Source organism: Notolepis coatsorum, assembly GCF_963971535.1.
Source record: "Notolepis coatsorum genome assembly, chromosome: 14".
In the NCBI taxonomy this organism is placed as follows: Eukaryota; Metazoa; Chordata; class Actinopteri; order Aulopiformes; family Paralepididae; genus Notolepis; species Notolepis coatsorum.
Genome location: NC_140178.1, coordinates 110,950,225 through 111,022,313, shown reverse-complemented (window position 1 = coordinate 111,022,313; position 72,089 = coordinate 110,950,225). Strand labels below are relative to the sequence as shown.

Below are 72,089 nucleotides of genomic sequence, written 5' to 3'. Positions count from 1 at the left end.
CAAAGGTCAAGGTCATTGTGACCTCACGTCCGTCCCATTCTGCAATATCCCAGGAATGCCTAGAGGGAATCTTTTTCAAATTTGGCACAAACGTCCACTCGGTACAGAATACTACTTTCATTGGTCTAGGTAAAAAATGCCCCCATTCTTAAACCACACCCCACACCTACGCTTTGCCCCTTTCACACTGCCCCACTGGTTCCAAAAGAGAGGTTAAAATAATACTTGACAGGCCCGGCTAGCTCAGTCGGTAGAGCATGAGACTCTTAATCTCAGGGTCGTGGGTTCGAGCCCCACGTTGGGCTCAGTGTTTTAATCTGAGACTGAGAAGAGAAATTAGTGGCCAAAAGCACAAAATCATAATAAGCCAGGAGTTAATAACAAGCGCACCCAACTGAATGCGCAAATGTGCCATGCGGTGCTTCTAGTAGAGTGTGGTGAAAAAAATCACAGTGGTTTTCAGAACCTCAGTTACATAGGCCTACCAACTTTCAAACAAGTCTCATGGTCTATTTCCCACCCCTTTTCAACATCAATGACAGATTGAATGGTGGTTGGTAAGGTAAAATGACAAACACAAAATGTGTTAAAGACGGACCATCTCCAGGCAAGAAGTCAAAATTAGACTGGTATGGTAACATTCAAACTACCCCACTGGTTCCAAAAAAGGGATTCAAAATGATCAAATAAGGCCTGGCTAGCTCAGTCGGTAGAGCATGAGACTCTTAATCTCAGGGTCGTGGGTTCGAGCCCCACGTTGGGCGCATTGCTTTAATCCTAAACTGAGAAGAAAAATGAGTGTCTGAAAGCGCAAAATTATAATAATACGTACCATTTCTTGTGAATGCAAAATCTCTGGAACACCTGGAGGGAATTGCTTTTATATTTGGCACAAACGTCCACTTTGACTCAAGAATGACCTGAAAATATTTAGGTGGTCAAAGGTCAAGGTCATTGTGACCTCACGTCCGTCCCATTCTGCAATATCCCAGGAATGCCTAGAGGGAATCTTTTTCAAATTTGGCACAAACGTCCACTCGGTACAGAATACTACTTTCATTGGTCTAGGTAAAAAATGCCCCCATTCTTAAACCACACCCCACCCCTACGCTTTGCCCCTTTCACACTGCCCCACTGGTTCCAAAAGAGAGGTTAAAATAATACTTGACAGGCCCGGCTAGCTCAGTCGTTAGAGCATGAGACTCTTAATCTCAGGGTCGTGGGTACGAGCCCCACGTTGGGCTCAGCGTTTTAATCTGAGACTGAGAAAAGAAATTAGTGGCCAAAAGCGCAAAATCATAATAAGCCAGGAGTTAATAACAAGCGCACCCAACTGAATGCGCAAATGTGCCATGCGGTGCTTCTAGTAGAGTGTGGTGAAAAAAATCACAGTGGTTTTCAGAACCTCAGTTACATAGGCCTACCAACTTTCAAACAAGTCTCATAGTCTATTTCCCACCCCTTTTCAACATCAATGACAGATTGAATGGTGGTTGGTAAGGTAAAATGACAAACACAAAATGTGTTAAAGACGGACCATCTCCAGGCAAGAAGTCAAAATTAGACTGGTATGGTAACATTCAAACTACCCCACTGGTTCCAGAAAAGGGATTCAAAATGATCAAATAAGGCCTGGCTAGCTCAGTCGGTAGAGCATGAGACTCTTAATCTCAGGGTCGTGGGTTCGAGCCCCACGTTGGGCTCAGTGTTTTAATCTGAGACTGAGAAGAGAAATTAGTGGCCAAAAGCACAAAATCATAATAAGCCAGGAGTTAATAACAAGCGCACCCAACTGAATGCGCAAATGTGCCATGCGGTGCTTCTAGTAGAGTGTGGTGAAAAAAATCACAGTGGTTTTCAGAACCTCAGTTACATAGGCCTACCAACTTTCAAACAAGTCTCATGGTCTATTTCCCACCCCTTTTCAACATCAATGACAGATTGAATGGTGGTTGGTAAGGTAAAATGACAAACACAAAATGTGTTAAAGACGGACCATCTCCAGGCAAGAAGTCAAAATTAGACTGGTATGGTAACATTCAAACTACCCCACTGGTTCCAAAAAAGGGATTCAAAATGATCAAATAAGGCCTGGCTAGCTCAGTCGGTAGAGCATGAGACTCTTAATCTCAGGGTCGTGGGTTCGAGCCCCACGTTGGGCGCATTGCTTTAATCCTAAACTGAGAAGAAAAATGAGTGTCTGAAAGCGCAAAATTATAATAATACGTACCATTTCTTGTGAATGCAAAATCTCTGGAACACCTGGAGGGAATTGCTTTTATATTTGGCACAAACGTCCACTTTGACTCAAGAATGACCTGAAAATATTTAGGTGGTCAAAGGTCAAGGTCATTGTGACCTCACGTCCGTCCCATTCTGCAATATCCCAGGAATGCCTAGAGGGAATCTTTTTCAAATTTGGCACAAACGTCCACTCGGTACAGAATACTACTTTCATTGGTCTAGGTAAAAAATGCCCCCATTCTTAAACCACACCCCACCCCTACGCTTTGCCCCTTTCACACTGCCCCACTGGTTCCAAAAGAGAGGTTAAAATAATACTTGACAGGCCCGGCTAGCTCAATCGGTAGAGCATGAGACTCTTAATCTCAGGGTCGTGGGTTCGAGCCCCACGTTGGCCTCAGCTTTTTAATCTGAGACTGAGAAGAGAAATTAGTGGCCAAAAGCACAAAATCATAATAATCCAGGAGTTAATAACAAGCGCACCCAACTGAATGCGCAAATGTGCCATGCGGTGCTTCTAGTAGAGTGTGGTGAAAAAAAATCACAGTGGTTTTCAGAACCTCAGTTACATAGGCCTACCAACTTTCAAACAAGTCTCATGGTCTATTTTCCACCCCTTTTCAACATCAATGACAGATTGAATGGTGGTTGGTAAGGTAAAATGACAAACACAAAATGTGTTAAAGACGGACCATCTCCAGGCAAGAAGTCAAAATTAGACTGGTATGGTAACATTTAAACTACCCCACTGGTTCCAAAAAAGGGATTCAAAATGATCAAATAAGGCCTGGCTAGCTCAGTCGGTAGAGCATGAGACTCTTAATCTCAGGGTCGTGGGTTCCAGCCCCACGTTGGGCGCATTGCTTTAATCCTAAACTGAGAAGAAAAATGAGTGTCTGAAAGCGCGAAATTATAATAATACGTACCATTTCTTGTGAATGCAATATCTCTGGAACACCTGGAGGGAATTGCTTTTATATTTGGCACAAACGTCCACTTTGACTCAAGAATGAACTGAAAATATTTAGGTGGTCAAAGGTCAAGGTCATTGTGACCTCACGTCCGTCCCATTCTGCAATATCCCAGGAATGCCTAGAGGGAATCTTTTTCAAATTTGGCACAAACGTCCACTCGGTACAGAATACTACTTTCATTGGTCTAGGTAAAAAATGCCCCCATTCTTAAACCACACCCCACACCTACGCTTTGCCCCTTTCACACTGCCCCACTGGTTCCAAAAGAGAGGTTAAAATAATACTTGACAGGCCCGGCTAGCTCAGTCGGTAGAGCATGAGACTCTTAATCTCAGGGTCGTGGGTTCGAGCCCCACGTTGGGCTCAGTGTTTTAATCTGAGACTGAGAAGAGAAATTAGTGGCCAAAAGCACAAAATCATAATAAGCCAGGAGTTAATAACAAGCGCACCCAACTGAATGCGCAAATGTGCCATGCGGTGCTTCTAGTAGAGTGTGGTGAAAAAAATCACAGTGGTTTTCAGAACCTCAGTTACATAGGCCTACCAACTTTCAAACAAGTCTCATGGTCTATTTCCCACCCCTTTTCAACATCAATGACAGATTGAATGGTGGTTGGTAAGGTAAAATGACAAACACAAAATGTGTTAAAGACGGACCATCTCCAGGCAAGAAGTCAAAATTAGACTGGTATGGTAACATTCAAACTACCCCACTGGTTCCAAAAAAGGGATTCAAAATGATCAAATAAGGCCTGGCTAGCTCAGTCGGTAGAGCATGAGACTCTTAATCTCAGGGTCGTGGGTTCGAGCCCCACGTTGGGCGCATTGCTTTAATCCTAAACTGAGAAGAAAAATGAGTGTCTGAAAGCGCAAAATTATAATAATACGTACCATTTCTTGTGAATGCAAAATCTCTGGAACACCTGGAGGGAATTGCTTTTATATTTGGCACAAACGTCCACTTTGACTCAAGAATGACCTGAAAATATTTAGGTGGTCAAAGGTCAAGGTCATTGTGACCTCACGTCCGTCCCATTCTGCAATATCCCAGGAATGCCTAGAGGGAATCTTTTTCAAATTTGGCACAAACGTCCACTCGGTACAGAATACTACTTTCATTGGTCTAGGTAAAAAATGCCCCCATTCTTAAACCACACCCCACCCCTACGCTTTGCCCCTTTCACACTGCCCCACTGGTTCCAAAAGAGAGGTTAAAATAATACTTGACAGGCCCGGCTAGCTCAGTCGTTAGAGCATGAGACTCTTAATCTCAGGGTCGTGGGTACGAGCCCCACGTTGGGCTCAGCGTTTTAATCTGAGACTGAGAAAAGAAATTAGTGGCCAAAAGCGCAAAATCATAATAAGCCAGGAGTTAATAACAAGCGCACCCAACTGAATGCGCAAATGTGCCATGCGGTGCTTCTAGTAGAGTGTGGTGAAAAAAATCACAGTGGTTTTCAGAACCTCAGTTACATAGGCCTACCAACTTTCAAACAAGTCTCATAGTCTATTTCCCACCCCTTTTCAACATCAATGACAGATTGAATGGTGGTTGGTAAGGTAAAATGACAAACACAAAATGTGTTAAAGACGGACCATCTCCAGGCAAGAAGTCAAAATTAGACTGGTATGGTAACATTCAAACTACCCCACTGGTTCCAGAAAAGGGATTCAAAATGATCAAATAAGGCCTGGCTAGCTCAGTCGGTAGAGCATGAGACTCTTAATCTCAGGGTCGTGGGTTCGAGCCCCACGTTGGGCTCAGTGTTTTAATCTGAGACTGAGAAGAGAAATTAGTGGCCAAAAGCACAAAATCATAATAAGCCAGGAGTTAATAACAAGCGCACCCAACTGAATGCGCAAATGTGCCATGCGGTGCTTCTAGTAGAGTGTGGTGAAAAAAATCACAGTGGTTTTCAGAACCTCAGTTACATAGGCCTACCAACTTTCAAACAAGTCTCATGGTCTATTTCCCACCCCTTTTCAACATCAATGACAGATTGAATGGTGGTTGGTAAGGTAAAATGACAAACACAAAATGTGTTAAAGACGGACCATCTCCAGGCAAGAAGTCAAAATTAGACTGGTATGGTAACATTCAAACTACCCCACTGGTTCCAAAAAAGGGATTCAAAATGATCAAATAAGGCCTGGCTAGCTCAGTCGGTAGAGCATGAGACTCTTAATCTCAGGGTCGTGGGTTCGAGCCCCACGTTGGGCGCATTGCTTTAATCCTAAACTGAGAAGAAAAATGAGTGTCTGAAAGCGCAAAATTATAATAATACGTACCATTTCTTGTGAATGCAAAATCTCTGGAACACCTGGAGGGAATTGCTTTTATATTTGGCACAAACGTCCACTTTGACTCAAGAATGACCTGAAAATATTTAGGTGGTCAAAGGTCAAGGTCATTGTGACCTCACGTCCGTCCCATTCTGCAATATCCCAGGAATGCCTAGAGGGAATCTTTTTCAAATTTGGCACAAACGTCCACTCGGTACAGAATACTACTTTCATTGGTCTAGGTAAAAAATGCCCCCATTCTTAAACCACACCCCACCCCTACGCTTTGCCCCTTTCACACTGCCCCACTGGTTCCAAAAGAGAGGTTAAAATAATACTTGACAGGCCCGGCTAGCTCAGTCGTTAGAGCATGAGACTCTTAATCTCAGGGTCGTGGGTACGAGCCCCACGTTGGGCTCAGCGTTTTAATCTGAGACTGAGAAAAGAAATTAGTGGCCAAAAGCGCAAAATCATAATAAGCCAGGAGTTAATAACAAGTGCACCCAACTGAATGCGCAAATGTGCCATGCGGTGCTTCTAGTAGAGTGTGGTGAAAAAAATCACAGTGGTTTTCAGAACCTCAGTTACATAGGCCTACCAACTTTCAAACAAGTCTCATAGTCTATTTCCCACCCCTTTTCAACATCAATGACAGATTGAATGGTGGTTGGTAAGGTAAAATGACAAACACAAAATGTGTTAAAGACGGACCATCTCCAGGCAAGAAGTCAAAATTAGACTGGTATGGTAACATTCAAACTACCCCACTGGTTCCAGAAAAGGGATTCAAAATGATCAAATAAGGCCTGGCTAGCTCAGTCGGTAGAGCATGAGACTCTTAATCTCAGGGTCGTGGGTTCGAGCCCCACGTTGGGCGCATTGCTTTAATCCTAAACTGAGAAGAAAAATGAGTGTCTGAAAGCGCAAAATTATAATAATACCTACCATTTCTTGTGAATGCAATATCTCTGGAACACCTGGAGGGAATTGCTTTTATATTTGGCACAAACGTCCACTTTGACTCAAGAATGAACTGAAAATATTTAGGTGGTCAAAGGTCAAGGTCATTGTGACCTCACGTCCGTCCTATTCTGCAATATCTCAGGAATGCCTAGAGGGAATCTTTTTCAAATTTGGCACAAACGTCCACTCGGTACAGAATACTACTTTCATTGGTCTAGGTAAAAAATTCCCCCATTCTTAAACCACACCCCACCCCTACGCTTTGCCCCTTTCACACTGCCCCACTGGTTCCAAAAGAGAGGTTAAAATAATACTTGACAGGCCAGGCTAGCTCAGTCGGCAGAGCATGAGACTCTTAATCTCAGGGTCGTGGGTTCGAGCCCCACGTTGGGCTCAGTGTTTTAATCTGAGACTGAGAAGAGAAATTAGTGGCCAAAAGCGCAAAATCATAATAAGCCAGGAGTTAATAACAAGCGCACCCAACTGAATGCGCAAATGTGCCATGCGGTGCTTCTAGTAGAGTGTGGTGAAAAAAATCACAGTGGTTTTCAGAACCTCAGTTACATAGGCCTACCAACTTTCAAACAAGTCTCATGGTCTATTTCCCACCCCTTTTCAACATCAATGACAGATTGAATGGTGGTTGGTAAGGTAAAATGACAAACACAAAATGTGTTAAAGACGGACCATCTCCAGGCAAGAAGTCAAAATTAGACTGGTATGGTAACATTCAAACTACCCCACTGGTTCCAAAAAAGGGATTCAAAATGATCAAATAAGGCCTGGCTACAGATACAGCTGGGAAAAGTCCAGGAGCAGCTGTTTGCCTGCTGTTATCACGTCGCTTGGCATGGTTAATGTTAACAATGACCAGCGGGGGCGCTCTCATACAGCTGGTGACAACTGCCCGACGCGCCGGCTTTTTGTTCATTCATTGGAGGAGCTCCGCACAGCTGGTGACTTCATTCATAGGATGCTACAACGTCCTACAGTATGTCTACAGACTGCATGAATGAATGTTGCTGAATTAAAGAATGAATAAGTTAAACGTGTGCATAATACAATAGTAATAATATATAATAAGAATCCAACCAATAGAGCGACATTGTGCAATAAACAAGTAAACAACGTGTCAAATCTAACTTCATTAGATGGCCGACGTACAGTACGGCTCTCTTTTCCATTCATTTCATCAAAAGAAAGCGTTAGTGTAATGCTTCTTGGTAACAATAGGTTTGTGTACGCAATGTTGCTGAAATAAATATATATATATATTAATTCATTTTGCGCGAATCCACACTTCATTTCCCAGACCCACTTTGTTTTAACCAGTTAAAACCTGTCGATTGCTAGTGGAGGTTCATATAAGGGATATATAATGGATATTTTCTGTCTAGTACCGTGGTCTAGTGGTTAATGACCATTCCTTTTAAGCCGACGTTTGGATCCCAGCGGGTATTTTTTTATTTATAAAATGAAATTGCCCGCAACGATGTGCATAATACAATAGTAATAATATATAATAAGAATCCAACCAATAGAGCGACATTGTGCAATAAACAAGTAAACAAAGTAGGGCATATTTTACAGTAGGGCACTTTGAAACAACCAATCACGTTGCGCGATAGCACGAGCGATGCACAGTCAGGAAGTAATGTTACAGCTGAGTTCACTCATTCCGAACGGTGAAATGTAAAATGCTACCCAAGATTGTTGCGTTTCGTTATAAAAACTATGCGGTGATAAACAAAAAACGAATCGCAGTATGCAAAACGTGCGGTTCGAGGATCACAGATGTACTATGGTGACAGATAAGGGGGGGGACCCTGATGTAAACAAGACGAAAGTCTTTCTCTGGTCTGCAATGTACAGTGTTGTTTGTACAGTTGTACAGTGTCCCCCCTCCTACCCAACCCCCCCCCCACTCATACCCCCCCCCCCACTCCTAACCAACCCCCCCCCCCCCCCCCCCCCCCCCCCCCCCCCCCCACCTCCAATGTACAGTCCCCCCCCACCTACCCAATCCAATGTAGTTTCCATGCCTAATGTATATACTCTTTTCTTTCTGGACTCTTTTTGTATCACAAACAGTACTGTAATTGCAAATCTGGTATGTCATAAATGTATAGATGGAGCTGTACTGTACTGTACCCATTCTGCAATCTGTTAATAAAGTTTTCATTCATTCATTCATTCATCCCCTTAACAATTGTGTGTATGAGCTGTACTGTATTGTACCCATTCTGCAATCTGTTAATACAGTTTTCAATTAATGTCAGACTGCCAAATTACTTCCACCCTCATCTCCAAAACAGTTGGCGTGAACAAATAATACTAGAGACAGAATGAGTTTAGCTTCTTTTTTTGGTTTTTCTTTTAATCAGTGAATTATATTCCCATCCATATCCCCAACTTTGTGATTTTTACATACTGATCAGACGGAGGCAGAATAGCCTGCACATACATCAATGCATCTCTTGTAAGATATGAATTGCGGCATACATTTTCCCAAACATGGTGCTGTTGGCGTCAAGCACAGGAGGTGAGGGGTGGATTGTCACCACCTGTTTAGCTAGGGCAGAGCGCATGTAGAGGGCATAGAAGAACCAGACGAGGCTGAAGATGCACAGGCCGATGGAGATGTTGATGAACACTTTGCCCATGTCAACCTTCTTCTTCTTCTCCTTGCGGTGCCGCTATATATCAACAACAATCATTCACAAATAATAGACCGGAACAGGAATGGAAAGGAAAACGTCAGTGACGTCACATACTGGATTTACTACATCGCCCTCTGTAGAACACAAATGAGCAAGGTACTGTACACTACACCACTAAGATACCCATGTACATGTCGAAATACTTCCCAAAGGTCAGTGAATACCACGACCACAACACCAGAGGGAGTTCCACAAATCATGTTCAACCCAGATTCGGCTCAAACAAGGGACTAAACACGTTTCGCAATTATTAAAATGATAATACTTTTATTAATATTAATTAGGCTACTGCTGGCCATTCATCAAGCGAGACATTGCTGATTGTTTATGTATTTTATAAGACAAGACTACAGCAGCCATGTATCTTGGATGTAATGATTGATTGATTGATTGATTGATTGATTGATTGATTGATTGATTGATTGAAAAAAATTAACAGATTGCAGAATGGGTACAATACAGTACAGCTCAATAAACACAATTGTTAAAGGGATGCAGACCAGAGAAAGACTTTTGTCTTGTTTACATCAGGGTCCCCCATTTTCAATTCATCATAACATGACATACAGATACAGTACTGCTACATCTATACATTTATGACATACCAGATTTACAAATACAGTATTGTTTGTGATACAAAAAGAGTCTAAAAAAGAGAGTATATGATAACGTTAGCACACTGTCGATGGCTCATTGATTTAACTGTAGCTACTGTACAGTAGCAAGCCAAGTTACTATGGGGGACCCTGATGTAAACAAGACGAAAGTCTTTCTCTGGTCTGCATCCCCTTAACAATTGTGTATATTGAGCTGTACTGTATTGTACCCATTCTGCAATCTGTTAAATAAAGTTTTCATTCATTCGTTCATTCACTTACCGATCTTTGTGCACCTTCTTAGTTCAAGTGTCGAACGAAGTTGGACGTTGCATGATTGCATCTCCAACTGTGATCCTCGAACCGCACGTTTTGCATACTGCGATTCGTTTTGTTTATCACCGCATAGTTTTTATAACGAAACGCAACAATCTTGGGTAGCATTTTACATTTCGCCGTTCGGAATGAGTGAACTCAGCTCTAACATTACTTCCTGACTATGCATCGCTCGTGCTATCGCGCAACGTGATTGGTTGTTTCAAAGTGCCCTACTGTAAAATATGCCATACTTTGTTTACTTGTTTATTGCACAATGTCGCTCTATTGGTTGGATTCTTATTATATATTATTACTATTGTATTATGCACATCGTTGCGGGCAATTTCATTTTATAAATAAAAAAATACCCGCTGGGATCCAAACCCCGGGCGTCGGCTTGAAAGGAATGGGCATTAAGCACTAGACCACGGTACTAGACAGAAAAAATCCATTATATATCCCTTATATGAACCTCCACTAGCAATCGACAGGTTTTAACTGGTTAAAACAAAGTGGGTCTGGGAAATGAAGTGTGGATTCGCGCAAAATGAATTAATATATATACATTTACATACAGATCGTTATACAGTATACTGTGTAGGACGTTGTAGCGTCCGTCTAATGACTTTGCGCCTCCTGGCGGCATAAAATAGAACAGCAGCCTGGGTTCCTAATTCATTTCCGACGTGATATAACCGTGCTCACGTCGCGGCAAAGCGCCCAGGAAAACTAAACGCTTCATCTGTAGCTCAGTCGGTAGAGCATGAGACTCTTAATCTCAGGGTCGTGGGTTCGAGCCCCACGTTGGGCGCATTGCTTTAATCCTAAACTGAGAAGAGAAGTGAGTGTCTGAAAGCGCAAAATTATAATAATACGTACCAATTTTTGTGAATGCAATATCTCTGGAACACCTGGAGGGAATTGCTTCAAATTTGGCACAAACGTCCACTTTGACTCAAGAATGAACTGAAAATATTTAGGTGGTCAAAGGTCAAGGTCATTGTGACCTCACGTCCGTCCTATTCTGCAATATCTCAGGAATGCCTAGAGGGAATCTTTTTCAAATTTGTCACAAACGTCCACTCGGTACAGAATACTACTTTCATTGGTCTAGGTAAAAAATGCCCCCATTCTTAAACCACACCCCACCCCTACGCTTTGCCCCTTTCACACTGCCCCACTGGTTCCAAAAGAGAGGTTAAAATAATACTTGACAGGCCCGGCTAGCTCAGTCGTTAGAGCATGAGACTCTTAATCTCAGGGTCGTGGGTTCGAGCCCCACGTTGGGCTCAGCGTTTTAATCTGAGACTGAGAAAAGAAATTAGTGGCCAAAAGCGCAAAATCATAATAAGCCAGGAGTTAATAACAAGCGCACCCAACTGAATGCGCAAATGTGCCATGCGGTGCTTCTAGTAGAGTGTGGTGAAAAAAATCACAGTGGTTTTCAGAACCTCAGTTACATAGGCCTACCAACTTTCAAACAAGTCTCATGGTCTATTTTCCACCCCTTTTCAACATCAATGACAGATTGAAAGGTGGTTGGTAAGGTAAAATGACAAACACAAAATGTGTTAAAGACGGACCATCTCCAGGCAAGAAGTCAAAATTAGACTGGTATGGTAACATTTAAACTACCCCACTGGTTCCAGAAAAGGGATTCAAAATGATCAAATAAGGCCTGGCTAGCTCAGTCGGTAGAGCATGAGACTCTTAATCTCAGGGTCGTGGGTTCGAGCCCCACGTTGGGCGCATTGCTTTAATCCTAAACTGAGAAGAAAAATGAGTGTCTGAAAGCACGAAATTATAATAATACGTACCATTTCTTGTGAATGCAATATCTCTGGAACACCTGGAGGGAATTGCTTTTATATTTGGCACAAACGTCCACTTTGACTCAAGAATGAACTGAAAATATTTAGGTGGTCAAAGGTCAAGGTCATTGTGACCTCACATCCGTCCCATTCTGCAATATCCCAGGAATGCCTAGAGGGAATCTTTTTCAAATTTGGCACAAACGTCCACTCGGTACAGAATACTACTTTCATTGGTCTAGGTAAAAAATGCCCCCATTCTTAAACCACACCCCACACCTACGCTTTGCCCCTTTCACACTGCCCCACTGGTTCCAAAAGAGAGGTTAAAATAATACTTGACAGGCCCGGCTAGCTCAGTCGGTAGAGCATGAGACTCTTAATCTCAGGGTCGTGGGTTCGAGCCCCACGTTGGGCTCAGTGTTTTAATCTGAGACTGAGAAGAGACATTAGTGGCCAAAAGCACAAAATCATAATAAGCCAGGAGTTAATAACAAGCGCACCCAACTGAATGCGCAAATGTGCCATGCGGTGCTTCTAGTAGAGTGTGGTGAAAAAAATCACAGTGGTTTTCAGAACCTCAGTTACATAGGCCTACCAACTTTCAAACAAGTCTCATGGTCTATTTCCCACCCCTTTTCAACATCAATGACAGATTGAATGGTGGTTGGTAAGGTAAAATGACAAACACAAAATGTGTTAAAGACGGACCATCTCCAGGCAAGAAGTCAAAATTAGACTGGTATGGTAACATTCAAACTACCCCACTGGTTCCAGAAAAGGGATTCAAAATGATCAAATAAGGCCTGGCTAGCTCAGTCGGTAGAGCATGAGACTCTTAATCTCAGGGTCGTGGGTTCGAGCCCCACGTTGGGCGCATTGCTTTAATCCTAAACTGAGAAGAAAAATGAGTGTCTGAAAGCACGAAATTATAATAATACGTACCATTTCTTGTGAATGCAATATCTCTGGAACACCTGGAGGGAATTGCTTTTATATTTGGCACAAACGTCCACTTTGACTCAAGAATGAACTGAAAATATTTAGGTGGTCAAAGGTCAAGGTCATTGTGACCTCACATCCGTCCCATTCTGCAATATCCCAGGAATGCCTAGAGGGAATCTTTTTCAAATTTGGCACAAACGTCCACTCGGTACAGAATACTACTTTCATTGGTCTAGGTAAAAAATGCCCCCATTCTTAAACCACACCCCACACCTACGCTTTGCCCCTTTCACACTGCCCCACTGGTTCCAAAAGAGAGGTTAAAATAATACTTGACAGGCCCGGCTAGCTCAGTCGGTAGAGCATGAGACTCTTAATCTCAGGGTCGTGGGTTCGAGCCCCACGTTGGGCTCAGTGTTTTAATCTGAGACTGAGAAGAGACATTAGTGGCCAAAAGCGCAAAATCATAATAAGCCAGGAGTTAATAACAAGCGCACCCAACTGAATGCGCAAATGTGCCATGCGGTGCTTCTAGTAGAGTGTGGTGAAAAAAATCACAGTGGTTTTCAGAACCTCAGTTACATAGGCCTACCAACTTTCAAACAAGTCTCATGGTCTATTTCCCACCCCTTTTCAACATCAATGACAGATTGAATGGTGGTTGGTAAGGTAAAATGACAAACACAAAATGTGTTAAAGACGGACCATCTCCAGGCAAGAAGTCAAAATTAGACTGGTATGGTAACATTCAAACTACCCCACTGGTTCCAAAAAAGGGATTCAAAATGATCAAATAAGGCCTGGCTAGCTCAGTCGGTAGAGCATGAGACTCTTAATCTCAGGGTCGTGGGTTTGAGCCCCACGTTGGGCGCATTGCTTTAATCCTAAACTGAGAAGAGAAGTGAGTGTCTGAAAGCGCAAAATTATAATAATACGTACCAATTTTTGTGAATGCAATATCTCTGGAACACCTGGAGGGAATTGCTTCAAATTTGGCACAAAAATCCACTTTGACTCAAGAATGAGCTGAAAATATTTAGGTGGTCAAAGGTCAAGGTCATTGTGACCTCACGTCCGTCCTATTCTGCAATATCTCAGGAATGCCTAGAGGGAATCTTTTTCAAATTTGTCACAAACGTCCACTCGGTACAGAATACTACTTTCATTGGTCTAGGTAAAAAATGCCCCCATTCTTAAACCACACCCCACCCCTACGCTTTGCCCCTTTCACACTGCCCCACTGGTTCCAAAAGAGAGGTTAAAATAATACTTGACAGGCCCGGCTAGCTCAGTCGGTAGAGCATGAGACTCTTAATCTCAGGGTCGTGGGTTCGAGCCCCACGTTGGGCTCAGCTTTTTAATCTGAGACTGAGAAGAGAAATTAGTGGCCAAAAGCGCAAAATCATAATAATCCAGGAGTTAATAACAAGCGCACCCAACTGAATGCGCAAATGTGCCATGCTGTGCTTCTAGTAGAGTGTGGTGAAAAAAATCACAGTGGTTTTCAGAACCTCAGTTACATAGGCCTACCAACTTTCAAACAAGTCTCATGGTCTATTTCCCACCCCTTTTCAACATCAATGACAGACTGAATGGTGGTTGGTAAGGTAAAATGACAAACACAAAATGTGTTAAAGACGGACCATCTCCAGGCAAGAAGTCAAAATTAGACTGGTATGGTAACATTCAAACTACCCCACTGGTTCCAAAAAAGGGATTCAAAATTATCAAATAAGGCCTGGCTAGCTCAGTCGGTAGAGCATGAGACTCTTAATCTCAGGGTCGTGGGTTCGAGCCCCACGTTGGGTGCATTGCTTTAATCCTAAACTGAGAAGAGAAGTGAGTGTCTGAAAGCGCAAAATTATAATAATACGTACCAATTTTTGTGAATGCAATATCTCTGGAACACCTGGAGGGAATTGCTTCAAATTTGGCACAAACGTCCACTTTGACTCAAGAATGAACTGAAAATATTTAGGTGGTCAAAGGTCAAGGTCATTGTGACCTCACGTCCGTCCTATTCTGCAATATCTCAGGAATGCCTAGAGGGAATCTTTTTAAAATTTGTCACAAACGTCCACTCGGTACAGAATACTACTTTCATTGGTCTAGGTAAAAAATGCCCCCATTCTTAAACCACACCCCACCCCTACGCTTTGCCCCTTTCACACTGCCCCACTGGTTCCAAAAGAGAGGTTAAAATAATACTTGACAGGCCCGGCTAGCTCAGTCGGTAGAGCATGAGACTCTTAATCTCAGGGTCGTGGGTTCGAGCCCCACGTTCGGCTCAGCTATTTAATCTGAGACTGAGAAGAGAAATTAGTGGCCAAAAGCGCAAAATCATAATAATCCAGGAGTTAATAACAAGCGCACCCAACTGAATGCGCAAATGTGCCATGCGGTGCTTCTAGTAGAGTGTGGTGAAAAAAAATCACAGTGGTTTTCAGAACCTCAGTTACAGTACATAGGCCTACCAACTTTCAAACAAGTCTCATGGTCTATTTTCCACCCCTTTTCAACATCAATGACAGATTGAATGGTGGTTGGTAAGGTAAAATGACAAACACAAAATGTGTTAAAGACGGACCATCTCCAGGCAAGAAGTCAAAATTAGACTGGTATGGTAACATTCAAACTACCCCACTGGTTCCAAAAAAGGGATTCAAAATGATCAAATAAGGCCTGGCTAGCTCAGTCGGTAGAGCATGAGACTCTTAATCTCAGGGTCGTGGGTTCGAGCCCCACGTTGGGCGCATTGCTTTAATCCTAAACTGAGAAGAAAAATGAGTGTCTGAAAGCGCAAAATTATAATAATACGTACCATTTCTTGTGAATGCAATATCTCTGGAACATCTGGAGGGAATTGCTTTTATATTTGGCACAAACGTCCACTTTGACTCAAGAATGAACTGAAAATATTTAGGTGGTCAAAGGTCAAGGTCATTGTGACCTCACGTCCGTCCTATTCTGCAATATCTCAGGAATGCCTAGAGGGAATCCTTTTCAAATTTGGCACAAACGTCCACTCGGTACAGAATACTACTTTCATTGGTCTAGGTAAAAAATGACCCCATTCTTAAACCACACCCCACCCCTACGCTTTGCCCCTTTCACACTGCCCCACTGGTTCCAAAAGAGAGGTTAAAATAATACTTGACAGGCCTGGCTAGCTCAGTCGGTAGAGCATGAGACTCTTAATCTCAGGGTCGTGGGTTCGAGCCCCACGTTGGGCTCAGCTTTTTAATCTGAGACTGAGAAGAGAAATTAGTGGCCAAAAGCGCAAAATCATAATAATCCAGGAGTTAATAACAAGCGCACCCAACTGAATGCGCAAATGTGCCATGCGGTGCTTCTAGTAGAGTGTGGTGAAAAAAAATCACAGTGGTTTTCAGAACCTCAGTTACATAGGCCTACCAACTTTCAAACAAGTCTCATGGTCTATTTTCCACCCCTTTTCAACATCAATGACAGATTGAATGGTGGTTGGTAAGGTAAAATGACAAACACAAAATGTGTTAAAGACGGACCATCTCCAGGCAAGAAGTCAAAATTAGACTGGTATGGTAACATTTAAACTACCCCACTGGTTCCAAAAAAGGGATTCAAAATGATCAAATAAGGCCTGGCTAGCTCAGTCGGTAGAGCATGAGACTCTTAATCTCAGGGTCGTGGGTTCGAGCCCCACGTTGGGCGCATTGCTTTAATCCTAAACTGAGAAGAAAAATTAGTGTCTGAAAGCGCGAAATTATAATAATACGTACCATTTCTTGTGAATGCAATATCTCTGGAACACCTGGAGGGAATTGCTTTTATATTTGGCACAAACGTCCACTTTGACTCAAGAATGAACTGAAAATATTTAGGTGGTCAAAGGTCAAGGTCATTGTGACCTCACGTCCGTCCCATTCTGCAATATCCCAGGAATGCCTAGAGGGAATCTTTTTCAAATTTGGCACAAACGTCCACTCTGTACAGAATACTACTTTCATTGGTCTAGGTAAAAAATGCCCCCATTCTTAAACCACACCCCACACCTACGCTTTGCCCCTTTCACACTGCCCCACTGGTTCCAAAAGAGAGGTTAAAATAATACTTGACAGGCCCGGCTAGCTCAGTCGGTAGAGCATGAGACTCTTAATCTCAGGGTCTTGGGTTCGAGCCCCATGTTGGGCTCAGTGTTTTAATCTGAGACTGAGAAGAGAAATTAGTGGCCAAAAGCGCAAAATCATAATAAGCCAGGAGTTAATAACAAGCGCACCCAACTGAATGCGCAAATGTGCCATGCTGTGCTTCTAGTAGAGTGTGGTGAAAAAAATCACAGTGGTTTTCAGAACCTCAGTTACATAGGCCTACCAACTTTCAAACAAGTCTCATGGTCTATTTCCCACCCCTTTTCAACATCAATGACAGATTGAATGGTGGTTGGTAAGGTAAAATGACAAACACAAAATGTGTTAAAGACGGACCATCTCCAGGCAAGAAGTCAAAATTAGACTGGTATGGTAACATTCAAACTACCCCACTGGTTCCAAAAAAGGGATTCAAAATGAACAAATAAGGCCTGGCTAGCTCAGTCGGTAGAGCATGAGACTCTTAATCTCAGGGTCGTGGGTTCAAGCCCCACGTTGGGTGCATTGCTTTAATCCTAAACTGAGAAGAGAAGTGAGTGTCTGAAAGCGCAAAATTATAATAATACGTACCAATTTTTGTGAATGCAATATCTCTGGAACACCTGGAGGGAATTGCTTCAAATTTGGCACAAACGTCCACTTTGACTCAAGAATGAACTGAAAATATTTAGGTGGTCAAAGGTCAAGGTCATTGTGACCTCACGTCCGTCCTATTCTGCAATATCTCAGGAATGCCTAGAGGGAATCTTTTTCAAATTTGTCACAAACGTCCACTCGGTACAGAATACTACTTTCATTGGTCTAGGTAAAAAATGCCCCCATTCTTAAACCACACCCCACCCCTACGCTTTGCCCCTTTCACACTGCCCCACTGGTTCCAAAAGAGAGGTTAAAATAATACTTGACAGGCCCGGCTAGCTCAGTCGTTAGAGCATGAGACTCTTAATCTCAGGGTTGTGGGTTCGAGCCCCACGTTGGGCGCAGCCTTTTAATCTCAGACTGAGAAGATAAATTAGTGGCCAAAAGCGCAAAATCATAATAAACCAGGAGTTAAAAACAAGCGCACCCAACTGAATGCGCAAATGTGCCATGCGGTGCATCTAGTAGAGTGTGGTGAAAAAAATCACAGTGGTTTTCAGAACCTCAGTTACATAGGCCTACCAACTTTCAAACAAGTCTCATGGTCTATTTTCCACCCCTTTTCAACATCAATGACAGATTGAATGGTGGTTGGTAAGGTAAAATGACAAACACAAAATGTGTTAAAGACGGACCATCTCCAGGCAAGAAATAAAAATTAGACTGGTATGGTAACATTCAAACTACCCCACTGGTTCCAAAAAGGCATTCAAAATGATCAAATAAGGCCCGGCTAGCTCAGTCGGTAGAGCATGAGACTCTTAATCTCAGGGTCGTGGGTTCGAGCCCCACGTTGGGCGCATTCCTTTAATCCTAAACTGAGAAGAGAAGTGAGTGTCTGAAAGCGCAAAATTATAATAATACGTACCATTTCTTGTGAATGCAATATCTCTGGAACTCATGGAGGGAATTGCTTCAAATTTGGCACAAACGTCCACTTTGACTCAAGAATGAACTGAAAATATTTAGGTGGTCAAAGGTCAAGGTCATTGTGACCTCACGTCCGTCCCATTCTGCAATATCCCAGGAATGCCTAGAGGGAATCTTTTTCAAATTTGGCACAAACGTCCACTCGGTACAGAATACTACTTCCATTGGTCTAGGTAAAAAAAGCCCCCATTCTTAAACCACACCCCACCCCTACGCTTTGCCCCTTTCACACTGCCCCACTGGTTCCAAAAGAGAGGTTAAAATAATACTTGACAGGCCCGGCTAGCTCAGTCGGTAGAGCATGAGACTCTTAATCTCAGGGTCGTGGGTTCGAGCCCCACGTTCGGCTCATCTTTTTAATCTGAGACTGAGAAGAGAAATTAGTGGCCAAAAGCGCAAAATCATAATAATCCAGGAGTTAATAACAAGCGCACCCAACTGAATGCGCAAATGTGCCATGCGGTGCTTCTAGTAGAGTGTGGTGAAAAAAAATCACAGTGGTTTTCAGAACCTCAGTTACATAGGCCTACCAACTTTCAAACAAGTCTCATGGTCTATTTTCCACCCCTTTTCAACATCAATGACAGATTGAATGGTGGTTGGTAAGGTAAAATGACAAACACAAAATGTGTTAAAGACGGACCATCTCCAGGCAAGAAGTCAAAATTAGACTGGTATGGTAACATTCAAACTACCCCACTGGTTCCAAAAAAGGGATTCAAAATGATCAAATAAGGCCTGGCTAGCTCAGTCGGTAGAGCATGAGACTCTTAATCTCAGGGTCGTGGGTTCGAGCCCCACATTGGGCGCATTGCTTTAATCCTAAACTGAGAAGAAAAATGAGTGTCTGAAAGCGCAAAATTATAATAATACGTACCATTTCTTGTGAATGCAATATCTCTGGAACATCTGGAGGGAATTGCTTTTATATTTGGCACAAACGTCCACTTTGACTCAAGAATGAACTGAAAATATTTAGGTGGTCAAAGGTCAAGGTCATTGTGACCTCACGTCCGTCCTATTCTGCAATATCTCAGGAATGCCTAGAGGGAATCCTTTTCAAATTTGGCACAAACGTCCACTCGGTACAGAATACTACTTTCATTGGTCTAGGTAAAAAATGCCCCCATTCTTAAACCACACCCCACCCCTACGCTTTGCCCCTTTCACACTGCCCCACTGGTTCCAAAAGAGAGGTTAAAATATTACTTGACAGGCCTGGCTAACTCAGTCGGTAGAGCATGAGACTCTTAATCTCAGGGTCGTGGGTTCGAGCCCCACGTTGGGCTCAGCTTTTTAATCTGAGACTGAGAAGAGAAATTAGTGGCCAAAAGCGCAAAATCATAATAATCCAGGAGTTAATAACAAGCGCACCCAACTGAATGCGCAAATGTGTCATGCGGTGCTTCTAGTAGAGTGTGGTGAAAAAAAATCACAGTGGTTTTCAGAACCTCAATTACATAGGCCTACCAACTTTCAAACAAGTCTCATGGTCTATTTCCCACCCCTTTTCAACATCAATGACAGATTGAATGGTGGTTGGTAAGGTAAAATGACAAACACAAAATGTGTTAAAGACGGACCATCTCCAGGCAAGAAATCAAAATTAGACTGGTATGGTAACATTCAAACTACCCCACTGGTTCCAAAAAAGGGATTCAAAATGAGTAATTAAGGCCTGGCTAGCTCAGTCGGTAGAGCATGAGACTCTTAATCTCAGGGTCGTGGGTTCGAGCCCCACGTTGGGCGCCTTGCTTTAATCCTAAACTGAGAAGAAAAATTAGTGTCTGAAAGCGCAAAATTATAATAATACGTACCATTTCTTGTGAATGCAATATCTCTGGAACACCTGGAGGGAATTGCTTTTATATTTGGCACAAACGTCCACTTTGACTCAAGAATGAACTGAAAATATTTAGGTGGTCAAAGGTCAAGGTCATTGTGACCTCACGTCCGTCCTATTCTGCAATATCTCAGGAATGCCTAGAGGGAATCTTTTTCAAATTTGGCACAAACGTCCACTCGGTACAGAATACTACTTTCATTGGTCTAGGTAAAAAATTCCCCCATTCTTAAACCACACCCCACCCCTACGCTTTGCCCCTTTCACACTGCCCCACTGGTTCCAAAAGAGAGGTTAAAATAATACTTGACAGGCCCGCCTAGCTCAGTCGGTAGAGCATGAGACTCTTAATCTCAGGGTCGTGGGTTCGAGCCCCACGTTGGGCTCAGCTTTTTAATCTGAGACTGAGAAGAGAAATTAGTGGCCAAAAGCGCAAAATCATAATAATCCAGGAGTTAATAACAAGCGCACCCAACTGAATGCGCAAATGTGCCATGCGGTGCTTCTAGTAGAGTGTGGTGAAAAAAAATCACAGTGGTTTTCAGAACCTCAGTTACATAGGCCTACCAACTTTCAAACAAGTCTCATGGTCTATTTTCCACCCCTTTTCAACATCAATGACAGATTGAATGGTGGTTGGTAAGGTAAAATGACAAACACAAAATGTGTTAAAGACGGACCATCTCCAGGCAAGAAATCAAAATTAGACTGGTATGGTAACATTCAAACTACCCCACTGGTTCCAAAAAAGGGATTCAAAATGATCAAATAAGGCCTGGCTAGCTCAGTCGGTAGAGCATGAGACTCTTAATCTCAGGGTAGTGGGTTCGAGCCCCACGTTGGGCGCATTCCTTTAATCCTAAACTGAGAAGAGAAGTGAGTGTCTGAAAGCGCAAAATTATAATAATACGTACCATTTCTTGTGAATGCAATATCTCTGGAACACCTGGAGGGAATTGCTTTTATATTTGGCACAAACGTCCACTTTGACTCAAGAATGAACTGAAAATATTTAGGTGGTCAAAGGTCAAGGTCATTGTGACCTCACGTCCGTCCCATTCTGCAATATCCCAGGAATGCCTAGAGGGAATCTTTTTCAAATTTGGCACAAACGTCCACTCGGTACAGAATACTACTTTCATTGGTCTAGGTAAAAAATGCCCCCATTCTTAAACCACACCTCACCCCTACGCTTTGCCCCTTTCACACTGCCCCACTGGTTCCAAAAGAGAGGTTAAAATAATACTTGACAGGCCCGGCTAGCTCAGTCGGTAGAGCATGAGACTCTTAATCTCAGGGTCGTGGGTTCGAGCCCCACGTTGGGCTCAGTGTTTTAATCTGAGACTGAGAAGAGAAATTAGTGGCCAAAAGCGCAAAATCATAATAAGCCAGGAGTTAATAACAAGCGCACCCAACTGAATGCGCAAATGTGCCATGCGGTGCTTCTAGTAGAGTGTGGTGAAAAAAAATCACAGTGGTTTTCAGAACCTCAGTTACATAGGCCTACCAACTTTCAAACAAGTCTCATGGTCTATTTCCCACCCCTTTTCAACATCAATGACAGATTGAATGGTGGTTGGTAAGGTAAAATGACAAACACAAAATGTGTTAAAGACGGACCATCTCCAGGCAAGAAGTCAAAATTAGACTGGTATGGTAACATTCAAACTACCCCACTGGTTCCAAAAAAGGGATTCAAAATTATCAAATAAGGCCTGGCTAGCTCAGTCGGTAGAGCATGAGACTCTTAATCTCAGGGTCGTGGGTTCGAGCCCCACGTTGGGCGCATTGCTTTAATCCTAAACTGAGAAGAAAAATGAGTGTCTGAAAGCGCAAAATTATAATAATACGTACCATTTCTTGTGAATGCAATATCTCTGGAACACCTGGAGGGAATTGCTTTTATATTTGGCACAAACGTCCACTTTGACTCAAGAATGAACTGAAAATATTTAGGTGGTCAAAGGTCAAGGTCATTGTGACCTCACGTCCGTCCCATTCTGCAATATCCCAGGAATGCCTAGAGGGAATCTTTTTCAAATTTGGCACAAACGTCCACTCGGTACAGAATACTACTTTCATTGGTCTAGGTAAAAAATGCCCCCATTCTTAAACCACACCCCACCCCTACGCTTTGCCCCTTTCACACTGCCCCACTGGTTCCAAAAGAGAGGTTAAAATAATACTTGACAGGCCCGGCTAGCTCAGTCGGTAGAGCATGAGACTCTTAATCTCAGGGTCGTGGGTTCGAGCCCCACGTTGGGCGCAGCCTTTTAATCTGAGACTGAGAAAAGAAATTAGTGGCCAAAAGCGCAAAATCATAATAAGCCAGGAGTTAATAACAAGCGCACCCAACTGAATGCGCAAATGTGCCATGCGGTGCTTCTAGTAGAGTGTGGTGAAAAAAATCACAGTGGTTTTCAGAACCTCAGTTACATAGGCCTACCAACTTTCAAACAAGTCTCATAGTCTATTTCCCACCCCTTTTCAACATCAATGACAGATTGAATGGTGGTTGGTAAGGTAAAATGACAAACACAAAATGTGTTAAAGACGGACCATCTCCAGGCAAGAAGTCAAAATTAGACTGGTATGGTAACATTCAAACTACCCCACTGGTTCCAAAAAAGGGATTCAAAATGATCAAATAAGGCCTGGCTAGCTCAGTCGGTAGAGCATGAGACTCTTAATCTCAGGGTCGTGGGTTCGAGCCCCACGTTGGGCGCATTGCTTTAATCCTAAACTGAGAAGAAAAATGAGTGTCTGAAAGCGCAAAATTATAATAATACGTACCATTTCTTGTGAATGCAATATCTCTGGAACACCTGGAGGGAATTGCTTTTATATTTGGCACAAACGTCCACTTTGACTCAAGAATGAACTGAAAATATTTAGGTGGTCAAAGGTCAAGGTCATTGTGACCTCACGTCCGTCCTATTCTGCAATATCTCAGGAATGCCTAGAGGGAATCTTTTTCAAATTTGGCACAAACGTCCACTCGGTACAGAATACTACTTTCATTGGTCTAGGTAAAAAATTCCCCCATTCTTAAACCACACCCCACCCCTACGCTTTGCCCCTTTCACACTGCCCCACTGGTTCCAAAAGAGAGGTTAAAATAATACTTGACAGGCCCGGCTAGCTCAGTCGGTAGAGCATGAGACTCTTAATCTCAGGGTCGTGGGTTCGAGCCCCACGTTGGGCTCAGCTTTTTAATCTGAGACTGAGAAGAGAAATTAGTGGCCAAAAGCGCAAAATCATAATAATCCAGGAGTTAATAACAAGCGCACCCAACTGAATGCGCAAATGTGCCATGCGGTGCTTCTAGTAGAGTGTGGTGAAAAAAAATCACAGTGGTTTTCAGAACCTCAGTTACATAGGCCTACCAACTTTCAAACAAGTCTCATGGTCTATTTTCCACCCCTTTTCAACATCAATGACAGATTGAATGGTGGTTGGTAAGGTAAAATGACAAACACAAAATGTGTTAAAGACGGACCATCTCCAGGCAAGAAATCAAAATTAGACTGGTATGGTAACATTCAAACTACCCCACTGGTTCCAAAAAAGGGATTCAAAATGATCAAATAAGGCCTGGCTAGCTCAGTCGGTAGAGCATGAGACTCTTAATCTCAGGGTCGTGGGTTCGAGCCCCACGTTGGGCGCATTGCTTTAATCCTAAACTGAGAAGAGAAGTGAGTGTCTGAAAGCGCAAAATTATAATAATACGTACCATTTCTTGTGAATGCAATATCTCTGGAACACCTGGAGGGAATTGCTTTTATATTTGGCACAAACGTCCACTTTGACTCAAGAATGAACTGAAAATATTTAGGTGGTCAAAGGTCAAGGTCATTGTGACCTCACGTCCGTCCCATTCTGCAATATCCCAGGAATGCCTAGAGGGAATCTTTTTCAAATTTGGCACAAACGTCCACTCGGTACAGAATACTACTTTCATTGGTCTAGGTAAAAAATTCCCCCATTCTTAAACCACACCCCACCCCTACGCTTTGCCCCTTTCACACTGCCCCACTGGTTCCAAAAGAGAGGTTAAAATAATACTTGACAGGCCCGGCTAGCTCAGTCGGTAGAGCATGAGACTCTTAATCTCAGGGTCGTGGGTTCGAGCCCCACGTTGGGCTCAGTGTTTTAATCTGAGACTGAGAAGAGAAATTAGTGGCCAAAAGCGCAAAATCATAATAAGCCAGGAGTTAATAACAAGCGCACCCAACTGAATGCGCAAATGTGCCATGCGGTGCTTCTAGTAGAGTGTGGTGAAAAAAATCACAGTGGTTTTCAGAACCTCAGTTACATAGGCCTACCAACTTTCAAACAAGTCTCATGGTCTAATTTCCACCCCTTTTCAACATCAATGACAGATTGAATGGTGGTTGGTAAGGTAAAATGACAAACACAAAATGTGTTAAAGACGGACCATCTCCAGGCAAGAAGTCAAAATTAGACTGGTATGGTAACATTCAAACTACCCCACTGGTTCCAAAAAAGGGATTCAAAATGATCAAATAAGGCCTGGCTAGCTCAGTCGGTAGAGCATGAGACTCTTAATCTCAGGGTCGTGGGTTCGAGCCCCACGTTGGGCGCATTGCTTTAATCCTAAACTGAGAAGAAAAATGAGTGTCTGAAAGCGCAAAATTATAATAATACGTACCATTTCTTGTGAATGCAATATCTCTGGAACACCTGGAGGGAATTGCTTTTATATTTGGCACAAACGTCCACTTTGACTCAAGAATGAACTGAAAATATTTAGGTGGTCAAAGGTCAAGGTCATTGTGACCTCACGTCCGTCCCATTCTGCAATATCCCAGGAATGCCTAGAGGGAATCTTTTTCAAATTTGGCACAAACGTCCACTCGGTACAGAATACTACTTTCATTGGTCTAGGTAAAAAATGCCCCCATTCTTAAACCACACCCCACCCCTACGCTTTGCCCCTTTCACACTGCCCCACTGGTTCCAAATGAGAGGTTAAAATAATACTTGACAGGCCCGGCTAGCTCAGTCGGTAGAGCATGAGACTCTTAATCTCAGGGTCGTGGGTTCGAGCCCCATGTTGGGCTCAGCGTTTTAATCTGAGACTGAGAAGAGAAATTAGTGGCCAAAAGCGCAAAATCATAATAAGCCAGGAGTTAATAACAAGCGCACCCAACTGAATGCGCAAATGTGCCATGCGGTGCTTCTAGTAGAGTGTGGTGAAAAAAATCACAGTGGTTTTCAGAACCTCAGTTACATAGGCCTACCAACTTTCAAACAAGTCTCATGGTCTATTTCCCACCCCTTTTCAACATCAATGACAGATTGAATGGTGGTTGGTAAGGTAAAATGACAAACACAAAATGTGTTAAAGACGGACCATCTCCAGGCAAGAAGTCAAAATTAGACTGATATGGTAACATTCAAACTACCCCACTGGTTCCAAAAAAGGGATTCAAAATGATCAAATAAGGCCTGGCTAGCTCAGTCGGTAGAGCATGAGACTCTTAATCTCAGGGTTGTGGGTTCGAGCCCCACGTTGGGCGCATTGCTTTAATCCTAAACTGAGAAGAGAAGTGAGTGTCTGAAAGCGCAAACTTATAATAATACGTACCAATTTTTGTGAATGCAATATCTCTGGAACACCTGGAGGGAATTGCTTCAAATTTGGCACAAACGTCCACTTTGACTCAAGAATGAACTGAAAATATTTAGGTGGTCAAAGGTCAAGGTCATTGTGACCTCACGTCCGTCCTATTCTGCAATATCTCAGGAATGCCTAGAGGGAATCTTTTTCAAATTTGTCACAAACGTCCACTCGGTACAGAATACTACTTTCATTGGTCTAGGTAAAAAATGCCCCCATTCTTAAACCACACCCCACCCCTACGCTTTGCCCCTTTCACACTGCCCCACTGGTTCCAAAAGAGAGGTTAAAATAATACTTGACAGGCCCGGCTAGCTCAGTCGTTAGAGCATGAGACTCTTAATCTCAGGGTTGTGGGTTCGAGCCCCACGTTGGGCGCAGCCTTTTAATCTCAGACTGAGAAGATAAATTAGTGGCCAAAAGCGCAAAATCATAATAAACCAGGAGTTAAAAACAAGCGCACCCAACTGAATGCGCAAATGTGCCATGCGGTGCATCTAGTAGAGTGTGGTGAAAAAAATCACAGTGGTTTTCAGAACCTCAGTTACATAGGCCTACCAACTTTCAAACAAGTCTCATGGTCTATTTTCCACCCCTTTTCAACATCAATGACAGATTGAATGGTGGTTGGTAAGGTAAAATGACAAACACAAAATGTGTTAAAGACGGACCATCTCCAGGCAAGAAATAAAAATTAGACTGGTATGGTAACATTCAAACTACCCCACTGGTTCCAAAAAGGCATTCAAAATGATCAAATAAGGCCCGGCTAGCTCAGTCGGTAGAGCATGAGACTCTTAATCTCAGGGTCGTGGGTTCGAGCCCCACGTTGGGCGCATTCCTTTAATCCTAAACTGAGAAGAGAAGTGAGTGTCTGAAAGCGCAAAATTATAATAATACGTACCATTTCTTGTGAATGCAATATCTCTGGAACTCATGGAGGGAATTGCTTCAAATTTGGCACAAACGTCCACTTTGACTCAAGAATGAACTGAAAATATTTAGGTGGTCAAAGGTCAAGGTCATTGTGACCTCACGTCCGTCCCATTCTGCAATATCCCAGGAATGCCTAGAGGGAATCTTTTTCAAATTTGGCACAAACGTCCACTCGGTACAGAATACTACTTCCATTGGTCTAGGTAAAAAAAGCCCCCATTCTTAAACCACACCCCACCCCTACGCTTTGCCCCTTTCACACTGCCCCACTGGTTCCAAAAGAGAGGTTAAAATAATACTTGACAGGCCCGGCTAGCTCAGTCGGTAGAGCATGAGACTCTTAATCTCAGGGTCGTGGGTTCGAGCCCCATGTTGGGCGCAGCCTTTTAATCTGAGACTGAGAAGAGAAATTAGTGGCCAAAAGTGCAAAATCATAAGAATCCAGGGCCGTCATTTATCAACAATGCTTAGAAAGTGTTCTATTTTCGTTCTTAAGCACAGAATTTAGAATGTCTCTAAGCACAGAAAAATCTGGATATATCAAACGTGCGTGCACAGGTCCTACGCACACTCCGTGTTGATAAATACCATTTGTTCTTAACGGCTATGCTCGTGCAGGATTATCCATATATGGTCATGGGTCATGGGATGGGATGGGATGTGAAATAATGGTCTAACCCGAGCGAACTCTGAGAAACTTCACGAGCGAGATTGATCACCGAGGTCCAACCAACAAATTTCACGTATACAGCATTTCCCGTTGTGAACAATCTTATTTGGAAACATGACACACAGAATAATAGTATTTAGCGTTTTATTTTAAACAATATTTAATCGTATGATTATAGATATTTTTTGAGAATAAATAAATCCAATGAAGTTGTCAAGTTCACAGACAACTCCGCTGAGGAGGAGGGAGCGTGTAGACTATCTTCGGTGCGCCGGGAGCCAAGGATGTTGACTGACCCAGTCCTGCTACAGAACCAGCACATTGACAGAAATAAATGACAATCTGACCCGACATTAAGCACTGTAATGTCTGAAATGAAATCAATTTCAGCAGGCCAACTCTGCGCTCTACAATGCCTATTGTGCGCTTGTGAGCCTGTGGTTCTGGTCAGAGTCATTATGGCTTCAGTGGATAACCCTGATCTGCATTTAAGTGATGTTTTAATTATAGATACCCCAGTAATAACATTACAATTGAATTAAATACAATTAGGCCTGAATGAGTCTCCGGCCACCGGCACATTATCAGCCAAAAAGCGCAGATATCTGTACATTGACCGAGTGGAATCCCGTTCACATTACTGGATTTGTTTATTGATGGAGCTTTGAAAGCTACATGGGTACAGTCTATATATTGCTCCCATGATGTTGGGTAACCTGGCGTAAAATTCTCTCTTGGCCTCCTGTTATTGATATATGGATATTGTATGTAGTTGGTATGTAGGGAAATTAGACATCCAACACTGCGTTTTGCTCCACGCTCCAATGTGGGTCTCAAATTGCGGTACAAATCAAGGAGAATGTGTCTCGGGTAGCGAACTCTACTTAATATTATTATGTTCTCTCTCTGCAAATAGACATGCCCTATATCTCTGAAAACATCTGAGCGCACACCGCGAGAAGTATTCCTATAATAACGCTATGAACCAGGCTGAATTAATTCGGAAATACCTATTCCAAATGCTATTTAGGGTTTGACAATAATTACACTAATGTCGCTATTTTACAATGAACTATAGTGAATTACGGGTCATACAAAACACGTCATTGTTGAAACTAATGCATGAAACTGATGAAAGCATAATGCCGTCCGTCTGTAGTCTTCATATTCTACCGCTGGGCGCCAGGTACGCACGGCCTGAGCTGTGCGTATATATATACGCACAAAGTCAAGCACACGTTCAAATTGATAAGTCACACACTTTGCTTAGAAATGATCGTACGCATGGGTTACGCACATATCTGTGCGTACGCACCATTGATAAAATGAGGGCCCTGACATTTACTCTGTATGTGAACTCTGCTGTGGCTACATTTAAGTACCAGTAGGAACCACTAAATATTTTGAAGATGAAGATTATTTTATTGTCAATGTACACAAGGACATTTAATTTAATTTCAAACCTTTATTTAAACTTGAAAGGCAACCGAGGTGTCCCTCATTTACAGTCACGTTGAGTGTACATACAGAGTTATATGTACATACGGAACATACATATAAAATCACACAGTATATACAATCATAACAATTAGACAAGTATGGATAACAATCAATTAAAACAGGTTTTAAACTCTGCAACAGAGGGGAGAATCTCAAGCTTTAAGGAGTGTTGGAGTTCATTGCATGAGGTAGAGGGGCATCATAACTAAATGCAGATTTACCCTGTTTTCCGAGCAAACTCAAGGGACCTTAAGGACCAGCCAGTCACTAGCTACCAATAAGGGCCTTAAAAATTAACAAATACCAGTGTTTGTTGCGCCTCTCCATCAGAGAGGACCTCCTAGTTACACATACACACAGTTCATAACTCATGACGGGTCATACCTCATAACTGGTCATAACTCATAACTGGTCATAACTCATGACTGGTCATAACTCATAACTGGTCATACCTCATAACTGGTCATAACTCATGACTGGTCATAACTCATAACTGGTCATAACTCATGACGGGTCATACCTCATAACTGGTCATAACTCATAACTGGTCATAACTCATGACTGGTCATAACTCATGACTGGTCATAACTCATGACTGGTCATACCTCATAAGTAAGGGATAATGTATAGCTACGAGGTCATTGTCGCAAAATAATTGACCGACACAGAGTTTAAAATACAGAGGCGCCTCGGCGAGGTGTTTTAAACGTCAGTGAAGGTCAATTATTTTTCAACAATGGTCGAGTATAGCCAGGGGTGTAGCTCCAGATTCTGGGCCCCATGAAAGAATGTATTTGTAGGCCCCCAGTGAATGCGAGCGCGCGTAAGCGCGCGAGCGGAATTTTTTTGTGCCATTTCTTTATTGATGAAAACGCATAATATGGTTTTTACCTATACATTCGGATCAGCAGTTCAGCACCTGCACTGTTGGTGGGTGAGCCTAGTAAAGAATGTCGCATTGCGTTCATCTTCAATGAATGGACCAATGCAATAGTCTACCAAAGCCCCCCCTCTCTCTCTATATATCTCACACACACACACACACACACACACACACACACACACACACACACACACACACACACACACACACACACACACACACACACACACACACACACACACACACACACACACACACACACACACACACACACACACACACACACACACACTTCAGAAACAAACATAGTATCAATGAGAGCATCAATAATACACCTGAGTGCTGGGCCCTTGGAATCATCCTAAGCTACCCCCCCAGCTACGCCCCTGAGTATAGCTATACATTATCCCGCTTATTACATGGCTAACTTACTAACAATATACCTAATTAATTTTACATCGACTCGCAACACTGGTTCTGGCTCCGCTCGTTGCTCCGCCCTGTCATCGCCGGCAGCTTCCCCGGCAGCCGGCAGTGTCTGATTGCACTGATGTCAGTGGGCTTGATTGCGAACAGCTGCGCACAGCGGCCATTATTGTTCCACAGAGGTCCGTTATCGGGTAATATCGGACCTCTGACGCGCGCTATTGACCAATCACAAGCAAGCATTTCGGCGAATGTGAAAACGCCATGTAATAACTGGTCATAACTCATGACTGGTCATAATAACTCATAACTGGTCATAACTCATGACTGGTCATAATAACTCACAACTGGTCATAACTCATGACTGGTCATAACTCATGACTGGTCATAATAACTCACAACTGGTCATAACTCATAACTGGTCATAACTCATGACTGGTCATAACTCATGACTGGTCATACTAACTCACAACTGGTCATAACTCATAACTGGTCATAACTCATGACTGGTCATAACTCATGACTGGTCATAATAACTCACAACTGGTCATAACTCATGACTGGTCATAACTCATGACTGGTCATACTAACTCACAACTGGTCATAACTCATGACTGGTCATACTAACTCACAACTGGTCATAACTAATGACTGGTCATAATAACTCATAACTGGTCATAACTCATAACTGGTCATAACTCATGACTGGTCATAATAACTCACAACTGGTCATAACTCATGACTGGTCATAACTCATGACCGGTCATAACTCCATGTCAAAGCCCTGGAAGGTGAAGGGTTCGAGCGCGGGGCTGCAGGGCTTCTCGTCGAGGCACGCCATCCTGTTGTCGTCGCAGCTCCGCTCCGTCCCGGGGGCGATGTAGACCGAGTCGGGGGAGTGGACGGACGGGTCCTCGTCGAAGTAGTTGTGAGGCCTCAGGATGACGCCGCCCCCGTTGCCCACGGTGACCGTGTTGGGGATGTCCTCTGCGTGGGGGATGTGCAGGAAGCCAGTGGTAACCCAGGCGACCAGGTCCTGAGGGTGAACAGTGGAGAGGGCGGAGGCTGGTAAGACTTAAGTGAAAGTATGGGTATCGTCTCAAAATCGTACTCAAGTAAAAGTCAGAGTATCTGGCTAAAAACACTTCGATGAGAGAGAGGGATGAGATAGATGAGAGAGAGTGAGATAGATGAGAGATAGATGAGAGAGAGGAATGAGAGATGAGAGGGAGAGAGGAGAGAGAGAAAGAAAGAGAGAGATGAGAGGGAGAGAGATGAGAGAGGGTGAGAGAGGGAGAGATGAGAGAGAGAGAGAGAGAGCGGGGAGGGAGAGAGAGAGAGAGAGATGAGAGGGAGAAAGATGAAAGAGTGTGAAAGATAAGAGAGAGAGATGAGAGGGAGATAGATGAGAGAGGGTGAGAGATGAGAGAGAGAGGGTGAGAGAGGGAGAGAGATGAGAGAGAGAGAGAGAGAGATGAGAGAGATGAGAGAGGGTGAGAGAGGGAGATATATGAGAGAGAAGTGACACTTGAGTAAAAGTAAAAAACTTTTCTACTTTTAAATGTACTTTGGTCCACCCGTGGAATATTTTCGCCTAAAATATATACCTAGGTAAATGGAATATTGCTCCACTTCTACAAGGTCCATTTGCATATTCTTGGTATCTAGGTACATCTATGGACCTCAGGGAATGTATTCACAGTGTCAGAAATATTGTGTCTATTACTACACTGTAAGAAATAAAAGCTGCAAGAAAACGGTAAATGTCTGGCATCAATGGTTTCCAAATACTTACGGTCAAATTTCAGTAAAATCAAATTACGTACATACTTACGGACAAATTACAGTAAAATCAAATACATTTACAGATTACAACCTTTATTTAATGGTTAATATTTTGATAAAAGGTAATTTACTGTATGTTTATGGTATTTACACTTAAAAGTAGAAAAACAAAGGTAATCTGTAAAATAATACAGTGAATTTCCTGTGAAAAAACATTTTATTTTTACAGTGTAGGCTTGCTTAAATTGTGATGAAACAAAGGAGAATATGAATTATGATTTTTCTTTGAATCTTTGACAGTGAATAACACCATGATACTAATGACCAAACTTAAAAAACTGCCACTGATCTTGTTAAGTACCTTCTTGAGATCATGTGTACAAAAGAATCTAAGGAAATTAATAAAGGGAAGATGATTAAACAGAAGGTTCTGTAGATACAGTACTGAATTCTCCCATCCGGACCAATGCAAATTGAAATATTATTATAGAATATAGAATATGATGCTTATAAATTACCTTATTATAGCCAATTCGCACATTTATATATATATACATATATTATCTTTCAAATTCCCGAGTTAAATTTGGATTTAGTATCACCAGGTGTGCATAAGAACAGATAATGATATCTACTGTAATTTACTGTACCTTTTTATTTTCACCACAGTGCAACCATTTTGAAACAAATTTCAGATCTAATTGTTGCTACATGCTAACAATAGGGAGGAGAAACTAACTGTGTTTCAATATTTGTCAAAAACGTTACCTTTTGTGGCTTATTATCCCGAATAATAACAGTTATTGAAATAATTCATTCAGAACGCTGAACTTTGAACCCCCACAGTATCTGACAGGAAGCGTAGTTCGGAATAATTCCAACACTGATCCACAGCTATGCATCCCCTCGACAAAATTCCCATGATTAAAATGTTCCAAAATGGTTGCCGTCTTGTAATAGACTTCAGCAAATCGAGAAGTTAAAACTATCTAATGGCACTTTTAACCTATTGCTAAACTAACGTATTGATGATAATATACATTCTACATGCTTTTGTGACATGTTAGTGATGTTAATACTTGAAAACGTTTGATTAAAAAATCTCAAAAAGATATGCAACACTTGATTTATGACCATATGCCATTTTGGGGTCGGTACCGACCCCGTCGGGTGGAACAGGTTAAAGGTCCCGTGTTTTGCTATTCCTTTCACTATTTGGGCAATTTTACACAATTCCTGTGAGTCCATGGAACACAACTGTAAGGTTTTAAAAAGAAAATGCATTGTTTTGTATTGCTAATCAAGTACTCTAAAGCAGCATTTTTCAACTTCAAGATTTCAAGCTGTTGGGCTCCGCCCATAAGCGCTTTGAGTGACAGTACGAGAGAGAGAGCGAGAGAGAGAACGAGCCAGCAAGAGAGAGAGAGGGAGAGAGAGAGAGGATAGATCGCTCCGTGCGTGTGTGTGCGCTGTGTGAGCGGCTCGAGCGATTGTGTGTAAAATGCAGGTGGAGAGAGAGAGGGAGAGAGAGAGGATAGATCGCTCCATGCGCACGGGAGAGGGAGACCGCTTCCGCATTATTCCCACTGCTCCGTTGTTGACCGGATTGTTGATTCTCTCTGTCGGCACCCGCGCACGTCAACCCGTTTGAGGAAGTGTCAGTATTTCCACTCGCTCTGTTGTTGAGTGAATGGTTGAGTGTGCGCTACAACCATAGAGTTAGTTATGCAGATGAGAATTCTTGGACGTCACAGGTACGCGAAATTCAGAATGGCTTAGTTCAGTGGGGGAGGATCTCATGACATATGAAGTGGACTGATGAGCCAAAATGAGAATTAGAGACACAGACCCCATTGATACAACCCCACATTGTTAGAAAACAATGCTAAACACTGGAAAAGGCAATTTATAAGACATGGGACCTTTAAGTACTAAAAAGTCAAAGTTAAAACTTTTGTTCTGACTGTCTATTCTTCTGATAGCAGGTGTTTACTCAAAGATCCCCGCTTCCTAGTGTTGCACAAGGACCAATCAGCATGGGTATGGGCGGGTTCATTTTCCATTGATGGGGATTTGATTGGCTGTTTTTAAATAAAGAGCGGCCGCAGGATTAATAACGTTAACGTTAGTTCGGCCAGAGAAACAATATACTAATTACAATTGTTGGACCTGCGAGATTTGTACTTTGTAGGTCTGCATTTTAAATGTAAGGAGTAAAAAGGATTTTTTTTTCCTCTGAAATGTAATTGAGTAAAAGTACAAGTATACAAACCTAATAATACTCGAGTAAAGTACAAATCCTCAAAAACAGTACTTAAGTATTGCAACGAAGTACAATTACTCAAGTACTTTACACCCCTGCCCCCAGCACTGTTTTTACCACACAGGTTGCACCTAATCACGCGTAAATAATGCACACACCTCGTTCTCGATGCTCTCGTTGTCCGCGATGTACTCGCTGAAATCAACGGCCGGAGTCCAGATGTTGTTCTGGTTGAATATGCTGCTGCATGTCTGCTCTGAGTCCTTGTGCTTCGTGACGGCTACTTTATACCTGGAGAGAGAGAGAGACTACTACTTTATACCTGGAGAGAGAGAGAGACTACTACTTTATACCTGGAGAGAGAGAGAGAGAGACTACTACTTTATACCTGGAGAGAGAGAGAGACTACTACTTTATACCTGGAGAGAGAGAGAGAGAGAGAGAGACTACTACTTTATACCTGCGGAGGGGTTCAGAGACACACAGAGGAAGGGGGAGGAGTTCAGAGACACACAGAGGAGGGGGGAGGGGTTCAGAGACACACAGAGGAAGGGGGAGGAGTTCAGAGACACACAGAGGAAGGGGGAGGGGTTCAGAAACACACAGATGAAGGGGGAGGAGTTCAGAGACACACAGAGGAGGGGGAGGGGTTCAGAGACACACAGAGGACGGGGAGGGGTTCAGAGACACACAGAGGAAGGGGGAGGGGTTCAGAGACACACAGAGGAAGGGGGAGGAGTTCAGAGACACACAGAGGAAGGGGGAGGGGTTCAGAGACACACAGAGGAAGGGGGAGGGGTTCAGAGACACACAGAGGAAGGGGGAGGGGTTCAGAGACACACAGAGGAAGGGGGAGGAGTTCAGAGACACACAGAGGAAGGGGGAGGAGTTCAGAGACACACAGAGGAAGGGGGAGGAGTTCAGAGACACACAGAGGAAGGGGGAGGGGTTCAGAGACACACAGAGGAAGGGGGAGGAGTTCAGAGACACACAGAGGAAGGGGGAGGGGTTCAGAGACACACAGAGGAAGGGGGAGGGGTTCAGAGACACACAGAGGAAGGGGGAGGGGTTCAGAGACACACAGAGGAAGGGGGAGGAGTTCAGAGACACACAGAGGAAGGGGGAGGGGTTCAGAGACACACAGAGGAAGGGGGAGGAGTTCAGAGACACACAGAGGAAGGAGGAGGGGACATGCGAGAGAGAGAGAGATGAGAGAGATGAGAGAGAGATGAGAGAGAGATGAGAGAGAGAGAAAGAAAGAGAGAGATGAGAGGGAGAGCGATGAGAGAGATGAGAGGGTGAGAGATAAGAGAGAGAGATGAGAGGGAGAGAGATGAGAGAGGGTGAGATAGGGAGAGATGAGAGAGGGAGATAGATAAGAGAGATGAGAGAGGGAGATCGATGAGAGAGCGGGATGAGATAGATGAGAGAGAGGGAGATAGATGAGAGATAGATGAGAGAGAGGGATGTCATGAGAGAGATGAGAGGGAGAGAGGAGAGAGAGAAAGAAAGAGAGAGATGAGAGGGAGAGAGATGAGAGAGGGTGAGAGAGGGAGAGATGAGAGAGAGAGCGGGGAGGGAGAGAGAGAGAGAGATGAGAGAGATGAGAGGGAGAGAGATAAAAGAGTGTGAGAGATAAGAGAGAGAGCGTTGAGAGGGAGATAGATGAGAGAGGGTGAGAGATGAGAGAGGGTGAGAGAGGGAGAGAGATGAGAGAGAAAGAGAGAGGAGAGGGAGAGAGGAGAGAACGAAAGAAAGAGAGAGAGATGATGATGAGAGAGATGAGAGAGGGTGAGAGATGAGAGGGTGAGAGAGGGAGAGATGAGAGAGAGATGAGAGAGAGATGAGAGAGAGATGAGAGGGACAGAGATGAGAGAGATGAGAGAGGGTGAGAGATGAGAGGGTGAGAGAGGGAGAGATGAGAGAGAGATGAGAGAGAGATGAGAGAGATGAGAGAGAGATGAGAGGGACAGAGATGAGAGAGAGAGATTATTATTACCTTTATTTAGCCAGATAAAACATGAACTCATTCCCTGCCATATACATTATTGGGCGCCATCCTTTGAACGCTAACCACGTATATATGCGTTATTTGATTGTGTGTGTGTGTGTGTGTGTGTGTGTGTGTGTGTGTGTGTGTGTGTGTGTGTGTGTGTGTGTGTGTGTGTGTGTGTGTGTGTGTGTGTGTGTGTGTGTGTGTGTGTGTGTGTGTGTGTGCGTGCACGCATGTGTGTGTGCACGCATGTGTATGCAAACAGATTTGTGTGTCTAGATGTATGATGAATTGAAAATGGGGTACCCTGATGTAAACAAGACGAAAGTCTTTCTCTGGTCTGCATCTCAATTGCCTCAACAATTGTGTGTATTGAGCCGTACTGTATTGTACCCATTCTGCAATCTGTTAATACAATTTTCTTGTACAATTTACAATCAATCAATCAATCAATCAATCAATCAATCAATCAATCAATCAATGCGAGCATGAAGATGATGAGAGATGAGAGAGAGATGAGAGAAATGAGAGACAGAGAGAGACAGATGAGAGATATATGAGAGAGGGAGAGAGAGATGAGAGAGAGATGAGAGAGAGAGGGATGAGAGACGGAGGAGAGAGACAGACTTATGTCTAATGTCTGGCCCTGCCGTGCGCTCCCAACGGGGATCACACACCTGAGGCTTATTTGCCATCTACCCTGGAGTTAGACAAGAAGATACATACCTTTTTTCTTCTCTGTGCATGCAGTAGGAGTAGGAAGACGTGCACCGTTAGCCTAGCTTAGCGTCAGTCGCTGGAAGTAGGTTCCTCCATTAGCCTAGTTCCCAATGTCTTCCTACTCCTACTGCATGCACAGAGAAGAAAAAGGTATGCATCTTCTTGTCTAACTCCAGGGTAGATGGCAAATAAGCTAATTTCCCAAAATGTTGGAGTGTTCCTTTAAGAGAGCGCGCTTCCCTCTGCTCGTTGCTAGTTTGTGCCGTGTCTTCTGTGAGAAGCGTCGTGTCGTTTCCTGCTTGGAAGTATTATTCTCCCATGGATAATTGCCCATGTATTCACCTTTCCGTTGTTCCCCGTTCGAATGACCCGTCGGCAGTTTTGCCCGTGAGTTCTTGGACTACCTGAACATTGTATTTATGGGACGCTGTTTTTTCGCCTACAGGTTTGTTTTTTGTTGGACCTTAACAAATCGTACATTTGCGCCAGCCATTAGCCTGGTCCTTGTGGCTAACGTGCCACGTTTCCATAACATAATTTCATTGTGCGTCACTATGTTTGGAGAGCTATATCTATATTCTATATTATAGCTATGGCGACAATACTATAGTCATTTGACAGTGACTTTCTTCCGTCGAACATGCAAAAAAGAGATAATTTTTTCATGCATACGTCCGCGCGTTATCCCTTGGTGAATATAAGTATAGTTTAGGGGTGATCTGGGATCCTTCCTGAAAGGCTGAGTTATAGGGCGCTACGTGTATTCTACTATAAGCGTTGGCGTTTCTTGCCTGGACACGCTACTATTTCCAAATCAAATGTACTGTATATAATAGGTATTAAGTTGCATCATGAATGCATGAAAGGGGGGGGGGGGTAGTTTTTTTTATGCTTTGATGGCCAGTAACGGCATTCATGTTGAACACTACAGATGCTGATCAGCTGGATCGATATGAAAACATTGTTGGATCAAGCTGAAATTGATGTCAGATAGTCCTTACCTTTGGTCAGGGGTATTCCAAAAAGAATATTCCAATTGTCTGATCGCGATTTCCAGTATTGGTGTCCATCTGGTCCCGGACATAATTTGGCACAACTTATGGATCGAGTGTGCCATATGCGTTTCGAAGTGGTCGGATAAAGCGATTTACTCGGCTCCGTCTAAATCTAGCACCCGGAGGGATTTAACCATAACACAGGGTGGATGCGGCCGGTATTGCACTTTGGCGATCTCGAAATCCTTTCCTATGGCAACACCAAGGTCAGTGGATGAATAATGAATAAAAATATTGAATAAAAGAAAAAACTACCAAAACCAGAGATATCTCGGGTCTGGCGTCCAACGCATGGCGAGGTAACCCGACTTATCTCGGATATGGCGCCGAATGTGTTAAGGGGGACATGTTTTTTCAGTTAGGACTTTCCTTTAAAGGAACACGCCAACTTTTTGGGAAATTAGCTTATTTGCCATTTACCCTGGAGTTAGACAAGCAGATACATACCCTTTTCTTCTCTGTGCATGCATTAGGCTTAGGGAACAGCTGCACCGTTAGCCTAGCTTAGCGTCATTCACTGGAAGTAGGTGTGCCAGTGTAGCCTAGTTCCCAACAGTCACGAAATACACTTCTACAGAGATGCAATAAAATGAGCTACTGTGCTCATTTTATTGCACTTGAATTGCAAAGTGCTGGAATAGATTGCACGTTAATCGTAGATTGCACATTTTGCACAAAATGTCTGGAAGAATGTAACATCAACACATGTACACTACAGTAGTCACAATACATGTATCATGAGCAGTGTTGGGACTAACGCGTTACAATGTAAAACGCATTACTTTTAAAATTCAGTAACTCAATTACCGTTACTAAATGGTTTGTTACTGCGTTATTTTTATGTAGATTGGTAGCGAGGTGCAGCGCAGTCCTGACTCCTGTGTCATGTTGTGGCCATGTTTGTTTACTCTACTACTACTAGTAATACACTCTCTTTGCCAATAAACAATAGTTTCAAGACATTGCGTCGGTCTGAGAGACGAATCAAGCAATACATTTGGACGGCAGTATTCTGTTGTGGATGGTTAAAACCTTTGTTTACATATTGTGGTGTGGATTAAAACGTTAATTTCTGGACCCGTTTGCTGCCTGAAATCAAGCTGGCGGGCTCGTTCAGAACACAGCTAGAACCGCCACCACAAGTCTCTGTAAGTAAGCTAGCTAATGGTTATGCATCGTTACACTATTTCATACCACGCTATGTCCAGAAATCCAAACCATCACTGTCTTTTGAAGGCCATAGCGGGCTCAGTTTTTAAGCTAGCATGAAGCCAGTACCATTATGAAACATTAAGTGACGCTACACATCATTCTAACTTAGCGGAAAAGGGGATAAATATCAACACCTCTGGTATCTAGACTGTGAATTCACTGGAAACTGTCAAGTTGATCAACATATTTTGACTGTAAGAATCTGTAAGGGCAATTGAAATAATGTCGTTTTTGTTTTTTAAGTAACAAAAAAGTAACTTTTCACAGTAACGCATTACTTTTTGGTGTAAGTAATCAGAAAAGTAACTGAGTTACTTTTGAAATGAAGTAACTAGTAATGGTAACTAGTTACTATTTTTTCAGTAACTACTAACTAGCACAACACTGATCAAGAGCTAGTTAGCATGAAGCTGCATGGTAGCTGATGAGGAATAATTGAAAGAAGTCTCACATTCTAACAGAGAGAGAAAGGAGAGAGAGGGAGAAAGAGAGAGACTGAGAGGGAGAGAGCGAAAGAGAGAGAGAGAAAGAGAGAGGGAGAGAAAGAGAGAGAAAGAGACAGAGAGAGAGAGAGAGAGAGAGAGAGAGAGAGAGAGAGAGAGAGAGAGAGAGAGAGAGAGAGAGAGCAATAGAGAGCTCATGAATGTGAAGAGATACTGTATGTTTAGATTTGGTAGTATATACAGTAACTTCCCTCCATGGGTGCTCTCACTCACCTAGCCCATGACATGGACCTCTCCTCTGGCTCGCTCTCTGGGAGGGGGTCCCCGGCGAAGCTGATCACCTGGAGGCGGTAGGAGCGGTTGTGTCCCCAGCGGTTGGTCTGGTTGCTGGCGATGTGGAGGTAGCGAGGGGTCTTGGTGCCGTGACGCAGCGCTGCCTCCTGTGGAGGGGAGTAGGTAATGTCACAGTGGAGGTGGCCAGGTGCCAGGGCTGTAAAGTACTTGAGTAATTGTACTTTGTTACAATACTTAAGTACTGTTTTGGGGGATTTGTACTTTACTCAAGTACTGTATTATTAGGTTTGTATACTTGCACTTTTACTCAATTACATTTCAGAGAAAAAAAAATACTTTTTACTCCTTACATTTAAAATGCAGACCTACAAAGTACAAAGTACAAATCTCGCAGGTCCGACTATTTTAATTAGTATATTTGTTTCTCTGGCCAAACTAACGTTAACGTTATTAATCCTGGGGCCGCACTTTATTTAAAAACAGCCAATCAAATCCCCATCAATGGGAAATTAACCCGCCCATACCCATACTGATTGGTCCTTGTGCAAGACTAGAAAGCGGGGATCTTTGATTAAACACCTGCTATCAGAAGAATAGACAGTCAGAGTGACGAGCTACAGAAGATGGCCACAAACGATAGTACGAGTGATGAAGAGGACGAAACGGAACATTTCATTGACCCGGAATAAAAACAAGTTTTTACTTTTACTTAAGTACATTTAAAAGTAGAAACTTTTACTCAAGTGTGTTTTTAGCCAGATACTCAGACTTTTACTTGAGTACGATTTAGAGACGGTACCCATACTTTCACTTAAGTATAATTTCTGGGCACTTTTTACACCCCTGCCAGGTGCACAGGTATCTGTATGAGACTGTTCTGTCACAGTGGAGGTGAACAGGTATCTGTATGAGACTGTTCTGTCACAGTGGAGGTGAACAGGTGAACAGGTATCTGTATGAGACTGTTCTGTCACAGTGGAGGTGAACAGGTGAACAGGTATCTGTATGAGACTGTTCTGTCACAGTGGAGGTGAACAGGTGAACAGGTATCTGTATGAGACTGTTCTGTCACAGTGGAGGTGAACGATAGGTTATGTATATAACCTAGTTATACGAGTACTGGCTGAGCATCTCGCTCTTCGCCATATTGAGATATACCTCATCTCCAGTACCTATTGTACTACATGAACGAAAACAAAGCACCCTTGCACTTGACCAGGCCCCGCCCCAGTGACCTCCTATAAGTCACCAGGCGTGGTCATACTCGCCCTTCCTCGGGAAAAGTTTTCCATTAGGAAAAAAAAAACCTCAAGGGACCTCAGGGCGCGCTAAGAGCGAGACGCTTAGCCAGTACTCATATAACTAGGTTATATACATAACCTATCGTTATATACTCGTACTGGCAATCACGTCTCGCTCTTCGCCATATTGAGATATGGGGCAGAGCAGACGCGAGGCCCGACAAATGTACCCCCTGAGGACCCGCAAGCCCTACCACCAGGGGGGAGGGGAGTCCCGTCACGCCCCCTTCCTAGCGAAGAGGGGGCGGCAGTCAACTCCACCCAAGTGCGAAAAAGAGGGAACTAGAAACCCCTAAAATGCACAGCACAGGCGGGACCACGTGTGACACAACACCTCGTGGCACACACCCACAGAACCCTGCTAACCCACCGAAGGGCAGGACGCAGGGGAGGTCCCAGACCTCAGAACCGCCTGGGAGACAGAACCCCCAGTCATGTCCATGAGGTAAAACCTAACGAAGGGACCCGGGGAGGACCAGGAGGCCGCAGCACAGACGTCCTCCACCAAGGCCCCCCTTAACAAGGCGGCAGAGGCCGCCACTCCACGAGTGGAGTACCAGGGGGGCCAGCCCAGCCAACGTGTAGCAAAGGGCAATGCCCTCGCACAACCAATGTGACAGGCGCTGTTTCGACAAGAGCCACCGTAGCAAACAAAGAGCAGATCGGTAGCCCTGAGGTCCTGAGTCCGGCTGAGGTAAACCCCCAAAGCCCGGACTGGACACGACAGGTGAAGGCTAGCCTCTAACTCACCAGCGTGAGGAGGCGGATGAAACGCCTGAACCACAATATCCCTGGAGCGAAAAGAGCTCCGGATAGTTTTTGGCACGAAGACTGGATTAGGCCTCAGAGTCGCACCGCTATTGACACAAATAGACAAGCACTCAGGCCGCACCGAGAGAGCACAGAGCTCACCCACGCGCTTAGCGGAGGTGATGGCCAGCAGGAATGCAGTCTTGAAGACAGCTGTTCCAAAGACGCCTGCTCAAGAGGCTCAAACGGGCCTTGGACAACCGGCCGAGGACCAATTGAAGGTCCCAACTCGGAGACAGAGAACTTTTCACCGGCTTAAGGTGCCAAGCGCCAAGCGGGAAACACTTCACAAGAGGGTGGCTGAACAACGTAACGCCCTCAAACCCCTCATGACAAGAGGATATAGCCGCAGCATATACCCTCACCGTCGAAGCCGACAGCCTATCAAGGATAGACTGAAGGAAGGTAAGGACAGCGTCCAGGGGGCAGGACACCGGGTCCCGGCCCCCCACCTTACACCACTCTTGGAAAATACGCCACCTACCCGTGTAACCCGCGATAGTGGAGGGAGCATGCGCGTTCCGGATGGTGTCGACCACAGAAGGGTCCATCCTTTCCAGAGTCACCCTCTCACCAGCCAAACCATCAGAAGCTGGCCCAGCACAGGGAACTCACACAGAGACCCGTGCGCCTGAGAGAGGGCCCGCGACGACCAAGGAACAGGCCACGGCGGGGCTAACAAGAGCTGGATCAGGACCGGGAACCACACAGCTGTGCCCCAGTCCGGCACGAACAGGACCAAGGTCCTGCGCTCCTGACGTATCCGCACCAACAACTGACCTATCAGATGTATGGGGGGAAAGAATCCCAGGCGGCCACGGCATCGGTCCCAGACCTGCCCGACTATGTCCGGACGTAATCCCCACTCGTCAGGGTGAGGACTGTCCCGCGACATCACACCTGTACCCACATTCACCCTGCCGGGGATGTGGGGAGCCCTCAGGCTGCGCAGATGGAGAACGCCCATAGCCAGCCGCCCGCCGCCCGGTGCAGACGGGGGGAGCGTACTCCTCCCTGTCTGTCGATATACGACGCTGACGTCGTATTGTCCGTCCTGATCAAAACACCGTTTGAGGACCAGAAGGACCGCCTTCAATACCAACACATTGAACGTAGCGCAGACCGGGCAGCATGGTCTTGCCAGCTGCCCCCTACTGCGTTGGCCCGACGCGTCCCCAGTGAGGAAGGCGTCGGTGAAAACCGTGACGTGTGACAGCCTACTGCCCATGGGGACCCCCCTGGTGAGGGCCCCAGGCCCTCCCCAGAGGGCGAGGTCCCCCAGTACTGACACGGGAACCTTAGCCACTTCCACTTGCCTCCCACCGGGTCTATTTCCATACTGGAAAACCACCTCCGTATCCTCCTCATGAGGTGAAGAGGAGGCCAAGAATGAGCAGATGCCATCATACCGAGCAGGCGCATCACGGACAGCGCCGTAACCGTCCTAGGACGGAACCTCCCGAGCGTGTTGATAACATGCTCTGAGAGGGATGCCCACAGTACTCCACCCATTGACTGGGAAGAGGAGTACTCTACTTCCAGTCTACAGCAAACCCCAGGCTGATGAGGAATTCCACCACCTGCCTGGTATGAGACCTGACGATCCACCTTGACCGCCAAGGACCAGAACGTCGTCAGGGCAGAATACACTTCGTAACCCCTGACGACACAGAGGCCCCAGTGCGGCCTCCACGCACTTGGTGAAGATGCGGGGAGCCAGAGAAAAGCCGAACGGCAGCCTCTGGTACTCATATGCTAAACCCTGCAAAGGAAGCGTAGGTAAGCCCTAGGATGGAAGATCGGGGATGCGAATACGCATCCTACAGGTCTATGGAGGAGAACCAGGCCCCCACCTGACAGTGTTCAACAGGTAGGAGACGGTCCAAAATGCTGAACCTTCCCATGGGACAGGTCCAGCATGGGTCTGACACCCCCCCCCCCTCCCGATTTCTCGGGCACCAGAGAATACCGGGAGGAAAACGCCACGACCATGGCTTGCTTCGCCCACAGAGATTGGATCTCGTTGACCAGAGCTGTCACTGCTGGTGACCCTGACAATAGGGTCTGTACCAAACCTGAAAACGGGTGGGGTTGTGTAAATACAAGTCCCCGCCTCAGCGTTCTCTCCATCCACCTCGACATATGGTACTGCTGTAGCCATATGTGATGATACTCCCAAACGCACCCGCCGCCATTTGGCGCAGGTCCGCTAGGAACTGTAGACAGGCGGCCCGGTCCCACCCGCTGTGCGTAGCCAACCCAGGACCCGTGCAAGCAGAGCGCTCCATGGAGTCGGGACATCGGACCCTGACACTACCCACGAGGCAATCGCACCCAAGGGGGGACCCCGACAGAAAGGGCCGGTTTGATACGGGGGAAGCTGACATCATGCTAGGTGACAAAAGCTCCCCCACTGAACACCCCTCCAGAACATGCTGAGGAGTTGTTCTGCAGCTGGACATGCAAGGTGTGAGGCCCCCATGGGTTCCTACACACCGTAGCCCTGCAGTGATATTACTACCACCCAAATCAAGCGCGCCTGCGAGACCACTGCCAATCTTGCAGGAGTGGGAGGCACCAACATGATACCCGGCCTGGCGAAGGCGAGGTCGGGGAAGCCCGCACTGTTTGCCTCAAAAGGTCTCAAGCCCCCCTGCTGACAACCCTTGTAGTTGACAGACGTAACACCAGGCTCAACCAACACAGCTTATGGTGTGGGAGCCGCTTGACAGCACAACATTCTCACGGACAAACCCAGTCTCAGCCATCAACTGGGTGTCAGCCCCTGTCCCCATGAGAAGCGAACGTGGGGCCGCCTGCGCTTCATTGAAGACACGCGGCCCGCAGCCAAAGGAAACAAATCAGAGCCCCTTTTCCGCTGGTGTTGGGGGAGGGAGTGACCGGAGAGCGGGCTGCACACAGCTGGACGGCGACGTTTTTTTAGGGCGTGCTCATCCAATGTAGCCGATCCCTCGGCCGCCAAGGCTGTCGGCCTTGTGGACACCTGTTGACATTGAGCCCAGGGTACCTCAGGCGGGGGAAACATGGCCCGCTGGTCGAGGGCCTCGCCACAGCCGCTGGCGAGGCCGTGCTCTCACCTCTGGCTGCGCGGCGTGAGGCGGTGTGGGGCCCAGGTCAAATACCGCACGCGCTCCAGCGGAAGACCAAAGATCCTCTGCGGAGAGGGGAGCCCTGAGGATGGAATTTTTTTTTTAACTTCTCACCCCCTCAAAGGGAGACCAATCCAACCAAGATGTCTGTAAACAAGCGTTGACAGCATCCTAGCCCTCCCTGCGGTTATAGCTTGCGGCTAGGTCAAAGCTAATAACGTCAACAACCTCGCGCGATATTTTGACGTCGGCTGGCCCTCATGGCCCCGCCACCAGACACCATTTTTTACAGAAAAAAACAGCAAGTCGAACAAAGTTACTAATCGCTGCTAATTCTATACCGTGGCGGTACAGGCTTAACAGCCCACCAGCCACCCGCCGGGCCGACCCACCTCATGGCGTCGGCCGGGCGGGGCACTGTTTCAACATGCCAGAGGCAAAGGACTGATGCCACCTGCTTCATAAACACGGAGCACCAGTGGTGGTTGCAACCAGCAACCTCCACTGTGGTGTGCACCCATGAAGGGGTTAATGAATAAATGAACTAAAACACCACCAATACACTGTAGAATGGGCTAGCCCATACACACAATGTTAAGGGGATGTGGACCAGAGAACACCAGTCCTGCATACCATTCATAATATTCACAAAAAGCACACCAGCCCCAGGCCTCAGCCCATTCACCCATGAAAAAGGTAAACAAGCCCCCACTTTGGTCGCCAAAAACGCCTTACCACATCATTCCCCGCCATGCTCATTCTGCCAAAGACGCCGTACCACGTCTTTGATATCAATATTTCAAAAATCTGTGATCGCAATCATATTTCTCCCCCGGAGACTTGAGATCTACTGTTGATCCCCTCTCAACTCTCCAACGGTTCAAGAGCGCCATCTGGTGGCCGATCGGCGGATCGCTCAAACCGGAAACCGGAAACGGAAGCTGGTGCTCATTCCAATTCGGTCCGATCACTCGCTAATAGTCCCAGGACTCGAGCTAGACACAATGGATAGCAATCCATTACCAATAACTCGATAAACAACATGATTTGGACGTATATAATATTATACAACCTGGAGATGGATCGCATATTTCAACATCCCATAATAGGAATATTTCTGCTCCACGCTCATCGCCCAACGCTACGAGGAAGCTACGGTAAATTTCAGCGTTATTTTTTAACGTGTTCGATACAAACTGCTCTAATGATCATATCACCCACACTAGATGAATCATCTAACGTTGGCCACGGAATTATAAACGACCCCCCCCCCATCCGGTCAACATCAGATGATAAGTAGTAACTTCTAGAAGCACGTCCATTTGAATTTTTGTATCTCTCGCAGATTGCTATCAAACTGTATTTGATCATCAATATAATGCATTTAGGGCTATAAATCACGTTCTGGAGAATGCTGCAGAAAACGATAAAAACATACTTATACTTTAGACCGTATTTTAGTATGAATATGTGAATGAAAAAGTATAACGTTGCTACACCCTGAACAATAGATACTTGACGTTGAATGGGCCATAGTAATGTCAATTTAGCAATACAATTTAAAAAGTTATAGCCCTGCAAAGAAGGGGAACTTCTCCATAGACAAATAGAGCTGGCGTGGGATGGTTTATTCTGAATATAAGCCTGGCGACCAAAGTGTTAATACTCCCAACAGTAGACACTTTAGAAAGACAGCCCTCAGCGGGGATCAAAAACAGAACCAGTAACCCAGCATATAGCATAGCGTTAACCGCGCGCTCCAGGATAACCGGGAAAACAACAACGTTTACCCAGATATCCTGCCCCTTGCGCCAATACACAACTCGGTCGTCTCCCGGGACAACCCGAGCAGCATCACCAACGCCAGCATTGTTATGCCTAGTGGCGCAGATCCTACCTGGACGCGAGTTAGCCCGATAGCTAAACATCGCGTGACGTCCCTCGATCTGCTGTAAAAAGACGAGGAAACTCCAGGACAGGCCCGACGCGGAGATGCATCGAAATGCATCCAGCTGCAGGACCGCAGAACCCATATGAGGCGCCGTTGGAACATGCCGAGAAGATTCCAGGGGCTGGCAAATCTCCGGCAAAAACCAACATTGTTCAATTTCCCTCTGCATTTCATCACAGCTAGTTACATGGGATGCAAAGCACGTCCATGATGGAAAACAAAAAAGAGGAAGGGCGAGTATGACCACACCTGGTGACTTATAGGAGGTCACTGGGGCGGGGCCTGGTCAAGTGCAAGGGTGCTTTGTTTTCGTTCATGTAGTACAATAGGTACTGAAGATGAGGTATATCTCAATATGGCAAAGAGCGAGATGCGATTGCCAGTACGAGTATATAACAGGTGAACAGGTATCTGTACGAGACTGTTCTGTCACAGTGTTGGTGCACAGGTGAACAGACTCAAACACCTGCTTTCATCTAATTATGACAACAAGGGAAATAACCCTTTCTTTTTCATCCAGACCGTTTCTGTCATATTCTATCTGTATGTGACTATTATATCTGTATGTATCTGTATTCTATCTGTATGAGACTATTCTATCTGTATGCAGTGATGTACCTGAATGCGTTCATATTTTGGGCGAACGTGAACTGAACATACTGACTTTCTGCTAGATGAACGCAATTGTGAACGTGTTCATTCTCTGCGCTCTATCACTGTATAACTTCGTTCAAAAGTGTGCCCGATTTGGGACGGGCGAAAAACACACACACCCGCGCGGAGAGAGAGACTCGTTATGCGCGACGCGGCCGCACCTTCAAGGCGATGGTAGGGGAAACACTGATAAATAGTCACAGTGTGATGGAAATGCCAGTATTCTGATTGTTGTCTGTGGTTCTATATGTGTTGTGGCCAGTGTTAATTTTGTCAACGAAAATTATTACTAAATATGGTCGTCAACGAAGCTTTTTCAACTGACTAAATTGAGACTAAAACTGACTAAACGAAAGGTGACTAAATATGATGAAAACGAAAAAGCAACGTATTGAAAAAAGAACTATAAACTAGTTAATTTTAGTTCAAATTGTAGAAATATGAAATATGAACTGAACTAGTTCATTAAGAAATTTGTGAACTGTGAACTGAACTAGTTCATGTAGAAAGTGAACTTTCCCAACACTGTCTGTATGAGACTATTCTATCTGTATGATACTATTCTATCTGGATGAGACTATTCTATCTGGATGAGACTATTCTATCTGTATGAGACTATTCTATCTGTATGAGACTATTCTATCTGTATGAGACTATTCTATCTGTATGAGACTATTCTATCTGTATGAGACTATTCTATCTGGATGAGACTATTCTATCTGTATGAGACTATTCTATCTGGATGAGACTATTCTATCTGTAAGAGACTATTCTATCTGTATGAGACTATTCTATCTGTATGAGACTATTCTATCTGGATGAGACTATTCTATCTGGATGAGACTATTCTATAATAAGAGACTATTCTATCTGTATGAGACTATTCTATCTGGATGAGACTATTCTATCTGGATGAGACTATTCTATCTGTAAGAGACTATTCTATCTGTATGAGACTATTCTATCTGTATGAGACTATTCTATCTGTATGAGACTATTCTATCTGGATGAGACTATTCTATCTGTAAGAGACTATTCTATCTGTATGAGACTATTCTATCTGTATGAGACTATTCTATCTGTATGAGACTATTCTATCTGGATGAGACTATTCTATCTGGATGAGACTATTCTATCTGGATGAGACTATTCTATCTGGATGAGACTATTCTATCTGGATGAGACTATTCTATCTGGATGAGACTATTCTATCTGTAAGAGACTATTCTATCTGTATGAGACTATTCTATCTGGATGAGACTATTCTATCTGGATGAGACTATTCTATCTGGATGAGACTATTCTATATGTAAGAGACTATTCTATCTGTATGAGACTATTCTATCTGGATGAGACTATTCTATCTGGATGAGACTATTCTATCTGTAAGAGACTATTCTATCTGGATGAGACTATTCTATCTGTATGAGACTATTCTATCTGTATGAGACTATTCTATCTGTAAGAGACTATTCTATCTGTATGAGACTATTCTATCTGGATGAGACTATTCTATCTGGATGAGACTATTCTATCTGTGTGAGACTATTCTATCTGTATGAGACTATTCAATCTGTATGAGACTATTCTATCTGTATGAGACTATTCTATCTGGATGAGACTATTCTATCTGTATGATACTATTCTATCTGGATGAGACTATTCAATCTGTATGAGACTATTCTATCTGTATGAGACTATTCTATCTGTATGAGACTATTCTATCTGTATGAGACTATTCTATCTGGATGAGACTATTCTATCTGGATGAGAGTATTATATCTGGATGAGACTATTCTATCTGGATGAGACTATTCTATCTGTGTGAGACTATTCTATCTGTATGAGACTATTCAATCTGTATGAGACTATTCTATCTGTATGAGACTATTCTATCTGGATGAGACTATTCTATCTGTATGAGACTATTCTATCTGGATGAGACTATTCAATCTGTATGAGACTATTCAATCTGTATGAGACTATTCTATCTGTATGAGACTATTCTATCTGTATGAGACTATTCTATCTGGATGAGACTATTCTATCTGTATGAGACTATTCTATCTGTATGAGACTATTCTATCTGGATGAGACTATTCTATCTGTATGAGACTATTCTATCTGGATGAGACTATTCTATCTGGATGAGACTATTCTATCTTACCTGTTCCGTCTTGATCTGGTTCTCCACCAGCTGAGGGACCATGGCGTGGTGGTCAGGCCTCCAGGGCAAAGACACGTTGACGAACTTCATGTCTTTAGTCTGGAACACGTTCTTCACTCCTGACGGACCGAGGAACACACACAAGATGATACCAACGGAAATAATCAATGGTAAAATGGAAATATCCCATATGCCATGTTCCCATAAGGACGTTTTTTAATGAACCCTTTCGCTACCACACTACAAAGGGTTAACACTTTCACTACCACACTACAAAGGGGTAACACTTTCACTACCACACTACAAAGGGTTAACACTTTCATTACCACATCACAGAGGTTAACCTTCTGTAGTGTGGTAGTGAAAGGTTAACCTTCTATAGTGTGGTAGTGAAAGGGTTACACTTCTGCAATATGGACTTGAGCGTCATCCAGCCAGCATCCCTGGTATTGCATTTAATTTAATTTCAAAGAGACATTGCTTGTGGATGAATAACTAGCCTATCACCTTTAACAATGACTACTGAGATTGTGAAGAACTATGAATGAGTTGCGCTTCAGATCTGAGTCACACACACACACACACACACACACACACACACACACACACACACACACACACACACACACACACACACACTCTCCATGGAACACCATTTACAGCAGGTCGTAATGCTGTTGTAACATGTCTTCACGCTTCACTTACCCACCACGTCTAGGTCCACTTTGAAGTTGATAAAATGGGTGTGGATGTTTCCGATGACATCCTCTGCCACCTGCTGGCCGTATGGCTCCCCGCCATCGGTGGGGAAGGAAGAGGCGATGTAGCCGGTGGCGTGCACCTTGGCCTCCACGGAGCCGCTCTGGTAGAAGATGAAGTCCCACAGGTAGTCGTAGTTCCCTATGGCCGAGATGGTCCTGAACACCAAGGCGCTGTTGGACAGTCCCCCGTACCCCGTGTAGAACATCTCAGAGAAATGCCTCCTCAGCGGGCGGCCTGTGTCGTGTTCGAACACGCAGATGGAGTTCCTGAAGCGGCGGGGAGCGCCGGTGTCCACGTAGCGGTACGTGTCAATGTAGGTGGCCGCGTAGGGGCAGTCGACGCCCCGGACAAGCTCGTAGGCGAAGCGCCCGATGCCGATGCTGGCGTCGAGGAACTTGGTGAGCATCAGGTTGGGCGTGATGGAACCGTAGACCGACATGGCCTCTTGAACGCTGAGCTCGTAGACGATCCGCTCGCCTCGGAACCGCACGTCGAACACCCGCATCCCGGAGAGGGCGCTCAGGCCGAAGGCGAAGCTCCAGTCCAGGTAGACGAGGTGGTTGTTCTTCACGCTGAAGCGCTTGCCCTGCGCGTAATACTGCTGGGGTCCTATCCCAGAGGGCTTCTGCTTGGGCTTGAGTGAGGCGTAATTCGGCACGGGTTTGTAGACAATTTTCTCAACCGTCCCTGCCTCGTACTGGTCTCTCAGTTCCTGTATGCTGTTGAAATACTTACTGTTGTAAAGGACCTTTGTCACATTCCACAAAAGACGATCGGCGCTATGGTGGTCGATTAAGATCTGAAACCCGATCGGGTGGATGTAAAACCCCTCGACGTTCCGGTGGAACCCGAGCCAGGTCTGCCGGTCGCCGGACTTGACCCCCCGTGGCATGCTCTCGTAGAAGCTCATGTTGTGAGCCGCGCCGGGTCCAAAGCTCTCGTCCAGCAGCTTGCTGATAGGCTGGATACAGGCGAAGACCATCGGTATCATGTACGTGTACTCCCCCGTGTGTGTGGGACGCGCCGTCAAGGGGATCTCCATCTTGTACCGCTCTACGGTGACGTCGCGATGCTCTTTGGGGCCGGGGAGAGGCCCCACTACGTATTCCTTGACGTTACCCATGACGCCGTGGAACACCACGACGGTGGCCTCTCTCCTCGGCTTTGGCCCGTCGGCGTCCAGGTAGCGCAGCACTTCCGCTTTCTTCGGCAGAGAGACATCGATCATGTACAGGTAATCGAGTGAGGGGGGCGTGTAGGGGTCCGCCGATATATTCATCCCTGGGATTTTCGTCATGTAGTCGCGGACCTGCCCGAATTCCTCTGCCGAGAGGTCGGCGAAGACGTCACTGCGTTCATTGTGTGTCTGCGGTGGGCTGGTTGGTCCCGCGGGGCACTCTGACACACCCTGGGCGTACAGCAACATCTGGACAAAGTTTCCCACCAGCGACATGATGGCGACGAGGACAAGGAGCCATATGAGCACCGTGCGTGTCCCTTTGGAGACCATCGCTCTTTGAGAGTCCGGAGAGAAGTGATCGAGGAGAGTCATCGGTAGCCGTTTTAAAGGCTGTGTACAAAGAGGTGTGGCCACGGACTCCTGAGACTATTTATGACCTTTTATGACGAGTCATATTCCCGTGACCGGATAGGCAGAACACCTGAAGGCTGAACCGAAAGCCGTATACAATACTCACAACATTTTATCTTAGTTATACTTTTTAGTTTCTTGTATTCTGTATTGTATTGCATTTAGCATGCTATGGTAAATGTGGGGATATGGTGAATGGCCAGATTAACTGGTTAATGTGTACATCCTCTGTTACAATTCCTAAAATGGATGGCGCTCCACTTTAGACCCCGTCTCCGTAAGACTAGAAGAGGCTTAACAATCTCCCCACGATGCTGACTTTTACATACAACATTTTACAGTGCAGATGACAGAAACAAGAGTGGCCGACGTCGCCAGTGACCCATAGATAAGATAAGATATTCCTTTATTGATCCCCTTGTGGAAATTCAGGCATCCTAGCAGCATGGGGGAGGGGGGGTACAGGTAGTAAAAACAAGCAGTGTAAACAATATAACAAGTCAATATAGTTAACTAACTAAACTAACTGAAATATACAGTATTCACATAAGGTGCAGTATGCATAAGGTAGTATGTTATTGTCCTTTTTAGGTTCCTAGTAGTTCTAGTTGGATGTCTGGCAGCAGTCCCTGCCCACTGTTGTGGAGCCTGACGGCCGCTGGTATGAAGGACTGGCCGAGGCGGTTAGTTGAGTGTCGGGGGGGGTATGAGTCTGTGACTGAACGTGCTTCTCGTCTTGACTAGCTCGTCGTAGAGGGGGTGGGAGGGATTCTCCAGGATAGCAGCCAGCTTCCTTCTCATCCCCCTCTCTGCCATCACCTCTAGTCTGACCAGCTCTATATGGGGCTAGAAGAATGGTCATGGGGTCACCGGAATCAACTGGTTTCTTCCAGTAGGGGTCATGAAGATGTTGCGACAGGTCAGTACATACATTCATTTGAAAGGTGGCAGGACACTCTCACTGAGAAACATTGCTTTATACTGAAAACTAGGGTAAGCCATTTTAAGTTTATTAGTGAATCTTAAAAGTGAGGAACCAGCTGACTTGATTAAAGGGGCGTGTTTAAAACGGCCATTTTGTTTAGTTAAGTGCCCCCATTAAGGGACTGTTTCCTGTTTACTAGTAGCATCTGATTTGCTGAGTGAGCCATTAAGAGCCTGCCCTGTTTAAAAGCAGAGGTCCACACTGTGTTGAAGTCACTCTGTACTGGGCTCTGTTAAGGAAGGACAGGACACTCTCACTGAGAAACATTGCTTTATACTGAAAACTAGGGTAAGCCATTTTAAGTTTATTAGTGAATCTTAAAAGTGAGGAACCAGCTGACTTGATTAAAGGGGCGTGTTTAAAACGGCCATTTTGTTTAGTTAAGTGCCCCCATTAAGGGACTGTTTCCTGTTTACTAGTAGCATCTGATTTGCTGAGTGAGCCATTAAGAGCCTGCCCTGTTTAAAAGCAGAGGTCCACACTGTGTTGAAGTCACTCTGTACTGGGCTCTGTTAAGGAAGGACAGGACACTCTCACTGAGAAACATTGCTTTATACTGAAAACTAGGGTAAGCCATTTTAAGTTTATTAGTGAATCTTAAAAGTGAGGAACCAGCTGACTTGATTAAAGGGGCGTGTTTAAAACGGCCATTTTGTTTAGTTAAGTGCCCCCATTAAGGGACTGTTTCCTGTTTACTAGTAGCATCTGATTTGCTGAGTGAGCCATTAAGAGCCTGCCCTGTTTAAAAGCAGAGGTCCACACTGTGTTGAAGTCACTCTGTACTGGGCTCTGTTAAGGAAGGACAGGACACTCTCACTGAGAAACATTGCTTTATACTGAAAACTAGGGTAAGCCATTTTAAGTTTATTAGTGAATCTTAAAAGTGAGGAACCAGCTGACTTGATTAAAGGGGCGTGTTTAAAACGGCCATTTTGTTTTGTTAAGTGCCCCCATTAAGGGCCAGGTGTTAAGACAGCACTAATTAGTGATAGTGATTTAAAGGCTTGCTGGTGTAGCGTCAGCGAAGCGTCGATAAACGAAGAGGGACAAAGAGGAGGAGTTATCCTGGAGTTCACCGCCGAGGGATCCACCGATCCACCCAGTGCTAAGTACACCATAATCCTATATTTCCCTCCCACACTGCTATTTCTCTACTTCCTCCCTGCCACTCTCGACAATACAATGTGTCTCATACCTATATCCACAATCTGCTCCTCCAGAACTGACTCTACCCATCCACGACAGTTTGCTAGTAACCCGGCTAATCTCTCCTACCCTCCTACAGCCACTAATACACCTGTCACAGTACGGGGAGGCTTATGGAATTGTCAATCAGCAGTCAAGAAAGCTGACTTCATTACTGCCTACGCCCATAGTCTAAATCTGCAGCTCCTGGCTCTAACTGAGACCTGGATAACCCCCAATAACTCATCAACACCTGCAGCATTATCTACAAACTATAACTTCACTCACACACCTCGACCTTCCAGACGGGGTGGAGGCACTGCCCTCATGACATCTCCTTCATGGGCTACAAACGTAACACCACTCCCAGAACTGTCACTCTCCTCTCTCGAATATCATGCAGTATCTGTCTCTAATCCTTTCAATCTCACCATTGTTACACTCTACCGCCCTCCAGGTCCGCTCGATCACTTCACAGATGAGCTGGACATGCTTCTTAGCTCCTTACCGGAAGATGGTACCCCTCTCCTTCTACTGGGCGACTTCAACCTGCCTGACTCATCTCAGTCAGTCATAGTAGTCTCCCTCCTACAATCGTTTGACCTGACTCCCACTGCCATGCCTCCCACCCACAAAGCAGGCAACTCCTTGGATCTCATATTTTCCCGTAACTCCAGCATCATTAACACCACGGTAACTCCCCTACATGTATCTGACCATTCCTTCATATCCTTCTCACTAACTCTCATGCTTAACCGAAAGGTCTTCACCCCAACTCAAACAGTCTCACTCAGACGCAACCTGCCCTCCCTATCCCCCTCCACCCTCTCCTCTGACATACTATCCGCTCTACCTTTGAGTGACACCTTCTCTGCTCTCTCCACAGAGATGGCAACCTCCACCCTCCTTTCAGCCCTGGCAACCTCCTTCGACAAGCTCTGTCCCCTCGTTGAGAAACCTGCCCGCCGTTCCCCACCCAGTCCATGGCTGACAGATCCAGTGAGAGAACAAAGACAGGTCCTGAGAGCAGCTGAAAGGAAGTATAGAAAGTCACGCCTCACTGCTGACATCGACACATATCACAACCTCTTGTTAACATTCTCCAAAACCATCACTAATGCCAAAGCTTCTTTCTTCCACCATAGGATCGAGGCCTCTGCCAAGAATCTTCGCAAACTGCATGCTACCATGTCCTCCCTCCTCACTCCCCCCCCACCCCCCCCTCCCTCATCTTTCTCTGCCGAAGACTTTGCGATCTTCTTTGAGGAAAAAGTGGAGAACATCCGCAGCTCCTTCTCCCAACCCCCACCCATTCCAAATGCTGAATCGAGAACCTCATCCTTCACTCTGTCATCTTTCTCTCCCATTACAGAAGCAGAGACCCTGACACTGGTAACGTCAAACCGTCCGACTACTTGCCAGCTGGACCAGCTACCCTCCCCACTCCTCCAGACCATAGCACCAGACATCCTCCCATTCCTAACTGCAACCATCAACTCCTCACTCAACTCGGGGGTGGTCCCCACCTCCCTAAAACAAGCCAGAGTCACGCCGCTCATAAAAAAACCAACCCTGAACCCTACTGTCATAGGCAACTACCGTCCTGTCTCTCTTCTCTCCTTCCTTTCTAAAACACTTGAACGTGCTGTATCCAACCAACTTACTACTTATCTCTTACAGAATGACCTCCTAGACCCTAATCAGTCAGGCTTCAGGACTGGTCACTCCACAGAGACAGCCCTCATTGCGGTCACAGAGGCACTTCACTTAGCAAAAGCGAAAGGCCTCTCCTCTGTCCTGATTCTCCTAGATCTATCTGCAGCCTTCGACACAGTCAACCACCAGATCCTCCTTGCGGCCCTCGCAGGAATGGGAGTGGCTGGCTCTGCGCTGACATGGCTGTCATCATACCTCAATGACCGCTCCTACCAAGTGTCATGGAGAGGGACCCTGTCGGCCACCCGCCCCCTACGGACGGGTGTCCCCCAGGGCTCGGTTTTAGGACCCCTTCTCTTCTCCCTCTACACTAAATCACTGGGTAACATTATCACGTCTCATGGCTTCTCCTACCATTGTTATGCCGACGATACTCAACTCTTCCTCTCCTTCCCTCCCTCAGATATCCACGTCTCTGTGCGGATCTCGGCCTGTCTGTCCGACATCTCAGCCTGGATGACGTCCAACCACCTCAAACTGAACCTAAGCAAAACAGAATTGCTCCACCTGCCGGCCAAATCCTCCCCCCTAACCGACCTTTCAATCACAGTCGAGAATGCAGCTGTGACTGCGTCCCCGACCGCCAAGAACCTTGGTGTTGTCCTCGACGACCAGTTGAACTTCTCTGCTCACATCGCAGCGACGACCAGAACCTGCCGATTCCTCCTGAGCAACGTCAGAAGGATACGCCCCTTCCTGACAAAAGAAGCCACCCAACTCCTCGTCCAATCAACAGTCATCTCCCGCCTCGACTACTGCAATGCACTGCTCGCTGGCCTCCCGGCCACTGCCACTAAGCCTCTTCAACTCATTCAGAACGCAGCGGCCCGCCTGATCTCAAACCTACCGAAGTCGGCCCATGTCACCCCACTTCTTAGGGACCTGCACTGGCTCCCCATTGCTGCACGAATCCGCTTCAAGGCCCTCGACCTAGCATACCGTGCGGCAAAGGGAACCGCTCCCGCCTACCTCCGGTCAATGGTCTCTAACTACACACCCTCAAGACCCCTACGCTCTGCATCTTCTGGCCGCCTCAGACCTACTCCTATCCAAGCTCCGGGAGGGTCATCAAAGAGAAGTCGCCTATTCTCAGTCCTTGCCCCACAATGGTGGAATGAACTACCCACCCCAGTTAGGACAGCCGAATCACGTCCAATCTTTCGCCGTCGACTAAAGACGCACTTCTTCAACCATTATCTGAATTAAAAAAAAAAAAAAAAAAAAAAAAAAAAAAATCTAACCCTAACTAACCGTACTGTCATGCACTTGTCCTAATAAACTAACCTACACTGTAGCACTCAACACTTTGATGAACATTGTTGCTCAGCTGATAGAGTTGTGCCCTTCCTGATGGCTTGTCGTACAGAACTTGTAAGTCGCTTTGGATAAAAGCGTCAGCTAAATGACTAAATGTAAATGTAAATGTACTAAGGTATTGTGGTCATGTGGTCACCAATATCCTTCCTCTCGGGGTCATGAATATGCACAACACCTGTTATGGCAATCCGGTCAATATATACAGTAGGGGTGGGGGGAAAAAAAGTTGTATTGCGATACTTTGCGTGGCGATACTGTATCGATACAGGGACGCCAAGTATCGATATTTAAAAAAAAAATTAGGAAGGAAGTTGCATTGTTAATTTCAATACATGTAATAGTACAGTATTCCACACACACACATGTGTATTCAGTTAAGTTGGAATATGACTGTAATACAAACAGTTCAGTTTGTCAGGTACATGCAACACAGATTACAGTGTTTACATCTGTCTGCTTGAGAAAATACCATGTTCTGCAATAAAAATTATTGAAGTGAGATGAACAGACTGAACTTTATTTTATTAGATAAAACATGTTGACAGTTTTACTTTGCAGTAAAAAAATATTGATTAAAAAAAAGATTAAATAATCGCAATATTTGCGATATATCGAGTATCGCGATACTATCGTATCGCGGCTCAAATATCGCGATAGTATCGTATCGCGAGGTCTCTGGCGATTCCCACCCATATATTTATATATATAGAGAGAGAGAGGGGGAGGGTGAGAGAGATGAGGAAGGGGCAAGAGAGAAAGAGAGCTGGGAGAGTGTGTGTGTGTGAGAGAGAGAGGGGGGCGGGGGGTGTGAGTCCTCAGCCCTTGTGTGGGTGAATGTAACAAGTTCCTAACGTTTTCTTTCCCCTATTATTTCATGCAGACTTTATTCATTGTTTTAAATTAATATTTTCTTTCAAGTTATTTTGTGCATCACTCTGTTTTGAATTTGATGCAAATTTGCAATGCATGAGGGTCATCCTTTTGTGTTAAATGGCTGCATAAAGCAAGCATTTGTTGACTCGCATGTTGATAAGAGTATTAAAACTTGGAACTTGAAAAATATCCGTTTAAAGTAGAATTTTTTTTTGATTAATTTGCGATTAATCGCGAGTTAACTATGGACAATCATGCGATTAATCGAGTTAAATATTTTAATCGATTGACTAATCGATTATATATATATATATATTAGGGCTGGGACTTTATCGCATTCATTTCGATTAATTAACTACAGAAAGAATTCAAAGTAAAAAAAAATGTATGCATTTAATCGCATGATGATTTTTCTTTATTGTGTAAGAATGTTACCTTTCAAAGGAGACCAGACTCATGCATGTGCTATAAGTATAAAGTATAATAAATAGCTAATTACTTTTTTTCTTAGTCTGGTTTGTTCATAAAAAAATTATAAAATAAGAGAAATTGAGATCAATCAAGAGTTTTTTTTTTCATTGATTGATTTATTGATTGAAAAGTGTATTAACAGATTGCAGAATGGGTACAGTACAGTACAGCTCAATACATACAATTGTTAAGGGGATGCAGACCAGAGAAAGACTTTCGTCTTGTTTACATCAGGGTCCCCCATTTTCAATTCATCATAACATATATGACACACATGACATACAGATAGACAGTACTGCTACATCTATACATTTATGACATATCAGATTTGCAAATACAGTACCGTTTGTGATACAAAAAGTGTCCAGAAAAAGAGTGTATATATATTTGACGTAGAAACTGTACAGTGGAGGAGGTTGGGTGGGTGGGGTGCGGTTGGGTGGGTGGGTGGCGGCTGTACATTGGAGGTGGGGGGGGGTCAACTGTTCTGGAATGTACTTGAAAGTACTGCGTTTTACTTTTACCTCAAAAGTGCTTGAGTTTACAAAAGGTCCTTTGCGCTATATATATATATTATTCCTCAAATTGCTGCACTTTGTTAAAAATTGCATGCTTGAGTTTACAAAAGGTCCTTTGCGCTATATATATATATTATTCTTAAAATTGCTGCACTTTGTTAAAAATTGCATTGATCTGTTGGTCTGTGTAGTAGCTAATACAGGATTTTGCTGCTTAAACATATGTATATTCATTGATTCACTCGTATACCAAAATTAATTTGAATTGAAAATGTTTGCTTTTCGCATCAAATATTGATATGCGATTAAAATGTGATTACTTTTGATTAATTAACTATAAAGTCTCGAATTAATTAGATTCACATTTTTAATCGAGTCCCACCACTAATATATATATTATTCTCAGTTTGGCCTGATAGAGGCACTAAAGGAAGGTGACTCTGACAACAAACAGGGTCAGGAGATGCGCTCCTTTGAATCATGTGGCCTGATCAAGGGGTCATGATTGTGCACAGCAAATTCCATGGCAATCCAGATGTTTTGAGATACAGTATGGGGACGAAAACATAACCTCCTTGGTGAAGGTAAAAAGAAAGAAAAGAAAGTTGCATCTGTCATAATCCCACTGAGTCAATATTATCAACTGAGTTAATAATGATCAATATTATCAATAAATCGACATCCCTATGGAAGATGCCCTCTTGAATTGTGGTCAATGACGACGGAATGAACAAGAGTTAATCCACACAAACAGAGAAGAAATAACTTGAAACAGACAAATACTGAGATAACCTCAGTACACTATTATAAATGCAGATAAACTGTGCTGTCAAGAACTAGCATTATGTTTGTCAGGTTGTATAGTTGCCACATCACACCAAGCAGGGATGTAATAGAGCAGGGGTTGCCAACCAGTCAGGCACGTGCACACATAGAGCCCAAAGGGTGCTCGAGCACTAATTTTTTACCGTTGCGCATATATACATATGGAGATGTATGGGCCTTTTAAGTCAGTGATAAAAGTGTCTTTCAAGGATAAGTGAGCTCCTGCACTGATTATTATAGTTCAATATTCAATATTTGATCACCAAAACCCCCCAAAAAGCATAAAAAGGGGACCCCCGCCCAAAAAGGGCCCCCAAAAATCAGGCACAGGCCCAGTGCCCTTTTCAGCCTTTGAGCACCTGCCCCTCTAAAGTCCTGTGCACGTCCCTGCAACCAGTCAAGAGCCAAGAGCCACACAAATGACTGTGGTACCACAAAGAGCCACACCATATATACCACCGTTTCTCAACCTGTTTTTCAGTCATGGCACCCTTCATAAGTACCCTGATGAGAGTGCGGAAATACCACCACATCACCCCCATCCTCAAGTCCCTTCACTGGCTCCCTGTCTCACTCAGGATTGAGTTCAAAGTCTCCCTGCTCACCCACAAATGCCTCTACGGAAACGCCCCCCTATACCTCAAAGAACTCATCACCCCTCACTCCTCCTCTCGACATCTCCGCTCTGGCCAGGCAAACCTCCTCCAGCGCCCAAGGACAAATCTATGCACTATGGGAGATCGGGCTTTTTGCTCCTCCGCTCCCAGTCTGTGGAATGCTCTCCCTGACTACCTGAGAGCACCACAGACTGTGGATGTTTTTAAGAAAGGCCTCAAAACCCACCTTTTTAGTAGAGCCTTCTGTTGACCTTTTATCAAATTTTTTGCTCCACACATTTTATGTTCTTTTACCAATTTATTTTATCAGTTTTATTATTCTATGTCTCTCTGCTATTTTATGTTTTAGTCTTGCCTATTTTTATATTCTTTTTAATTTATTCTCGCTAGCTTTTAAGTCCCTTTAACTGTAGCGCTCTGAGAGTTGCCCCGCAACTGTAAAGCGCATTACAAATTAAATCTATTATTATTATTATTATTATTATTATTGTGAGACCATCGGTTGCAAAATTACAACATCACTTTTAGCTATTTAAAAAAAAGTCTGTAAATGTTTATTAACAAAAAAAAATATTAAGCACATGTACATAGTCAATGGGTCCTGTTGTTCAGCCTCACAATACTATTGGATAGTAAATGTGTTTATAGGTCCCACTCTCTGTTGTATTTTTTAACAGGTTAAAATCCCAAGGCACCCCAGTCTAAAATAAGAAGTTCAAGTTTCAAGTTTGCTTTTATTTGTCACGTATTAAGGACATGTACATTACAGTGAAATGCTTGGTTCTGTATGAGAAAAATGCAAACTTAAAACAAAAAACAGTAGGCTGGGCTACACTGGGCTGGACTGAAGTGAGAGCAGATGGGAGACAGGGACAGTTTGTGTTATTTCTTGTCAAGGCTAGCACTCACTCACTCACTCACTCACTCACTCACTCACCCCATGTCTGTCTCACACTCAAATGAAAAAAATTAGGAGCACACAAAGACATTTAGGAGCACACAAAAATATTTCAAGTAACGGAGTTTATTATTATTTTTTTTTTAAATAAATGTATATTTGTACTGTGCGTGCATGTGCAAACGGGATCGGGACACACATCTGTGCAATAGCACATACCACCAAAGTCACTGGCCCACTGTGTGCATGTGTGTGTATCTGCGTGTGCAAACGGGAATGGGACACAGACATTTGAACTATTAAGTGATTAATGCCTACTGTGGCAAAGTTGTAGCCAACAACTAGGCATAATAAAAAAAGGTAGTGACATTGAACTTGTCGTATAATCCTATCAATATCTAAGGTTATTGTACAGTACAATGAGATCGCTATCTGGAAGGAGGAAGGAAGGGTCATAAGCGATATAATTTGGTCTCCTCATCTGACTTCCAATATAGCCAGCAAGGAATAAATGTGCAGTCCAGACAGGAGAGTTCGAATTCAAACTCATGGATTTATTTGTCTCGGCGGCCCAGAGTGAATAAAAAGGTTGCTTTTCACATACAAGGATTATCAGAATACACTAACATGTCTGTTTTGTACAAAGCATCAACAAGGTTTGCATCTCAAAACCCCAACATGTACATACATTGTCAACATCAATGAAAATAGAGAATTTACTGTAAGCCCCTTTTCATATAAGTAAGCCTGGTTTCTAAGATAAGTTACATTCTATTCTAACCAACCATTTGGGACCATCCAGCTTACTTACATGAAAATCAGCCGACAGCATTCTCTGGGTGGTGGAGCGGGGAGCCACAGACCTGGGGGCGGTCTGGGCTCCTGAATTACTTCGATGTTCGCTCTTATATACTATAATTTCCCACCAATAGTAGCACATTTTGCTAATACGTTTGGTCCAATCCGGTTGGTTCTTCTGGAAGGGCGGTCCGCCCCTCCCCCTGGTTTCCTCTGTGGGGGCTGGCTGCCCCCACCTCCTCGATCTCCTGTGTGGGTCTTGGCTGCTCAAGTCTCCTCTAAATGAATATATAACTTTAACATTCCTTCTATATGGTTATAGATGTCTAATATCACCCAAGTACAGTCAGTGCTTTCTAGACTGATACCAGACATCATATGAGACTACACCAACCTTTATTTACCAGACTGAAACTCTGTAATATAACTGTGATACATATACCAGGATTCTTAATTCTAAATATCTATATAGATGTTTTTATTGGGTTCTTTATAGAGTTGTCAATCCAATCAAAGCCAATCAAGTATCATGCTGACATCTGCTATCATTTGGGTGTGACTTTTCAGTTTCTTTGTCCTAGTGTTGCTAGAGGGGGTTGAAATAACTCCCAGTTAAATAGTTCCTGCTGTTATCTGATGCAACTGTCTCTAGTATCGTTCCTCTTTTAGCCCTGCAGTCCACTCTGCTGCTAAAAAGTATACAAGGCCTAATGTTATGGTTTTCTAATTATTCACACATATTAGTTATGGAATTCAAGGTCAATATCACCACAAACTACTGCTACAAAAGTAACAGTCACTTAACTTTAGCGTTTGCCCCTTTTATGCATACAATGCCTATGTTTTGGCTAGTGTTGTTCTTCTAGAAAAATAATCCTTTCAGGGTTGCCTATTGAAATACTGTACACCTCCAGTACAGAAACATTGTTTATGAGTTTGCGTGTCAGGTAGACCATTGATTGACAGTAGATTCTGCCAATTACGTCACACCGCTTGCACCCACCTCTGCTGTTGATAACGCTAGCCAAGTTAGCACACAAATGTTAGAATCGATTATCGCAATTTTAATGTGTACACAGTGTTATGTTGTTCTCCGTTGTCCGTTACATCCAACACAACGACATACGCTACTGCATCAACATTATGATTAACACTTTGGGTGCCGGAAAACGCTTAAACACGTCATTCCCGGCCATGCTCAAGTTGCCGAAGACGCTTTACAGCGTCTTTGATCTGTTTACATCTTTTTTCGATTTTCCCCGTCTGAACTTCACCGCAGAGCTTTTGGCAGAAAATTTGAACAGGAAACTGCATTTCCTCTCAAATTTCACTAGGTGGCAGTGTCCCCCTATTTTCTAACACTATCACATGAGGGTGAATATTGTACCCCACAATGAATCTGGCATTTGATTGGCCAGATGCAGTGGCCAATGTGACCACAGGTATAAAACGTTTGCGTGACCTCAGAATCGACGAGGTTTTGGAGGAGAGAGAGAGAGAGAGAGATAGATAGAGCGATAGAGATTGAGAGAGAGATATTTGAATTGAGATCAGCCTATAGTCTATATTTATAGTGTTATACAGTATAGTGGTAGTATCAGAATAATTGTAAGGTTTCAGCTGTGCTTTAGAAAGTACTTAGTCGTGCTAAGTAGTAGTACTATTGTGAGGGATTAGTGTGTAGTCTAGGTAGTATATTTCAGTAGTAGTAATAGTAGTTTGATCAGTTAGTAGTTCCATTTAGATTATTAGTTCAGTATGAGGAGACGTAGTGTAGGTAAGCGAGGCGACAAACCGACAGCGGATCGGTTTGTTCAAACGAAGCTGGCGTTTGGACCCGCGGTTGCAGCACCAACGACCGGACCTTTGGTAGCTCCAGCAGCGGCACCAACGACCGGACCTTTGGTAGCTTTAGCAGCAGCAGCACCAACGACTTTGGTAGCTCCGATCGGAGAGAGCCGTGAGACCGTTGCTGGGCCCAGCAACGCGTCTCGCCCCGGGACCGGGAGCGGCTCTCCCCGACGCAGTTCGAGGAAGAGGAAGGCTGCGGTGGTCATAGCTTCTTCATCCGAGTCAGCGGACAGCGATTCGACCGCCCACGAATCTGATGGGAGCGCCGATTGGGAACCACCAGGTAATTACACAGTCTTATATATATGTGTGTGTGTGTGAAACGTGTATTTGATGATTTACCTAACGCTTATTTGAATCATTGTATACTGTGACTATGTAACGTTAGTTCGCCAAACCAACGCCGATATGCATTTATTATATATGTGATTGTGTGTGTGTGTGAAACGTGTATTTGATGATTTACCTAACGCTAATTGATTCATTGGATACTGTGAATATGTAACGTTAGTTCGCCAAACCAACGCCGATATGCATTTATTATATTATAGCTCCGGAGTCATCTGACGATGATCTCGGCTTGGGTCGGAGGTGTACTTATGGGTCTGATTCATCGCACGAGTCAGACGTGGGACGCGGTGGTGGTCGACGAGGGGGCAATGGTACGTCATGTTGCAATGTGAATATTGTTTTATGTGCATATTCAAATCGATATAGTTGATGACCATGTGCTACACGTTAGGTTGCATGGCGTTGCATGGCGTTGCATGGCCTTGTGTGTGTGTGTGTGTGTGTGTGGGTGCACGCCCTTTGATGTGTGTAGCTTTAGGTTGCATGGCCTTGTGTGTGTGTGTGTGTGTGTGTGTGTGTGTGTGTGTGTGTGTGTGTGTGTGTGTGTAGGTGCACGCCCTTTGATGTGTGTAGCTTTAGGTTGCATGGCCTTGTGTGTGTGTGTGTGTGATATGCAGGCCTCACCATAGTTCAAAGGTGTTTGAGAGGGTTCAAGTCTTTGATGTGGTGTGTGTGTGTGTGTGTGTGTGTTGTAATCAATGCTATTTCATTTAGCATTAGTCCCAATTCCATTGATAGCACACACACACACACACACAATGTGTGCTATCAATGGAATTGTGATACATGCTATGCTACACAATCCATGCATATATAGGCCACAATGTACTGCAAGTTCAACGCTGTTGGATAGGGGTCAAGCCCTTTGATCTTTGTGTGTGTGTGTGCGTGTGTGTGTGTGTTAAGGCTGAGCCCGAACGTTCGAACGTTCGTTCGTTACGTTGACATTCGGACTTTAATTAATAGGTTCGAACGTTCTGTGAAAAAAAAAAAAAAGCAGGCGCGCGACGTTGAGGCGATGTGAAGCGGCGCGTCCCCCGAGTGCGCTCGGCTCAACCAGTGTGGTCTCTGCCGGGCTGTAGCTGGATACTATTGTCTCAACCAATGCAATAGAACCATTTTGATTGACAGGCGATTCTGCCAATTACGTCACACCGCTTGCACCCGCCTCTGCTGTTACCACCAATCGGCAAGCGTTTAGTTATTTTTTTTACTTCCGGCAATACATTTATCTGCTTGCGAGACCGAGAAGCACAACAGAGTGAACAGACTCCGTAGCTCCCCGCTGAGGAAGGATCATTAATGTATACCAGCCTTTTTCGGCCACGGAGCGCGAGCTTCATGGCGGGAGGTGGTTGCGTTGTAAACAACTCTGGCCGAGGGCGGACGGGCGGCAGGCATGTTGGGAGCCCGGCGGCACCCCGCCTTTGTCTCTCTGTCGTCCCCCGTTCCGAGGTAGACGGTGGAAGGAGCCGAGGCGCGCGTCTCTCTCCTTCCCGTCGACCAAGAGTGAATACCTGTTATTGAACGTGTAACACTAACTATATAACGTACTTAATGCCACAAAACGAATGCATTTGTTTATCTAGCCCCTTACGTGACTGCGGTGTGCAAGGGCAAGGGGTTTATCATAAGTAGGAACTTTATGCAGTACTCAGTAGCTTGTTTATTTTCTTCTGAGTGCTTTGTTTAATTACATGTTTACATGAACAGCCACCACTGTAAACAACATGTTTTTTCACCAATAGATTATGCAATGCCGCCCTCCGTAGGATCTATAATACGAAAAAAAAGAAAAAAAATATATAAAAAAATCTTTATAATTTTTTTTTTATTAAAAAAAATACAAAAAACTAACGTTCGAACGTTCGTTCGATAAACCCTGGCGAACGTTCGAACCCTAAAAACAGGGTTCAGGCTCAGCCTTAGTGTGTGTGTGATATGCAGGCCTCGCCATAGTTCAAAGGTGTTTGAGAGGGTTCAAGTCTTTGATGTGGTGTGTGTGTGTGTGTGTTGTAATCAATGCTATTTCATTTAGCATTAGTCCCAATTCCATTGATAGCACACACACACACACACACACACACACACAGTGTGTGCTATCAATGGAATTGTGATACATGCTATGCTACACAATCCATGCATATATAGGCCACCATGCTGCACACACACACACACACGCACACACACACACAAATATCAAAGGGCATGACCCCTATCCAACAGCGTTGAACTTGCAGTACATTGTGGCCTATATATGCATGGATTGTGTAGCATAGCATGTATCACAATTCCATTGATAGCACACACTGTGTGTGTGTGTGTGTGCTATCAATGGAATTGGGACTAATGCTAAATGAAATAGCATTGATTACAACACACACACACCACATCAAAGGCTTGAACCTTCTCAAACACCTTTGAACTATGGCGAGGCCTGCATACCACACACCACACACACACACACACACACACACATGTACATGTACATGCTTTGATGTACAATGGCCGCTGATTTATTTTGTGTTCATTACAGGATCCGACACCGAATCCGGGGCCGATACACCAACATGCTTGGGTATGTACTAACTACATTTATGTATGTGTAAATGTATTACTATTGTGTTTTATGAGACTTACTTACTGAATGAATTTAATCCAATTCAGATTCTGGCGCAGACCCCGCAGAGAGTGACGCAGAGACTGGCAACGACATAGGATCACATTCTACTCCTGCAGGTAATTGTACATAAAATATAACACATAATGCTATATATATATATATATATATATATCATGTAAATACAATGACAATATGTTGCCCTAGTGTAATGTATTACATCATGTGATTCTAGAACTGGATGCTAGTCTGGACATGCCGGAACCCGTTGCAGGGCGGAAACGCACATCTAAGAGCGGTAAGTTGGCCTCACTCTGCACACCACTTCCAGCTCTGACCTCTGACCCCCACACCACGTCCAGCTCTGACATCTGAACCCCACACACACTCACTCATTCACTCACACACAGTTTGTAACTACGTGGCATATGAATGTCTACAGTAGGGGTGTTATAGTATATTTGTATAATTGACAGGTCGTGGTGTGCGACGCGGAGGAGCGAAGAGCAGGGCTGCGATCCGTCAGGAAGAGGAGAATGCCTGGTCTCGTGAGGGCTGGGTGCCTCACAGGATCCCCTTCACAGCCCAACCGGGGTTGCTCCAGGACGCCGCGGCACTCAAATCGTACCGGCCTGCGAAATGGATGGATCTGTTCCTGACAGATGCTTTTCTGAATTCCATTGTTGCCCAGACCAACCTCTACGCTGAGCAGTCCATTGCCCGGCTGGACCCCACGCTAAACAGTAGCAGGGCACTGCTTTGGAAGCCCCTCAAATTGAAGGAGCTGAAGAAGTTCCTTGGACTCAATTTCCTTAGCAGTGTCCTGCGGAAGCCTCGCGTGGACCAGATGTGGACCACTGACGACATGATGTAGACACCATATTACTCGCAGACCATGCCACGCAACCGGTTTCAATTGATCTGGCGATTCCTCCACTTTGCGGACAATACTTCCTTGGAAGTTAGAGACAAATTGTGCAAAGTACGCCCTGTAGTCGACCATGTAAACGCGAGGTGCAAGGACCTGTACCAGCCTGAACGTGAGCTCGCCATTGACGAGGGGGTGATGGCATGGCGAGGCCGCCTGACCTTCCGGGTCTACAACCCCAACAAGCCCACCCGCTATGGCATCAAGTCTTACTTCCTGTGTGAATCACGCACAGGATATTGCTTTGCATTTAAGCCATATTGTCGGGAAGGCTCGCTCCTGGGGGACACGGTCGTCGGTCTGCTTGGACGTCTGTCTGGGGCCGGATATACGTTGTACATGGACAACTTCTACAACTCGGTACGTATGTCCGCCAGGCTCCGACAGTTGAGGACCGACATCTGTGGTACCCTCAGGAAGCACCGGGGGGAGCCAGCCATCATCAAGAACGTGACCAAACGTGACATCGGTGTGGGGGAGCGCATTGCGGTCAACAACAAGGAGGTCCTGATCGTGGCATGGCGCGATAAGAGAATCGTGAAGACCATCAGCAGCTACCACAAGGACACCATGGAAACGGCGATGGTGTGGAAGAAGCAGAAGAAGGGCAAAGCGCTGAGGGTGGAGATGCTCAAGCCGTCATCATCAAACAATAAATTCATGAACGGCGTCGATCAGCTGGATCAAAATATCTCGTACTATCCGGTTACACGTAAGACTGGAAAGTGGACCAAAAAGTTTGTGATGTATCTGATCCAAATATGTATGTTCAACGCTTTTGTCTTGTACAAAAAAAAGCACCCACAAGGGCATTACCACAACCTCTTCCGGTTCACCAGGGCTGTGGCGCGGACCTACACAGATGGTCTGGAGAAGAAGATTCCTGGGGTGACAGCGGAGATGGAGGCGGAGGCAGGGGAGGAGGCAGGGGGTGGGGATGAGGAGGAGGCAGGGGCTGAGCAGGTGGGGCGTGGCGACCCTAGGGCCCCACTGGGGGACCCGCAGAGCAGATTAGTGGGTGGCTTTGTGAAGCATGTAATGGTTGCATACAAAGCCACCCCCAAGCGAAAGCTACCGTGTAGGAAATGTCGGGTCTGCAGTAGGCGTGGCATCAGGAGTGAGACCAGATATTTTTGCACATCGTGCAAAGTCCCCCTGCATCATGACAAATGCTTCGCTCTGTACCACACAAAGAGGGATTTCTCTAAATAGTTTCTTTATTAGTTGTCATACAGAAGTACAGACTACTTCTAAATAATCCGGCACACAGAAGTACAGATTACTTCTAAATAATCCATCATTGTGTGATACAGACAGAACCATGTGTACCGGTACATAGTATAGCTAGCTGAGAGTAGTATAGTATAGTGTAGTATAGTATAGTATAGTATAGTATAGTATAGTATAGTATAGTATAGTATAGTATAGTGTATGGGTAGTTGCACTGTTTTCTGTACAAGACAAATGCGTTGAACACATGTATTTGGGCCACGGTTGTCGATATTGCATAGGCATGTTTGGACCACTTGCAGATGAGACGTTATGTTAGCGATCTAGCTGTATCGACTCCATTCATAATTTGCATTGTGTGTGTATATAGTTTATTTTTTTATTTATCTTTTTCCCCCCTCATTTTTACCGTTTGCACAGAACCAATGGTTGCTGACAGTCACCCAGTTTATAAAAGTATATACTGTAGGTAACATACCACACTTTTCTAATGCAGTCCATTGGCCTCTTATTTATATACTTTGGAAGCATGTATTGGATATTTTTTGGTCCACAGATCATCTGGCGCTTCATCCATTTATCAATGGACAATGCAGTCATCGATGCGAGAGACCAAGTAAGATATGCACTGTAGTTCATGTGACGTGCCTGTACTGTGAATGTTACCAGCAAACTTCTAAATGCACTGAAACAATGGTTGGTTATCCTCCAGTTCACTTTTTATAAGGTATTGTCTTGGTAAATTACCATAATCCTATACTGTGAATGTTACCAGCAAACTTCTAAATGCACTGAAACAATGGTTGGTTATCCTCCAGTGTTCACTTTTTATAAGGTATTGTCTTGGTAAATTACCATAATCCTATACTGTGAATGTTACCAGCAAACTTCTAAATGCACTGAAACAATGGTTGGTTATCCTCCAGTGTTCACTTTTTATAAGGTATTGTCTTGGTAAATTACCATAATCCTATACTGTGAATGTTACCAGCAAACTTCTAAATGCACTGAAACAATGGTTGGTTATCCTCCAGTGTTCACTTTTTATAAGGTATTGTCTTGGTAAATTACCATAATCCTATACTGTGAATGTTACCAGCAAACTTCTAAATGCACTGAAACAATGGTTGGTTATCCTCCAGTGTTCACTTTTTATAAGGTATTGTCTTGGTAAATTACCATAATCCTATACTGTGAATGTTACCAGCAAACTTCTAAATGCACTGAAACAATGGTTGGTTATCCTCCAGTGTTCACTTTTTATAAGGTATTGTCTTGGTAAATTACCATAATCCTATACTGTGAATGTTACCAGCAAACTTCTAAATGCACTGAAACAATGGTTGGTTATCCTCCAGTGTTCACTTTTTATAAGGTATTGTCTTGGTAAATTACCATAATCCTATACTGTGAATGTTACCAGCAAACTCCTAAATGCACTGACACAATGGTTGGTTATCATCAGCCAGTGTTCACTTTTTATAAGGTATTGTCTTGGTAAATTACCATAATCCTATACTGTGAATGTTACCAGCAAACTTCTAAATGCACTGAAACAATGGTTGGTTATCATCAGCCAGTGTTCACTTTTTATAAGGTATTGTCTTGGTAAATTACCATAATCCTATACTGTGAATGTTACCAGCAAACTTCTAAATGCACTGAAACAATGGTTGATTATCCTCCAGTGTTCACTTTTTATAAGGTATTGTCTTGGTAAATTACCATAATCCTATACTGTGAATGTTACCAGCAAACTCCTAAATGCACTGAAACAATGGTTGGTTATCATCAGCCAGTGTTCACTTTTTATAAGGTATTGTCTTGGTAAATTACCATAATTTTATACTGTGAATGTTACCAGCATATGTGTCTAATGCACAGCAACAATGGTTGGTACTGATGACTTGTCACCCAGTTTATTGAACATATTTTGCAATAAAAATGTTCATTTCATCAAAGTTTCAAGTTTTCTGCATTGTAAAGTATTCTGTATTTTATAATAATGTTTTCTGGACCTACACCAGTAGTTATAACTTACTTGTTCATTAGCGCCAGGCATGGTGGTTGATAAGGTAGTAGTATTTCCAGGTGAAACTAATTGATATATTATCAATACAAGATATTATTACTTTATGAATGTGTTTATCATGTATGGACGAATAAATTGGAAAACAGGTAGGTACAGAGCAACACAGTGTCTACAACACAGGAGCAGATTATGCACAGTACATGAATGAGAAACAGTCGAAATGTTTTTTGTTTAGTTTATTGCATGCACATGATCTATAATACCTGATCGGTACAATATCTACTAACCTGATCAATACAATATATTCC

The 72,089-nt window shown here is 44.3% G+C and overlaps 1 protein-coding gene across 1 annotated transcript; it reads right to left on the bottom strand.

The window, feature by feature from the left end:
- Positions 1–31,218: 31,218 nt before the first annotated feature.
- Positions 31,219–52,527, bottom strand: LOC311240703 (amine oxidase [copper-containing] 3-like; the record flags this gene model as incomplete). Its single annotated transcript, XM_084329276.1, has 5 exons — positions 31,219–31,491; positions 34,662–34,794; positions 40,200–40,366; positions 50,214–50,332; positions 50,919–52,527. 5 exons carry the CDS (start codon positions 52,525–52,527, stop codon positions 31,219–31,221), a joined length of 2,301 nt encoding a protein of 766 aa, XP_084185402.1.
- Positions 52,528–72,089: the final 19,562 nt, after the last annotated feature.